The sequence below is a fragment of the Cibotium barometz genome, chromosome 47 (genome assembly GCF_041138505.1).
Source record: "Cibotium barometz isolate CiBa-2024 chromosome 47, ASM4113850v1, whole genome shotgun sequence".
NCBI lineage: Eukaryota > Viridiplantae > Streptophyta > Polypodiopsida > Cyatheales > Cibotiaceae > Cibotium > Cibotium barometz.
This window is the reverse complement of record NC_141092.1, coordinates 35,080,191-35,152,279: the sequence shown is the minus strand read 5'-3', so window position 1 is coordinate 35,152,279 and position 72,089 is coordinate 35,080,191. Positions and strand designations below refer to the sequence as shown.

General features: G+C 44.7%; 1 protein-coding gene across 1 annotated transcript; it reads left to right on the top strand.

Moving 5' to 3' along the window:
* Positions 1–18,816: 18,816 nt before the first annotated feature.
* LOC147611622 (cyclin-dependent kinase G-1-like) lies at positions 18,817–68,231 on the top strand. The gene is made up of 7 exons (XM_086784695.1): positions 18,817–20,916; positions 42,031–42,159; positions 42,250–42,385; positions 55,510–55,598; positions 55,697–55,808; positions 55,906–56,012; positions 67,592–68,231. The coding sequence occupies exons 1-7, from the start codon at positions 18,899–18,901 to the stop codon at positions 67,689–67,691; spliced, it is 2,691 nt and encodes an 896-aa protein (XP_086640821.1). The 5' UTR covers positions 18,817–18,898; the 3' UTR covers positions 67,692–68,231.
* The last annotated feature ends 3,858 nt before the right edge of the window (positions 68,232–72,089 follow it).

Here is a 72,089-nt window from a genome sequence, read left to right as displayed (position 1 = left end):
TAACTCCTGACATGCACCGAAGCTCCCAATGCATGCTAGGACCTACCTAAGTATGTCGGTAGCTCCCAATGCATGCTAGGTGCTACCTAAGTATACCGGTAGCTACCGATATGCACCGGGAGCTCCCAATGCATGCTAGGTGCTATCTAAGTATGCCGGTAGCTATTAGCATGCACCAGGAGCTCCCAATGTATGTCAGGTGCTACCTATGCATATCGGTAGCTTCCAATGCATACCAATAAGTACCAGCATACACGGAAAGCTATCGGCATGCATCAAGAGTACCCAATGCATGCTAGGTGCTACATAGGCATGCCAATAGTTTCCAATCCATGCCAATAACTACCGACATGCACCGAGAGCTTCCAATGCATGTCGGCGTGCACCGGGAGCACCCAATGCATGAGGGATCTTTCCCTTTTATGTTTCCTCTCTTATGCTTTTACATGTTATTGGGTTTGTAAGTTTTAGGATTTGTTGTTTTCTCTCCCCTCTATGGATAGGCCAGCTTTTCTCAAGCAGTGGCCATATGCCTTAGCCTCATGTATGAGGCTAGTGCATAAAGCTTATGTGTTAGCCATATGCATAAGCCTCATACATAAGGGTAGTGCATAAACTCATGCATGAGACTTATGCATTACCAAATGCATGAGGCTTATACATAAGGTTTATGCATGAGACTTGTGCATAAAGCCTCATGCATAAGCTTCATGTATAAAGCTTATGCATTAGCATAATAAGCCTCTATGCATAGCCTTATACATAAGCTTATGCATTAGCCATATGCATAAGCATCATGTATAAAGCCATATGCACAAGCCTTATGTATAAAGCTTATCCATATATGGCTAATGCATAAGCCAGGTACATAAGCTTTATGCCTAAGGTTTTATGCATAAGCTTTGCATACATGAGGCTTATGTATAAGCTCCATACATGAGGCTTACGCATAGCTTTATGTAGGCTAGGAATGCATATCCTCGTACAAGCTATGAATGCTATGCATAAGGCCTATACATGAGCTTTATGCATAAGGCTTATGCATTAGCCAAGTGTTACCTAGGCATGTGCGTAGCTATCAAAATGCACTAAAATCTCCCATTGCATGTCGGGTGCTACCTAAGTATGCCGGTAGCTACTACTGACATGCATAGGCAGCTACCCAATGCATGCTAGGTGCTACCTAAGTATGCTACTAGCTACCGACATGCACCAGGAGCTCCCAATGCATGCTAGGTGTTACCTAAGTATGCCAATAGTTATCGGTATGCACCGGGAGCTCCCAATGTATGTCGGGTGCTACCTAAGCATGCCAGTAGCTTCCAATGCATGCCGATAAGTATCGGCATGCACCGAAAGCACCCAATGCATGCCACGTGCTATCTAGGCATGTCCGGTGCTTCTAATGCATGGCGGTAACTATCAACATGCACCGAGAGCACCCAAAGCATGTCGGGTGCTACCTAGGCATGATGGTAGCTTCCAATGCATGCCGCTAGCTACCGACATACACCGGGAGCATCCAATGCATGTCGGGTGCTACCTAGGCATATCGGGTGCTTCTAATGCATGCCGATACTACTGACATACATCGAGAGCTCCCAATGTATATCGAGTGCTACCTAAGTATACCAATAAATACCAACATACACCAAGGGCTCCCAATACATACCGAGTGCTACCTAAGTAACTCTCGACATGCACCCAGAGCTCCCAATGCATGCTAGGTGCTACCTAACTATGTCGCTAGCTACCGGCATGCAGTGGGAGCTCCCAATGCATGCTAGGTGCTATCTAAGTATGCCACTAGCTACTGGGAGCTCCCAATGTATGTCAGGTGCTACCTAGGCATGCCGGTATTCTCGAGTGCATGCCGATACTTATGCCGATAAGTATCAGCATGCACCGAAAGCTACCGGCATGCATCAGGAGCGCCCAATGCATGCCAGCAGGTGCTACCTAGGCATGCCGGGTGCTTCTAATTCTTTATGCCGGTAACTACCGACATGCACCTAAAGCATGCAATGCATGCCGGATACTACATAGGTATGTCGGTAGCTTCCAATGCATACCAGTAACTATCGACATGCATCGGGAGCACCCAAAGCATGTCGGGTGCTACCTAGGTATGTTGATAGCTTCCAATGCATGCCGGTAGCTACCGACATTCACCGAGAGCATCCAATGCATGCTAGGTGCTACCTAGGCATGCCAGGTGCTTCTAATGCATGCCAATAACTACCGACATACATCGAGAGATCCCAATGCATATCAAGTGCTACCTCTAAGTATGCCAGTAACTATCGACATACACGAGGACACCCAATGCATACCGAGTGCTACCTAAGTAACTCCTGACATGCACCGAAGCTCCTAATGCATGCTATGACCTACCTAAGTATGTCGGTAGCTCCCAATGCATAGCTACCGATATGTACCAGGAGCTCCCAATGCATGCTAGGTGGTATCTAAGTATGCCAGTTGCTGTTAGCATGCACCAGGAGCTCCCAATGTATGTCAGGTGCTACCTAGGCATATCGATAGCTTTCTATGCATGCCAATAAGTACCCGCATACACCGAAAGCTACCGGCATGCATCCAGAGTACCCAATGCATGCCAGGTGCTACATAGGCATGTCGGTAGTTTCCAATCCATGCCAGTAACTACCGACATGCACCAAGAGCTTCCAATGCATATCGGCCATGCACCAGGAGCACCCAATGCATGCCTGTAGCTTCTAACATGCACCAGGAACACCCACTGTATGTTGGGTGCTACATAGACATGTTGGTAACTATCAACACACACTAGGAGCTATGCACCAAGAGCTCCCAATGTATGTCGGGTGCTATCTAAGTTTGCCTATAGCTACGGGCATCATCGGGAGTACCCAATGCATGCCGGGTGCTACCTAGGCATGCAGGTAGCTTCTAATACATACCGATAACTATCGACATGCACTGGGAGTACCCAATGTATTTTGGGTGCTACATAGGCATGCCTGTTAAAACCCTAAGATCTCTCTAGATAATTGTTATGCATAAACATGCATAAATCGGACATAAACTCATCCACTTGACCACCCCCGCGAGCCCAAGGGATGCACGCATAAATTATAATGAAGTACATCATACCTTTACCTTGATGTCCCATACCATAATGAAACATGTAGCTATAATGTGAAATGGTAGGTGAGTAGTTATGATCCTCTACACAAGCATAACCTAGCCTCAAGATAACATCAAGACACCATAGCCTAAGCCTCCTTTGAGTGTGCCCCATGCCCCTATTATATAAGAGGGCCCTCAAGTGACTCTTGACTCTCCGAGAGGTGTTCCAACGCGTTGAAGCCAGTGAGAGCAGTTGGCCCTCCTGAAAACACTTGTTTACTGCGCGTGCGTGTGCAGAACAGAAAGAATCGAATCAGGCCAGCCAACATGCAAGGGCTTTAAGCTCTTTCACTTAGCGAAGAAGCCCGCGTGTGTCTGCCATCGCGAAAGAACTGGCCGGCCATGGCTCCGAGTTGGTCAAGGCCACGACTAGGTTGGCCTAGTCTGGCCAGCCCTCACAGCCCCTATACAAAGGGCGATAAGGCACTTCCATCACTGGGCAAGGTGCCTGACTTCAAGCAGTTATAGCGCCATCAGCAACGAAACGGTGGGCAGGAGCAGCCACCACATGAGCGCGAATCGCAGCAGCAGCGCGAACAACCAAGGCACGCAGGCCACAACAGGGGCAGGCGGCCATGATAGCAACGACGAAAGCAGAGCACCGGTGGGAACAGCGCGGCAACAACACAGCCGGCATTCACCTGGCTTTCGGCTGTGGCAAGGGCTTATCCTTTTTTTTTTCTTTTTTTTTTTTTAGCATTGGCTTTGTTTATTTTTCTTTAAAAAATTGTTGGGGCAAGGTTCCCACGGAAAATAACCTTGCACACGCTTTATTGTGTGTGTGTGTGGGGGGTGTGTGACGCACACACGATGACGCAAGCACTAACTAACGAGCATGGCAAAGCACAAGTTAGTGGCCGTAGCATCCACCTTAAGACTGGCATTCGGTGTTTTGGTCTCGAGGAGAACTCTGAATGAATTCCTCTTTTTGCAAGTATGCAGTAGATGCATACAAGCATTCTAATATGCAATAAGGAATCATTAATGAACTTGACAATGCATTCGAAAAACTAATGGCATGGTCCCGTGTGTTGACCATGAGTATTTAGTAGGATACATGGGAGCCTAATTTGACATTTTTGGCTCCAAGTGTGCATAGTCACACATGGCATTGTCTATGAGAAGGATTCTCACGTAGCCAAAAAAAAATTTTTTTGATTCATGGCTGCAGTTGCCATAAAATTGGTGCCATCATTGTACGAAGCTATGACCAAACAAATGTTTACATTTATGAAATGATTGTACGAGAATGCACATGAATCATTTGCTTGCTTATACAATCCGGGTGGGTATTGTAGAGATAAGCAAAGTTGTGATGCTTAATCATTCTGTTATTTTACTCATGTGGCCGTAGTGGTCTTATGAATTATACCATATTTAAACCACAAATAAGTATCTTGAGAGTATGATAACTACAGTGTTTGTTGCTAAACAAGCGAAGTGTATTATGTGTGGTCCGTAGTAGAGACGCAAGCACTTGTGCATGGTCCTAGAGATCAATCATTCTAAGATTTGTAGTAATCTTAAAGTGAGGTCCGTAGTAATCTTTCAATTCGGAGTTTATCGAAACGTAGATGTTCATGATGTTAACGGTCTAATTGTTAAACGCAGCTTGTAATAGAGTACGGAGCTACTCTACCCACCTTTGAAGTATGTCATTGCTCCTTTTGTTTAATAGGATGGGAGTGTCCCTAAGAGGTCTTACTCTAAAAAGCTGTCTTGTGGCTACTCTTTAGACCTTCCCTTATTACTTCATATACTGGCTTGATCAATAGTTTATGTAGTGGGCCATTGGGATATTGTCGGATTGTTCTCATAAATACTCTACATTGAGTATCTGAGGCTTTAGAACTTGATATAGTTCTTAAAATTATAGCCATGTTGAACTTTGGAACAAACTGTGCATGGTTCGTCTAGTGCAAACACTCATGGGTGCGTAGTCATCATATGCTTGAGATTTTGTTCTTAAAGGAGAGAAAAAGAGTCTTCTTGTACTTCACGCTCATTTGATGGTATGGGATATCAAATGTTTATGAAGGTCATTGTGGTCTTGGTGGTATAGGACACCAGGGCTCGTACACAGAGGTTGACCCTTTGATTGGTTGGTATGCTTGTTTCGTGGTAATCAAGTGTATGGATAAGATTGAGTTAGAGACTCACTTATAGCCTTTTGTTGTTGGGAATAAATCCAACGACAAAGACTCACTTATAGCCTTTTGTTGGGAATAATTCCAATGACAAAGTTCGGAGAAGCTCTGTCTAGCATAGCCATGATTAAATACTAGTGCTGATAAAGTGGTTTCGAGTTTGAGAATGCTATAGAACCATTGGTGAGCAGGGAGACTAGTATAGTTGGATGGTTGTGATATGTGGGGGATGTCATACAACATACAAGGAGTGTAATCTTGCCTATATCCAACACTAGGGTTCATTTTTTAGCACATCTTTGGCTGCTACCATTCAAATTATGGAAGTATGGAATGACTTTCATAAATTAAAAAAAGTAAATTCTTATTTTACTTGGGCTATTTCGTGTTGCAAAGTTCATGTCCTTGTAGAACCTACCAGTTGCAAGGCACTGGGAAATGAGTGATTCATTATTACGAGTATGTGATGGGGTTACTACCTGGTTAAAGGGAGAAGTACTTCACTCTAAACGAGCATGGTTATTTATTGTCATTGGATCCAACATAGTTTTATAAACCATAAGTGTGTTTGTTAGAAAGAATTCTAAGTCAGAGAGCTTAGCGGTGTATTCTAATATGTCTGGCACGTTTAGAACTGAACATGGTGGTTCAGAACTAAACTCAAGGTTTGAAGCTAATCCGAAGAGATTAGAGGCAAATCACACTAGATTTGGCGTTACACAAATCTTGATCTTGATGCTAGTATAGAATACCTAGCAATTATCTTGATCGTTTTTTATACTTTGGCATGGTATTATTGTATGCGCATGCACTTTCCAACAATCATCGCCTTCCTCATTAGAAAGGTATGCTAATCCAAAGTGATTAGTCGAGGTTTCTACGAGAGAAAGAGTGAGCATTGATCCGAGCGATCAGACGAATCTCTTGGGTTATGTACTGAGACGGAGCGCTCAAGGGCCCTTCATGCCCGCTTGACCTTGTGTCAAATGGGGGTGATAAATTTATTGGAAGAAAGTGATAGATTCATTTAATCGATATAGGTGTTGACTTCCAAACGAGCTCAAATTTTATGGAAATTCACAAAACTTAGGTGCTTGTTATTCTAAATAAAGCCATAACCTTGTCAATTTGGTGCTAAACCAAATTGGTAAGAGTGTTCAGTGTGTAGTTGAGTATGTGTGAAATTGTTTTCACGCTATGCTTTGGCTTCCAAACGAGCTCAAATTTTATGGAAATTTACAAAACTTAGGTGCTTGTTATTCTAAATAAAGCCATAACCTTGTCAATTTGGTGCTAAACCAAATTGGTAAGAGTGTTCAGTGTGTAGTTGAGTATGTGTGAAATTGTTTTCACGCTATGCTTAGGCATGGTAGATGGCTATGAGGTGGTACCACAAAGTTTTAAGTAACTTCTTTAGGGACTTTGTTGTTTATATTCACATTGAAAGTTATATATATATATATATATATATATATATATATATATATATATATATATATATACCTAGATGAATCCAGGAACATGCCCAAATTCACCTTTTAGGAACGTGCATGTTATATACTCATGGTAGTCAACCCACAAGACTATATAACTATCAACTCCATTATGCATAGTATGGACTAGATACTACGACATCCCCACTAATGTCATCAGTTTCTAATATTGGGTGTAGAACTCTGTATCAAGACATGCTCTCACGCACACACTCCACACACACACACACACACACACACACACACACACACACACACACAAGAGCATATATTCAAACAAAGCCCTTCGTGTACTGAGTTTCTGTCAAACCTCCGGAGATGGAGAGCAAACTCAGGCTACTTTCACAGCCTAGTAGGACTCATGGTTAGATGCTAACCATAGAGTTTAGAGATTGACATAGTTTTTGAGTGAATGTCTTTGAATCAACAACAATCGGGTGCTAGAATGCCCCATACTTTGTGTTGTAGTGCCAAAGGTTTTGAGTCAATCTAGATGAGCACTTCGTATAGTAAGTGGCTCAAGCATCTTGTTAAACACAGCTCTATAAATATCCCAACTTGAAATATATTCATGGGTACAAAGTTACTATTAGAGGAGTACAAAGTTAACCAAATCGAGGGAAGAAATTGGTGTTTTGATAGACAGGGTAAAGTGGATGATGTTCCTCTTTACTTCACTAGGAAAAATAATATTATACACATTCGTATTTTGCAATATCTTTATGAAGTGCATACATGACCCATTATTTTTTATTGTCATCGGTTACAGTTGGGTAGTATATTGCCACCTACAAGTAGGTAGTGCATTGCCTCTGTAATGAGGAGGCAACAAGGATTTGTCAAATGCCAAATTTCATATTGGTATTGAACACAAATTGGATGTTATGTTATTCATGTCAAAGCAGTCTCAAAGTATAGAGATTGATCAGCGTAAGGTGTGTTGGAGGTATACCTAATCCACATATCGTAGCATATGTATATATAGACTGGGTAAGCGATAAACAATTTCTTGTTTATTGCTTTATAGTAAATCATTTCCCATAATTGAAATGGTTTACAATATTGTTTCACATAGTAGAGGTGTCGAGTGAGACCACACTTGTAGAGGTGTCTCTAGATGGTGTTATTAGCTTTTGGATGTGACCATAGATAGCCCATAAACATGTCTGTAGAGACATGGTTGGCCGTAGAAACATAGATATATATTTCCAAGCAACCAAAGTGGTTGCAGGAGTAGACATGTGAATAGGCATGTATCTACTCATGGGCTGGGAGTGATACTCTTATTGGTTCACGTTACTCTTTCTTTTCTCGTAGTGCGTAGACACTATACATCACATAGATGTTGTCTATGTGGAAATCATCTTTGTTGCAAGATGTGTAAACGGTTCTTAAAAGAGTGCAAAAACTTTTGGCGAGAGGAAAGTGTAGCTTTCCTTAAACTATGTGGTCAATTGAACTTTACCACATTATAGAACAATTTGCTAGACTTGTAACAGTTGCACAAATTTGTTGAATTAAAGTCCATGTGGATTCTAACCACAAGAGGAAAATATCTTTGATGTCATAGAACATGCAAAGGAATTCCTTGAATGTTGGATCACACTCATTATGAGGTTCTTGAGGATTTGAGAACTTTTGGTGTATATTAAAGGCATGATGTTATTCGATGCCTTAGTAGCAATGTGTGCTCTATTAACATCTTTCATAGTTGCAAGTGGAAACTATGGTTTGGTGTTCCAGATGAAACACTAGTGTTGCATGTTTCCTTGGTCATAGTACTTAAGGAAAATATGTGTTGTGTCTTGCTTTCCTTGTTGTAGTACTTAGAGAAGTTACAAGCATAGATGACCGTATGGTCTGCACACAGACACTTCTTTACAACTTTCTGAACCATTTTCTCAGGGACGAAAACTCTTCTTGAAGGGAAAAGTAAAAAGGTCAACATTTAACCAACTAATAAGATGTGAAAACATCTGAGTTTAAAAGGCTCTTTATCAAACATCTCTACAAACTATATGGCCTACCCCCGCAAATATAGTGTTGGGTAGAGATAAAAAGTTTGATAGTCATCTTTGAAGGAAAATCTTCAAAGATTAAATATCACTCTAAGTAAGAGTGAGGTTAACCATCTGTAAATAGATGGTGGTCAAACTAAAAACCCAATGAGGTTCGAGAGCATATTTTTGTGCATAGATGAATAATCTAGTGGAGAGGAGTACCTCTCACATTTGGAATCTATTTTTTGTTGCTCATGACTAGTTTTGCTCCATCTACTTTGTTTTATGGACTCTAGTCTAGATCTCCTATGGTCGTAGAGCTATGCAAGGAGAAGAGTCAACAAGTTGATAGCATAGCATGGTAGCGTAGTTTACACATATTTAGTAGCATATTCTATAAATGGTTTGGTAGCGTAGTCTACAAACTTGAGTTTGTGGAGAGCTCTCGAGTACACCTAGTTTTTCATGTAAGAGGCATGTGAAAACAATGTATCACCAAGACAACACAGTTTGTCTTAAAGTTATAGTTGAGTCCTTGGAGTTACCACACTTCCATGTCAACCAAGGAGAATTCTTAGATTCTAAGACTAGAACACGAGGTGTACTGTGTACCGAGGGGGGGGTAATGTCATGTAGCTTGTAACAGCACGTGGGAGCTCGACCGAATGTGGAGTCCATATGCCAGAGCGCAGATGGCGGGTGCATTCGGGGTCTAGGGGTGAGGGCGCCCTAGTCGGAGCACTTGGGTGGCCGAGCAAGCTTATGGGTAGGCAGGCCCCTATAAGTGCCCGGGAGTGTGGTGTTATCCACATTCTCCTCTATGGCTGGGTGGTGACTAGAGTTCGGAGCCCTCCTTGGCTAAGGCGGCGGATATGTCGATGTAACATTGCATCTCTCATGTAAGGCGGTGGATATGGCGATGTACCATTGCATCTCTCATGTAAGGCCTTCAACAAGGATCAAGGTGTATAACCCTCTTCTCTTAAAATCCATCACCACCACGAATGTGTGGTGGAAGCATAGCCTAAAGGTCTTAATCTTTGCATCCTAAAGGATGCCCAAAGGTTTAGCTATGTTCCCATCGACAAGCTTGACCCCATGAGGTTTGTGCTGCCTCTACAAGTGGTGGGCTTCCCTAGGCCGCCTCCCAACAATTTTTGTTAATTATACTAACACCAGCACCACAATCCAAGATCACTAATAATAGAATTCCTCATTCCTTTATAAATAACAGGTAACACGTCGTTCATTTCAATGCTTTCAAAGTAGTGTTGTAAGTTTTTCATGGGTACTTTTGGCTAATTAGGTCAGATTGGTTCTAGAGGTAGATGCTCTGGACTAACTCTTTTTGCAACCTCTTAAGGATGGTTACGATTTCATTCAAGGCCTTTGGCGGGGCACTCAGGTCCCGTTTATTCTTCTAATCTACCAATTCCAATAATGCATAAACAAATAATGAAAAATATATGAAATGCATGAATAAAATATGACAATCCCACTCTAATTCAACCTAATGGAGCTCAATGCTCGTGTTTTTGAAGTGGATTCCACTTCTAATCACAATTACTAAGCTAATCCTTGGCTCAAAGTAATGAAATCTAAGCCTCTTGGGCTCTAATTTCATGCAAATCAACAAAGAACCAGGTTTTCCCTACCAATAAATGAAAATAAAATTCCCTAATGTAACATAAAATTCAAATCAACAAAAAAACACATCCAATAGCACTAAAATCGTATGTTTTTCAGAGTGTCACCTCTTTTTTAACTATGGGCAATATTGGGTGATCCCAATAGCTTGGAATAGATGAAAAAATGGAGCTAAGCCCTAGGCTTGTCACCGTCAGTGGTGCCAAATATGTTCATGTCATAGCCTTGCTAAAGCATGTGTCATTGGGCTTTGCCTTAGAGCCGCAATCTGTAACTTCCCAATGTGGATGCACTAACTTGCCGTCGTGTCCTCACTCCGTTGTCACACTGGAATACTCCTTGCTAAAAGAGGTAAAGGGAGATCTCTCTATGCCTTGATGAAGGCAACAAGAGATCCATCTTTGCAAGTGGTTCTCTCTCACAAAAGGCAGGGGAAGAAGAAGAAGCTAATGCAAGAAGAAAACCTACAGTCAAACCTATCTAGCATAGATTCAATGGCATGCAACCAAGCAAGAAGAGGATAGAGGAGAGCTCATAATAGGTAAAGTATTGCAAGTGAATGATCGTCTATTGCTTATTGTAAATAATGACTTACATACAAGTGACTACTTTTCACATTAGGAGGGCCAAACTTAAAAATAGTCTGGCCTCCTCTATTACTAGTCTTAATCAACTCTGTACACTAAGTTCGTAGACTTTCCCTATTTGGCACTTGCTTAATGGTCATATGTACAAATAATACATAGCCTTTCACAATAATGCATATTTATGTTTGAGCTTGCTTATTGGTCATATGTGTAAATCATATATGTTTGCACTTGCTTATTGGTCATATGTGTAAATCATAATTTCTTGCTATAATTTATCTCAATTTACACACACACACTTTTTTTTTTAGTAATGTTATATTACTAGTGGGAAACCTCAGTGTGAGGTGAAAACCCACGAAGAAATATGCACTATACAATGATGAGTCCCTCAGAAACGATCAAAGAAAAGAGAGAAAGTCTGCAAATCAATATCCTGGCTCGCATAACAACAATGCAGTGTCTATTGCAAAGAAAGCCTGAAGAAGGAGAAGGTGTCTGACATATGCTATCTGAACATGAATCGGTTCCGGGCTAGTCCAAATTGTCCACAGAGCCCAAAACCGTACCCAAGAGAAGAACGCAACATAAGGTCAGAGCACAACTATCAACACTCCAAATATCCAAAAAAAATTTCCAAAAAAGTGTGCAGGAAATCTAAGGCGCAAGCAAGCTAAAACCCTGTCCAAGAGCAATCTGGAATGTGGACAGGAATACAAAAGGTGCAACAATGTCTCAGTCTATGCACCACAACGGTGGCATGACAAGGCATAGATACATCATGAGTGCAGAAGCACACCCACTGGGAGAACTCCAAGCATGCATCTCCAAAGAAACAAGCGTTCTTTCAATGGTAAATCACTCCTCCAGATCCCTCTTAAACATTTCATCCACCATAGTAATGGTTTTTGTAAGTGCCACAGATCATTACATACATGTATAATCCATGGCGGTGGCTACAGCCTCACATACAAATTCTTAGCCGGTATAATATCCAAAGGCATCCCCAAAACTTTCTAGGCAGTCGTGCATACAAAGCGGTGGTATTGGCGACTGGTATAATATCCAAAGGCACCCCCAAAACTTTCTAGGCGGTCATGCATATAAAGCGATGGTATTGGCATGCTCATATATGGCCAGGGCAAATAATTGAGCCTTCACAGATTGTGCATCATTCGGGATATCCGCTGGCATGGAACACTATTGCTAATGCATAGGCAGACTAGATATTACAATGCATAAAGGGGAAATCGTACTACTAGAAGCTTTCCACTTGGCCTCTGCGTGTGCGACTGAGAATAGTGCAATCCATACTCATTGCATATATTCAATTCTTTTTACCTCTTCTATTTTGGCCAAGGGATCAAATTGATTCCTTTATGCGAGAAATATTAGAGCTCTTTTGGAAATCAAAACACAATAAGAAAGCACTCAGGCTATTGTCAATGGGAAAGATATGTACTCCCCGTATGCATGGTGGATTGAACATCCTCAACATACATATACATGTCCTTGCACGGAAAGCTACTTTGTTGTCAAATTTTGCAGCACAGCAGAAGCCTTAGTCACTGATGTTAGCAGCCATGTGTGTTAGAATGAGATCCTCAGCCTTTCTTGACTAGACCACTACACACTAGGAGGTTGTGTTTGGTCGTTTTATAGTAATGTGGAATGGCTATGGCATGGTGCAAGGGAATTTGTTCAGGAATGAAAGCATACATTGGACTGCAACTCTCGCCCGCCCATTGGTTTTCACAGAGCCAAGGAAAAGCTTTCTTTTGGGCAAAAAGGGCATAATTGAGATCCATGATGTGGTGGACCAGGTTGGAAATATTAAGTCCTTCCCTATGGCTTGACGTAGTTTTGGATTGGGTATGCATTATAGACCTTTATGGCATGAGATCTATGAGTTGTTGTCACACACACACACACATTCACACCTTGGGTTGATGACAACAATGACTTGTCCATGCTTCATGACTTCCATGCTCATGTGGCGTGCCTTGATCACCATGCATTCATAGAGGTGTTATGCAACCTCCTCTATATTCTTGACATCCCTTTGCCACTTCAAACTATTTTCTATAACTCACCAAAATGGCGACGATTTCGCTATGCAAAGAAGAAGAACTAGTATACCCCCATAAAGCCAAAGCCATGTCATCAACTGCCATTCACATTAAAGACCCATCCTTGTCACTTGTAGTCCTCTCTAATAAAAAGTCCTATGTTGCTGTCGATGTTGGTGATTCATTATGCTTTTAATTTTGATTCCAATAGAATCTCCCTTTGCATGACATTGAATTGCCACACACCACAAAAAATGTATGGATTTAATGTTGTTAGATGTATAATTTTGTGTTTGTTGATTTGAATCTTGTGGGATAGAAGCTAGGAAATTGTTTGATTTTGCTCAAGGAGGTTCAAAGGGCCCTAAATGGGTGAGAAATCAATCATTTATGGTTGATTTCTCGTAATCTTTTCTCTCTTGTTTGCTTAATCATGCATATTTTTACTTAATTGATTAATTTAGCCTTTCAATTTGTTGATTAAGATAGGTTGTTTGCTTAATTAAATTAGATTACGAGTAGTTCAACTTAACCCAAATGTGGTTAATTGAGGTGCTAAGCAAGGAGTGCTTTGAGTGCTAATTACATTATGTAGCCCCAAGTTTGGCCTAATCATGAACTAAAGAAGACTCCAATAACTTTTTGACTTTTGGCATACTAATATAATTATAAAAATAAAATTGCATATTGAGGTACTAAGCCAAGGATACCTCGAGTGCTAATTAAAAGAGACTCCAATTTACATTAGCTAGGGACTAAAGAGACTCCAATAGCTTTATGGCTTTTGTTCAGCATAGATAATATATAATATAGAGTTAAGAGAGAGATCATTAGAAGATAAGCAACGCGTGTCTGGGCAGACATGGGCGAGTGGGCACTATCTCACGCGTGTGGGGCGCATGTCCCGATACGCCAGGGCTTGCATGCAGGGAGGGGATGTGGATGCAGTATAATGTTAATCCAATTCTAGGATTAACAAGAGCTGTCGCCATTATCTTACATCAAGGAGTCATGGTAGATACACCAAAGGGTCATACATTCAAGATATGAAGCAATAGTGTCCAAAGCTACAACTTGGACGGGCGCCCGTAATGGTGTGACGGAGTATTTATGGCAATTCCCGCTTCAAGAGCGTGTGGTAGCAAGTTAGGATGAAGTCCTAAGTGATTTACTTCATGGATATATTATGAGAGTAGTCATTGTAATAGCATTAGGCCTCTTATGAGCCTAAAGTGCCCGGTCGGCCATAGTTTAAGTAAGTGTGAGCACTTATGGCCATATATATAAGTGAATTTCTCTCATAATACAACATACTCTCACATTGTGCAATTGAGTCTTGCTCTTGCTAATCTCTCTCCCTAATGCATGCTAGTGAGTGTGTGTGAGTGAAGTGAGGTGAGTGAAGTGTGCGTGAGTGAAGTGAGGTGAGAGGAGGGACGAGGACCCATAGTGCAACGCGGCGGTGTGACAACGCTCGCGGGAGACGCGGTGTAATTGCTTCTCAACAAGGAGTTGTAGAGCTTGGAGACCTCAAGGGTTACGAGTTCAACCATTGGAAAGATCCTCACAACAGTTGCGGTTCGCCAGGTAATCTCTTTGTGGATGTGTTTTAAGGAGGATTAGGGTGAGCCATAACATATAGACTGGGGAATATGTGGGGGGCTGGGGGGACTAGGGGGTGGAGTGTTCTGAGGACATGAAACGGCTACGTGATCAAGAAGATGAGGAGAGGGAGCGTAAGACAGTTCTATCGGATTGGGTAACGGGGAGGCCCAATGCACAGTCTCAGTGGCCTCAGACAAGAGGTAGGAAGGTATGTTTGAAAGTCTCTCATGACCTTGTTAGGAGTCAAGTTGGCCTCTTCTCCTTGTGTAGTGTGATCGTTTTCTACTCTAGTAAGCCTCCCTCTAAAGCTAATATTGGTAAACGGTTGCAAAACGACATCTTTCACGATAGGGTGGTTTCTTAGGTCTTTTATTTAGGAAAAGGGTTCTTTAATATTCTGTTCACTAAAGGCCAAGCAGTTTTTAATCTTTTTGCTAAGGCACCTTTATTCATGGGTCATAGACTAGTGCATGCAATGCCTTTTTATCCTCTTTTTGATGTAAACAAAAGCCTAACAAAAGCTTGCCCCTGTTTGGGTGGAGATAGTGGGCTTGACCCCTTGGTTAAGGCTTGCATTGAGCGAGATAGCTAGCACTATTGGTCAAGTTTGGTATTTGTCTAAAGAGGATGTTGGAGGTCATCAAGCCAACACTGTATGTATTTCTTGGAATACCATGGTAGAAACCCCCAAGACCCTAGAGGTTAACTTAGGAGAGCTCGATAAGCTGGAGCTAAACTTGAAATTTGGGCCATTTTTCGGGTGCTTGTTTTAGATGTGGTGGCTTTGGGCACATAGCAAAAAATTGTGCGGGGGGACATAGGTAAAACCAGACAGTGAAGTAAAGGTGATGAGAGAGACTAGTGGAGATAATAGGGCTAAGGAAATGGAGACATACACTGACAGAGATGAAGAAGGAAAAGGGAAGGAGACCTTATTCAATGAAGGGGAATCTCTGGTGAGGGATTTTGGAAAAAAGTTAAAGGGAAAACTAGTTTGAGGCAGGCTAAAGAAGAGGCTAGGAAAGCTCCCAATAAAGGGGTTGTTAGGGAAATTCAAGGGAATAAGCCTCCAAGTAATTTAAGTCCTTTGTTGTACTCAAATCCTTTTAGTCCCTTAGGTGATGAGGATAGTGGGACCTCTTTTGTTCAAAAATTAACTGGCAGGTGGAGGAAGCCTGGAAAGAGATACAAAAAGATGGGGATCAAGGAGTGAGGAGGACGTGGACATGGTGCCAGAAATTGTTTTAGCATGAGTAAGTCATTAAAGGTTAATGGATGTACATGGAATGTTGAAAGAATCAAAGATTTTTAAAAAAACTATGCTTTTTGGGGGCTAGTTAAGGAGTGGGGACTCTCTATTTTGGCTATACAGGAACATAACTTGTTTGGTCTTAAAACTATTAGAAAAGATAGATATAAAGATTGAACTGTCTATATGGAGGAGTGAATGGGGGAAAGAGTGTGGGTGAACATTTATGGGGCCCATAATCATAAAGTTAGAAGTGGGATGTGGGAGTGGATTGCTAATTTGAATATCCAGGGGCAATGTATTTTCTTGGGGGATTTTAACATGGTTGAGAGGCAGAGGAATAGGTGTGGGTGGAGCGCTGTCTTGATGGGTCAAGAAAAGATGAGGTGGGAGGAATTAATAGGGAGAATGGGCTTAATGGATGGGTGGGACATGGGTGATTGGGGCTCTGATCTTGGACATACCTATTTTAGCCTACAATATTTTGGATCATCATCCAGAATAGACAGAGTCTTTTTTAAAACAAGCTTTATGGGTTCCTCACACTCTCAAGATGACATCAGACTCTAGCATTGCTTTGTCTGATCATATGTCTCTGAAATGGGGTTGGCATATAATTGGTTGGGAAGAGGCTGAATGAAATAAGTTCCCCCACAGGGAAACTAAGAGTAAACAACCTACTTCTCAAGGATGAGCTGTTTGTTAGACATACTGAGGAGGCAATAGAGAGACTTAAAATGACAAGAACCTCCCAAGCCTCATGTAGACATTTTGCTAATGAGATGCAGGGCATAATTAGGGGGGTAGGGAAATTGAGAGATGAGGAAAAAAGACAGGAAAGGAAGAGATGGAATGAACTTCTCGAGATCCTATAGAAAAAGAGACAAATAGGGAAACTCACAAATGAGGAAGATGCTTGGTATTCTAAGTGTTAAGCAGGCTTGCAGAGAGAGGATGAAAAATGTATCAGTAGAGATGATAGCAGATATAAATGGAAAACCATAATAGAAGGAAACCTGATAGGTATCTTTTCAAAATGGCTAAGGAGAAAAACTACAAAGAAGTAATGGGAAGGGTATTGGATGAAAATGGGCAAGATCTAGAGGGAATTAGCTTGATTGCTAAAAAATGGGTGGAATTCTTGGGCTCCACTCTCAGTCTGAAAGAAGTCTGCTTAGGCAGAAGACTCCAAGGTGAGAGAAAACTATTAGGACTAGTGAACAATAGAGTGGATCCTGATAAGGCCAAGTGGCTTGAGAGATATTGAACCTGAAGAATGCTGGGTTGCCCTTCAAAAGCTGGGGAGAGTAGAATTCTTCATTGCTTTTTAGCCATCATTAAAGTATTTAGTGTCGAAAATTTGCAAAGAGGCCTTCATATCAGGCAGTTTGGATAAGGATTTGAAGGTGAAACTCATTCCTAAACAAGCAGTCTGTGTGACAGGCTCAATCACTGTAGACCCATTACCTTGTTGACTGTTATATATAAAATCCTGGCCAAAATTATTGATATAAGGATTATTGATAAAATCCTAAACAAGCAGCCTATGTGACAGGCTTAATCATTGTAGACCCATTACCTTGTTGACTGTTATATATAAAATCTTGGCCAAAATTATTGATATAAGGATTACCTCTGTCCTCCAAGAAGCCATCTCCAAGAGACAATATTGCTTCGTAAAAGGTAGGTCAATCTATTGCTTCGTAAAAGGTAGGTCAATCTATGACTATTTTTTGCTGCTATGCTGGGGAGAGATCTAGCCTTGAGAACACATCAGAAGTGCATATGGTGTAAAACTGGACAGAGGGGCAATAAAGGACTTTTATAAGGAATTAAGAAAAAGTGAGAAAAACATAACTTACTGCAATAAAATTTGGAGGGTAAGCTAGAGTTCCAAAGCTGGAGAAAGAGATGGAAAGCAATATGGGAGATAAATATTCCCACAAAATCCCAAGTATTTCTTTGGAGAGTATGTGCTTTACCCATTGGGATTAAGCTGTTTCAGAGAAACTTTACCAGCGGTTACCGTTCTAGGTGCAAGACTGCCTTTGAGGATGGGAAACATGTCTTTTGGGACTGCCCTGCTATCAGAGGTACTTGGACTAGAATTGGGAAATGGGTCTGCTATAATACATGAATACAAGGCCAATGGGGGGAGTGGATTTTAGGGAGATGGTCAACTAATGATGGACATGTTGACTTAATCTTCAATATAACCAGGTTCTACTGTCTTTGTTGGGAGCTATGGAATACCAGGAACTGTATAGTTTTTCAAAAAGTAATCGATACAGGGATAGGTGTGATAGAGTTGATACATAAATGTATATACGTGTGTTGGTCAATTTACTATGTGAATAAGCTGAATAAGGAAGAGATGATGCAGATGATTCAGGCTTTGCAAACAACCATCATTTGATTCCTATTCCTACTAGGGAGACTTTCATACATATTGGGCTAAGCCTAACATGTTTTTCTCTATGTTTTCAAGAAATTACAGAGCTAAACTTGAAGTCAAAGCCAGTAAAGTTTGGACCAAAGACCAGAAGATGGTACTGCAAAGTGAAACAAATTGATTACACTTATGTGGCCTTTATAGAGAATCCGGTTGGAACCAGACCAGTAGTTAAAATCTGGACTAAGAAGGGTGAAGTTCTGGAAAAACAGTCTCCTAAAGGTTGTATTCAGTTAGGTTATCAGATTTCATAGGGACAATCTTCTTTTGCATTAGAAGATAACAGATGGTCTTTGGTGTGCGATTTGTTGAACATGGAATGATAATAAATAAATATATATCTATCGGTTAAAAAAAAAATCTTTCGGTTAAAAATATATAAATATAAACATATAATGATACGTATGGATGTATTGAAGCTCTTTCATCACCGTGGAGGGAGGTTTGCTGATTCTCGGATGATCGTAAAGACAAGCCTATGGACAGTCGGAATAACTCGTCGGCGTCTCGGGCCAGGGTAAGCTCCAATTCTTCATCTTATTCTGCCGATCGAGGTGCCGTGGCAGACTACAGGGACTATGAGCGCGATCACGCGCGAGATTCCCACCACAGCAAAGAAAGGGAGAGGCTCAGAGAAGGGGATAGATACCGCGACAGAGAAAAAAGCAGGGATAGCAGAGACAAGCCTTCGCAAGTTCTTCCTGCCGGTGCAGAGCCTAAAGCAGCCCCTTCTAGGGTTTCTGACAAAACTAGAGTTTCTGACAAAGCTAGGGCTTCTGATGCATTTGGGGTTTCTGCCTCCAGTGATGACAGTGCAAGCTCTCTCTCTGGGCAGGACGATCACAGCTTTGAAGGGACCGATACAGAGAGGGAGCCTGGAGAGCTTTCAAGTGGCAGCATGCCTGAAGATGCTGCTACTGTCATAGAAGGAGCTATGGCAGGAAAGAGCTCTAGAACATCGTCCAAGCTTGTGCTGCAGTATCATGCAGTAGCTGCGGCGACAGATGCTGAAGATGGCCATGGTGGTAGCTCCAGCCCAGTACTAAAAAAGAGAAAATTCACCCCCATTGTGTGGGACCTTGATGATAGACACCCTCTCAAAGGGTCTGGTGTTGTGGTTGGCCCTTCTTCTACAGCAGCGCCGTCCTTGAAGACCAGCCCTGCCAAAAAGTCGCAGTCACGCCCACCACCAGGTGCAGCGGTAACCTCACCCTCATTGCCTCCTCCACCCTCAGGTTTAACCCCCTCCCCACCTCTACCGCCTCCACCACCATTACCTTTTCCTCCCAAGCAACAAACTCCACATCATCGAACTCCTCCAACAAACGTCACCCGTGAGACCCCCCCCAAAAGCTCATCTCGGCCAAGTGTTACCCCTCCTAGTGCTGTGCCCCATGCCTCGGTTGCAAGGGCTCTTGCTTTGCCCGGTTCAAAGCCAGTGTCGGTGGGGTCAAGTGGCTCAAGGAAATCGACATCACGAGGGTCTTACACACCCTCTCCACCTTCGCCTGAGCACCCCCAATTTTCACCCTTCGGCGCAGATAGCAACATGGAGAGAGCTCAACGGGATGCATATTTCCGTAATGTCTCCAGCAGGTCTTCGGATGAATCAGAGCAGGGACAACTTTCGGGTAGCCCCATGCAAGATGATGATGCAGACAGGGCCCCTCGCATCAATATTGCAGCTTCTCGCTGGGCGGAGGAAAGTACATCTCCTAGCGAGGGAAAGGTGCCATTTGTTACCGGAAAAGCAAAGATTCAGCAATCTATGAGTACAGAAAGTGATGAGGGGGGGCGCGTATCACCAGATGAGGAGGGAGGCAGAGATGGTAGTGCACACAGTATGTCACCTGAGCCTGGAGAGTACATCAAGGACAAGTCTGAAATCATTTCAGGAGCAGCCAGTGAAAGCAATGCAGTGAAAGATTATGACGATCGTGTGGGAGACCAGTATGAGAGGGACTTGAATGACAGGGAGCTTATGGATCTTGATGAAGATGCAGATCATGACAGTGAGGAAGAACATCCTGAAGTGGAGTCTGAGGAGGAAGAACAACTGCCAGCACCAACAGCTCCACCACTACGCACAATAAACATGCTGCAAGGCTGTAGAAGTGTGGACGAGTTTGAGAGGTTAAACAAGATAGATGAAGGTACCTATGGTGTGGTTTATAGAGCCAGGAACAAGAAATCAGGAGAAATAGTTGCACTGAAGAAAGTCAAGATGGAGAAAGAGAGGGAAGGATTTCCGATGACTTCTTTGAGAGAAATTAATGTTTTGCTTTCGATTCATCACCCTTCTATTGTAGACGTGAAAGAGGTAGTTGTAGGCAGTAATCTGGACAGCATTTTTATGGTCATGGAGTACATGGAGCATGATCTAAAGGGGCTTATGGAAACCATTAAGCAGCCATTTAGTCAGAGCGAGGTGAAATGTCTGATGCTTCAGCTCTTTGAAGGAGTCAAGCACTTGCATGACAATTGGGTTTTGCACAGGTTAGTCTCTCTCTCTCTCTCTCTCTGAGTACCTTACTTTTCCTCATAGTTGTTGTTTCAGTTTCAGTTAGTTGTTTAGTTGTTTTAGCTTTTCTTACACAGACATTGTATCAGATCCACCAATTGTTGTAACCTTTTTGGTCTCATAGGTCATTTTGGCCTTTTGAAGACGTTAATATATCATTTCATTTCATTTCTCTCTCTCTCTCTCTCTCTCTCTCTCTCTCTCTCTCTCTCTCTCACGCACGCACGCACGCGCACGACCATTATAAAACAGAAGCTTCATATTTGTGACTCCTGGCTGTGGATGCTCCTGTTCTGTAGCCTGCTCCAATAATCTGCACATAAATCTTCAAGAGAACGCATAGAGATGGTCAACTTGTCACCTCCCAACCATAGGTGCTTTCCAGGACGTTAGGGGTTAAGAACCAAGCACATAGCATCTCCTAGATAAGAACTATGAGTTCCATATCACACAACCCCCACCCAATCCAAGCTGTTGTAAGGAAGACCTTGTAAGAGGGCATTGACCAAGCAAGAAGCTCTCAGTGACTCCCAATCCTCTCCTCATGTTTATAGTCTAAGGTCTAAAGTCATTCTTGTTATAATCTGCCCTTAATTTCCCACAAAATGAGGTGGGCCATTCTGTAAGTATGCAGGAGATGCGTGTACCAAGATTAATTGCACTTACTTAAACAACAAAACATCATGGATCCTTTCACATACTCATGGAGCATAAAATACGTTTGCATCAGTTTGCTTTAAAGCACAATTGACACTGCAATAGGGACTAGAAGATGGGCTGGTCCTCCCCCCCCCCCCCCCCCCCTCCTTAAGTTGGCATTCTCATTACCAAAAAGGAGTACATTACATCAAGCATCATTAGAAGACAGCCCAAGGCCCAACCTTGTCAAACTACCAATTCTTTACAATTGGAGGTGCAAACAATAGCAACCAAAAGTCTTCAATTAGATTGGCACTTTCAGCCCTTCATCATCGTGAGAGCACCCTGGGATTCCATCTCCAAGTGATCACACATGAATCAGTCAACCTAGAAAGCTCAACCAATCTCTTCTTTCACTCACCATCTTGCTCCAGGCAAAGACTCAAGTGAGGCTTCATGCAATTGCTTTGATTGATAGTAAACAACTTGCACCAAAGTACGTCAAGATACATCCACTTTCCATCAGCTCTCATGGTTGAATTTTGCTATAGTTTTGCTTCTTTGGAGTACATGTGAAGTATAAAAGTAATTGTAAGTGTAAGGTTACGACTATCACCACTTTTACTAATGCAAACAAGAGCTGTTGCAAAATTTGCAGGTCTGAAATTAGGGTTTCCAAGCCCTAATTCTTGGATGACAGCATGTTATCATGCTCCTTTGCTTGGTAGCTTCGTGGGGAAATGGAAAACTTGCAAATAGGAGTGAATTTACAGCCCATGCTGTTTTCAGAAATTACAGCACATAGTAGACTTATTGGAAGAGTTATAATGAGTAAGTAAGAGAGAGAAGGGTTTAGAGTAATTTGGAGAACCAGGTAGCAAGGAAGATAAAATATGACCAGCTCTTCTTCTTCTCTCATAACATCAGAAAACACTTAGTTTTTAGTTCTCTAATGCATGAAGAAAAAGGCGCCATCTTTCTGGTAGAGAGAGGAGAGAGAAACATGACAAGTGGCAATATGGGGTGATCTGGTGTTGGGGGCACTGGCATGTGTGTCCTAAGGTGTCCCCGTGACTCATAGAGTCAGTTCATGTGGAGGAGGTTAAGATAAAAATCCTTGTGTGTTTGTCCGCCTGGGAGGGTGGACATTTAGGGTTCCCGTGCGGGACACTTCGTCCGCTTGGACCAAATTTCGCGCGGTCAAGAAAATGAAAGTAATATGAATTTGCTATGTTTTTTACAAAAGGTAAGTTTTTAAATTTAAAGCTTACCACTTGCAAAACCCATCAAATGTCCCGTTAGGCAAACCAAAACTCGTCCATCAAGGCATCCCCATCACTTGGACTTCGTAGGCTTTTAAACCAAGCATTGGCCACCCAACAAAAAAAAGTCATACAAATAAAAAGAAAGCCACAAGTACATATGCTTTCAATTTGAGCTCATGATTGCAAAGAAGCCCCATCTACCAATGATACTTGTACGTATGCCCTGCCATGTAAATGGGATCCCTAGGATCCATCCAAAAACATGACAACAAAATGCCTGGTACGGCATGTGAGGGCAAAAGGACGAAAGAACCGGATGTGCGAGAGATGAGAGCAAATCAACACAGCATGAAATGGATGAATGAGTGTATGTATGATAGTTAATGAAATCCACTACAAGAGGCCCTCTGATGTGAGGAGATTTGAGTAGTAGACCGTTGAAAAAGCAAAGACGAGGTTTGAGCTGAAGCACACGGTCGGTGACGAAGGCTCGCGTCGATGTGAGGTGAAGGCACTCTGAGAGGTGGTCGGTGTCGAAGGCTCATGTCGGTGGATGCAAAGGCACTCTGAGGTGGTAGATGTTTGTGTTGGGAAGCGGAAGGTGTAGTGGTGCAGGCTCTGGTGACAAGGGTGGTGCGGTACCTGAGGGGTGCCGGCTCTAGTGACAAGGGTGCTGTGGTATCTGAGGGGTGTAGGCTCTGGTGACAAGGGTGTTGTAGTACTTGGAGGGGTGCAGGGATGGATGTCGAAGGCACGCATCGATGTGAGGTGATGGCTCTCCGAAGGTGAGGTGATGTAGACAAATGCAAACCTACAGATGAGTAGCTTGCAGGAGAAACACAGATTTGAGGAGCAGAGAGGGCTACTGTCCCGATGTCGTCAGGTGATGATGTGCAGAGAGGGCTGCTGTCCCGATGTCAAGTGATGATGAGTAGAGAGGGTTGCTGTCCTGATGTCGAATGAGCAGAGAATGGGTTGCTGTCCGGAGGTGTGATGAGCAGAGGGCTACTGTCCTGATGTAGATGAGATCTGCTGCTTAGGTATCAAGGGTTGAGCGTTGCAGATATCAGATCAGGGAGTGTTGCTGCTGTAGAGGGTAGAGGTGACATCACAGAGGTATGGACAGAAACGCAGGCGGTAGCTGTGTGAAGAGGAAGGACCCGACGTTAGTTGCAGATAAACGATGAGGTCCAGGCTGCTGCAGAGGAAGGCCGGCCACAACAGATGGTGGTTTGTTGTTTAATGATGTGTTCTTTATGCTGATGGAGTGATGCATATATATATTGGGGTTGGGTTGCTGGTCGGCCTAGAGTAGGGGCTGTCGGTGGCCAGCAACACGAGACCAAAATCCCAAAAAAAATCCCTTTTTGGTCTGGGTGAAATATCATTTTGGCTTATTTTCACACACGACATGGACCATAGTGGCACCCGGTTTGCACACCGCCCAGGCAGTCCATTCGATACGTTCGGTTTGGTTCAGTATAGGCAGTTCGGTTTCGGCTCGGTCGAATCCAGATGACCGTTTTTTTTTTGTTTTTTGACCATTTTTCTCACTGTTTCTTGGGCATTTTGGGGATTGTTTTAGGCTTTAGCCTTTAGCCCTTTGCTTTGCTCGCATGATGCATGATGCATCCCATATAAAAGCCCCTCCCCCAACCTCATCCTCACAAGTGCTCATTGCTCAAGATCAATCCTCTCCCTCGAGCTCTCCTTCAAGGCTCAAGCCTTTCACCTCTCTAGGCTCTCTCAAGCATCTCCCTCTTCCTCAAGCCTCTCCCTCCCTTTCCCTTTCCTTCTCTTGGGACCCCTCTATCCTCTTTTACCATGAGAGAAAAGCATGAAGCCTTTACTTTGCATGCCATTACCCATGAGAAGAACGAGGGGAAGTCGGGGGCATGAAAGTGTTGGGGTAAAGGCGTTATGCCCACCCTTATAGTGTGTACAAGCCCATAAGTTATAGTACATAGTACACTTAGTACTTTTAATGTACTAAGTGCACTATGTGTACTAGTGCAATATACATGTGTGATAGGGGAGTCACACACTCATCTTGGTGAGTTGACTTATCCCCACAACTCTCTCTCTCTCTCCCTTGTTCTCTCTGTGTATGTCTCCCACATGAATGAACCTAACCCTAATTCTTATCTCTCCCACACAACTGGTATCAGAGCCATAGTCATTCCCTTCCTCTTGATAGCATCTTCGGCCAGCATAGAACATTGAAGCTAGACGGCTGGCTTTCAATCGTTGGGTGGCGAACTTTCAACTAGCTGGGCGTGAGCGAGTACCCGCAGGCGAACATGCATTTTGGTCGCAGGGGCTAAGCTGCTGCGCAAGGAGGTCAAGGCTCTTCAATCAGAACAGAGAGCGCTCTGCGACACCTCACGCACAAGTTTTGGTTGCTTCGCTGGTCCACAAGGCGGATAGGTTAAGGCGAGCTCGTAGCGCTACAAGGCGTCAATATAACAGGCCAGAGCGAAAGCGTTGACAGGCAACAGCCGATGGTGCGCTGAGCGTGGAGCGAACACAGGCAAAGGCAGGCATGTTCACGACTACGCGTGCAAGACCAACTGCTAGATACTACACAAATGCGAGGAATAGGCTTGAGGGCACGTGCGTAACACACAGAGAAATCCCTACTCCGACTTATTGACACACGGACGCCCTGCCTGAAACGGGCCAGCAGACAAGCTGTTGATGAGGCAAGCCCCTTCGTAAACCCTCAAACAGGCACAGACTGATCTCCATAGCCACCGCCCTTTCTGCAACAGCAAAAATCATCAACCCCTTTTCCTGCAACAACAAAATTCAGCCTGCAAATTGAAGAAAAATCAGAAATTACAAGGTATTTTCCTCATATTTTTTTTGGGATTTGCAATTGAGCAAGTACAATCAACAATTGAGTAGGTACAGGTGTCGAATTGCTTAATTTTGAGCAAAATTGGCAAAATTGGGTGACATTGGTTACATTCAGGATCAATTTGCAGGAAATTGGTCACAATCAAGATCAATTTGCAGGAAATTGGATGTCGAAATTTGGGGCTTTTGATGTAATTGTGCAATTAAGCACTCATACATGCTATATGATGTGAGAAATCGCACATTTGGGCAAAATTGCAGTGCAAATCAAAGGGCTTTTGTGCCGATTGGGTTGATTTGCATGCAGGCACTCGCAGTTGATGCTGTGGATAATGTGTTGATGCCTTACAAGCACTCAATGTGCCTGTAAATCAAAGGGCTTTCATTATTTGGATGTACATGTGGCCAGGGGGAAGCATCGTGAACACTGTGGATGCCTTCATGTGCGTCAATGTACCGTGTATGATCAGAAATTGATCTTAAATCAAGGGGCTTTTCAAGTTCGTATGCTTGTTGAGCTTGGCAAAGCAGCAGGCAAGACATTTATGCCTTGAATCCTCAAAAATCAGCTTGCAGTCAAGGGGCTTTTGCCCAATTTCTGTTCGGGACTGTTGTATGCAGTATTCGGGACTGTAAAAGTCTGATTTTCACTCATTTGGACAGCCAGGAGAGCATTTATTGCTACTGTACCTGCTGGTATAGATTTGGCACAGCTTTGTGCATGTTTTGGCATGGTTGTACACTGATTTGAGTAAGGAAAAGGTTCAATTTCAGCTGCTGTACTTGTCGGTACAGGTTTGGTACATCATTGGTGAGCACTAGATACTGCTGTACAGTACTTTGGAAGGGCAACAGAGCACATTTAAGGTGCTGTCCTAAATCTGCAGCAACCAGATTTTGGTGTTTTCATCACATACAGTGGGAGAAAAGTTGCATTCTTGCTTCCGCAGTGGGAGATAAAGCTTGGGAGAATAACTGTGAGCACTTTGTGTGCTTTTGGTGCAGTGTTTGCACATTTTGCAGGGAGTCAGGCATTGACAGGTTGCATATAGCTATGGCAACCACAGGTGAGAGCTCTTCATTGCTTCACATCAAGAAGCTTGAAGGCTCCCATAACTGTGATATTTGGCAAACCCAGTGCTATAATGTGTTGCTCCAGAAGAAGCAGCACAAGCCTATCAAAGAAAGGGGTGTAATGCCCGCTTCTCTTACTGCTGAAGAGTGGGAAGATATGGATGAGCTGGCAAGATCTACTATCATGTTGTCTGTGTCAGACTCTTTACTTTTCAGCATTCGTGAAGAGAAGACAGCTTGGGGAATGTGGCAGAGATTGCAGGACTTGTATGCCCAACAAAGTGCCTCAAGCAAAGTGTATTGGTTGAAGAAACTCATAGGTCTTCAGATGAAGGAAGGGGCGTCTATGACAGCCCATCTAAATGAGTTTAATGGTATTGTCAGCCAGGTTATAAATCAAAAGCTGGCAATGGACGATGAGTTCAAAGCCACTTTTCTGTTATGCACTTTGCCAGAGAGTTGGGACACATTCAGGACAGCCACTAGCAATTCGCATGCTATGCTGTCATATGCAGATGTTGAGGGTGCTCTTCTTCAAGAAGAGATGAACAGGAAAAACAACTCTGTTGGAAAGTCCAATGCAATGAATGCACGTGGGAGATCCCAGCAAAGGGGAAAAAGCCAAGAACGGGGAAGGAGCAAGTCCCGCTCCAAAAAGGACTTGGAATGCCATTATTGTGGCAAGAAGGGACACATTAAAAAGCAATGCTACAAATGGAAAAATGATCAAAAGGAAAAGGGAAAAGGCAAAGACAAAGAGAAAGATGAAGCCAAAGATGTAAAGCCAAAGGGCAAAAGTGGAGTCAAGATTGAAGAAATCAATGTGTCACATGCAGGTGGCAGTGAGGATGAGGTCCTATTTACGTCTTCACTTGATGCCCATTCACTTCTTACAGGTGGTCATGGTATGCACTCATGGATCATTGATTTAGGTGCCTCCTTTCATGTCACAGGTTGCAGAGACTTGTTTGTCAGGTATACTGCTGGCAATGAAGGAGTGGTTTATTTGGGTGATAACCATGCATGCAAGATTCTTGGCAGAGGTGATGTGAGGCTTGTGTTTTCAGATGGCTCACAGCTTATGCTCCATGATGTCAGGCATGTGCCTGAGATCAAGAAAAATCTGCTTTCTACTGGACAGCTTGATGATGCTGATTATGTTACCACATTTGGTCGTGGAAAGTGGAAGATTAGTAAGGGCTCACTGGTTGTTGCCAGAGGCTCTAAGGTGGACACTCTTTACTTCATGCATGTAGGTGTTTGTCACCATGCTAATGTAAATGCAACCGAGCTGCCGGAAATTTCTATGTGGCATAGCCGGTTGGGACACATGAGTGTCAAGGGAATGGAGCAATTGTCTCGTTTGGGTTACTTGCCTTCTCTAAAGTTTTCACGTTTTCAGTTTTGTGAGCATTGTATATATGGCAGGCAACTCCAGTGCCCCCACAAGAAAGCTCTTGGACAGAAAGATGCTCAGTTAGAGCTTGTGCATACAGATGTATGTGAGATGCCTCAGCTTTCTTTGGGAGGGGCAAAATATTTTGTGTCTTTTATTGATGATGCCACACGCAAGGTGTGGGTTTATCCTCTTCGTTTGAAGAGTGATACATTCTCAGTGTTTCAGAAGTTTGTTGCTCTTGTTGAGAATCAAACTGGCAAAACACTGAAGGCTTTGCGTTCCGACAATGGTGGAGAGTATATGTCCAAACAGTTTCAGGACTTTTGTGATGCTAAAGGCATCAAGAGGGAGCTCTCTACTCCTTATGATCCTCCACAAAACGGGACAGTAGAGAGGATGAAGAGGACCATTCAGGAGAAGGTCCGTTCTATGTTGTCACATTTTGCGTTACCTCATGGTTTTTGGGCTGAAGCTGTTATGACAGCCGTTCACCTTATAAACAGGTCACCTAACACGAGCCTTGGTGGGAAAGTGCCAGAGGAAGTATGGACAGGGAAGCCTCCGTCATACAAGCACTTGAGAGTGTTTGGTTGCGTTGCGTACGTGCACATACGCAGGGAAATGCGCACCAAACTTGATCCTAAGTCTCACAAATGCATATTCCTAGGATATGGTGACAGAGGTGAAATGGGGTATAGACTTTGGGATCCCGTGAATAGAAAGATTATACGCAGCAATGATGTCATTTTTGATGAAACATGCATGTATAAGGAGCCTGCAAGGCAACAGGAGCCTGGCAGAGTCATCTTTGATGATGATGGACATCATGGACAACAACCAAGGGCCAGCCCTTAAATGGTGCTGAAAATGGTCCAAATGGACAGCCAGAGATGGCAGAAGATATCCCTATGGATATGCCATAGTTAGAGGAGATACCGGGCATGATTTTTCAGCCTTATGGCATGGAACAGGAGCCACCAATGGGTGATATGCAGGCTGGACAACCACCTGCAAATGATGATCATTGGGTACGGAGGTCCACTAGACCCTCCAGAGCCCCTGACAGGTTTGTTTCAGGGGTTGACTACTCGATGCTTACTGACTGTGGGGAGCCCTCATGTTATAAGGAGGCTTTACAAAGGGCAGACAAGGCTCTTTGGGAGCGTGCCATGAAGTCAGAGATGGATTCTCTGCACAAAAATGAAACATGGAAGTTGGTGCATTTGCCTGCAGGCAAGAAGGTTTTGCCATGCAAGTGGGTTTACAGGCTCAAAGTTGCACCAGATGCAAAGCCAAGATACAAAGCCAGGTTAGTGGCTAAGGGCTTCAAGCAGGAATATGGTGTGGACTTTGAGGAGATCTTCTCTCCAGTGGTCAAAATGACCACACTTAGAGCTGTGTTAGCTTTGGTTGCACATGATGATCTGGACTTGATTCAGATGGATGTGAAGACTGCTTTTCTTCACGGTGATCTCCATGAGGAGATATATATGCAACAGCCAGAGGGTTATGCAGTAAGTGGAAAGGAGAAGCTTGTATGCAAGTTGAAAAAGAGTCTTTATGGGCTCAAACAGGCACCAAGGGAATGGTATCATAAATTTGATACATTCATGAAATCCCAGAAATTCAGGAGAAGTGACATAGATCACTGCTTGTACACCAAGAAAGCTTTGGATGGCAGTCTATTGATCCTCATCTTGTATGTTGATGATATGTTGATTGCTGGGAAATCTCGTAAAGAGATGGATGCCACTTCGGGACAGAAATCAGCATGTGTTGTATTTGTCTCAGAAGGAATACATTGGCAAAGTTTTGCAGAGGTTCAATATGGACGGGGGAAGAAGACTAGTACTCCTTTGCCTCCATATGTGAAACTCAGTGCTATGGACAGCCCACAGTCAGATAGAGACAGGGCTGATATGGCCAAGATTCCGTATGCTTCAGCTTGTGGCAGTCTCATGTATGCCATGGTTGCTACTAGGCCGGACATTGCATTTGCAGTGGGAGTGGTTTCTAGATACATGGCCAACCCTGGCAAGAAGCATTGGGAAGCAGTGAAAGGTGTCATGAGATACCTGAAGGGCACACAGGATATGTGCATATGTTTTGGCAAACAGGATGCATTAGTGCATGGTTACACGGATTCGGATTATGCCGGTTATCCAGATAACCGGAAGTCTACTACCGGTTATGTATTTACATTCACAGGAGGTGCTGTGTCATGGATATCCAGGATGCAGAAGTGCACAGCCTTATCTACTACAAAGGCCGAGTATATTGCAGCCACAGAGGCTTGCAAGGAGGCATTATGGCTATCTCAGTTAGTGGTTGATTTGGGTTATACCGGGGATATTCCATTGTTGCATTGTGGCAGTCAGAGTGCCATTCAGTTGGCAAAGAACCCTGTCTTTCATGCAAAGACGAAGCATGTGGATGTGAAGTATCACTTCATCAGAGAGGTGATAGAGAACAAGCAAATTCATCTTGTTAAGATTCATACGGATGACAACCCGGCTGATCTGTTGACAAAGAGTTTGCCTCCGGAGCGGTTTGCTCATTGCAGACACTTGATGGGCATTGGATGAGGCCAGTTTCAGCCTTGATATGGCCTTGTATATTATCATGTACATGCTGATTTTTCTTTTCCTTTACTTAAGGGCACTTTGCCTTTAAGTGGGAGGTTGTTGGGGTAAAGGCGTTATGCCCACCCTTATAGTGTGTACAAGCCCATAAGTTATAGTACATAGTACACTTAGTACTTTTAATGTACTAAGTGCACTATGTGTACTAGTGCAATATACATGTGTGATAGGGGAGTCACACACTCATCTTGGTGAGTTGACTTATCCCCACAACTCTCTCTCTCTCTCCCTTGTTCTCTCTGTGTATGTCTCCCACATGAATGAACCTAACCCTAATTCTTATCTCTCCCACACACTTGCAAGTATTGTGTCAAGGTCTACATTAGTAGTGCCACTAGGCTTCTTGCACATCTCTCCAAGATGGGTGGGCAAATTGCACCTTGCAAGATGGTCCCTCAAGACATTGCCGATGGCATTGTGAAGAAGTACTCCTTGCTTGGCAAAGTAAGTGATAGTGGAAGAGCAGCCCCCCCCCCCCCTCTCCCCCCCCCCCCCCCCCCCCCCCCCCCCGCGCCGTTGCCGCCGCACAAGACGAAGTCATCCCGCCGGCAAAGCATACATCCTCCTCATCCTTCTCTGCATCCTTCTCCCCCTTGACCAACTCCAACTCCTCATCAAAGAGACCAAGTGAGTTTGATGTTCCACACAAGAGGCAAGCCACACTCTTGGAGCAACATTGGAGTGAATGTGAGCTCTCTCTCTTGGGTCCGAGCAAAGCAACAAGAGGCATTGCACGCACGGTCATTGAGTGCAATCTCGCATTTCGTGTCCTTAAAATTCCTTAAGGATGGTAGGACCATGCCATGGTCCTTGGCATGGTATCACTTACAACGACATGCGCATGAAGCCACTTGATGAAGAAAAGGAGAGAATCAACAAGACCTTCGAGCCCATTTGAGTGGGATGGGTGAAGTATGGGTGTTCCATTCTCTCTGACAGATGGACCGATAGAAAGAAGAGGGGCATCCTCAACATTCTAGTGTCTTGCCCTCTTGGCACTTACTTCTTGCGGGCGGTGGGTGCCGGAAGGGTAGGGAAGAAAACCTCAGGCGATTTCATCTATCGCCACATTCGACAAGCCATAATCGAGGTGGGATACAATTTTGAGTTTGAAGCTTTAGCCTTTGTCTTTTACTCAAGTTTCAACTTAAAATTATCATTTATTTTCCATATTCTCATTCAAATTTCATGCATCCATCATCCTTGTAGGTTGGCCCCTGAAAATGTGGTTCAAGTGATTACAGACAGTGCGTCCAATTGCCACAAGATGGGCCGCTTGCTTGAGGCGTAGTTCAAGTCCATAGCATGGACTCCTTGTGTCTCTCATTGCCTTGACTTGCTTATGGAGGACATAGGCCATAGTCACAAGGGACGGGGGACGGGGACGGGGACGGGACGGGGGACGGCCATAAGTAGGGAACGGGGACGGGGGAGGGAACGACGCTCAAAAAATACTTTTTTTAAAAAATTTTTCTACTCTGCACTTATTCTACTTTGGAAGTACATCAAAATGAGCACAAATTTACACTAAAATGGTAAGATTTTGAGTCATATTAATAATTAAGTAGATACAAAATGAGTCATGACTCAAGAGTTAGGACTCAGGAGTCAGGACTAAGCCTTAAGGAGGCAAAATACAAGGACGGACTCAAATGAGTCAATGACAAAAAAGTGCTGAAGACTAGAGGCTAGAGGCTAGAGCTAAGTAGTAAGGCCCATGAATCATGATCCATGAATGATCATCCACGTGAAGTGCTCACCTCATGGTCATGGGTAGCTTGTGCGGCTGCCAAAGAAGCATCAAGCTCATCCTCAGTCTCATCCTCACTGGCATGCTGCTCCTCCACCTCATCTTCCCGTTGCTCTTCTTGTTGACTCATCTCCCACTCGGTGAAGGAATCTGCCTTCTTGGTCACGCTCTTGCAAAGCATTTGCAAGTTCGCGCTGACGAAGACAAGGTCATTGGCACGCTCTATCCCGAGTCGGTTCCTCTTCCTAGAGGCAATGTGGCTGTAGGTACTCCAAAGTTGCTCCAAGCAAGAGGAGCTGACGGCCTGGCTAAGTATGCGGATGGCAAGCTGCTGCAGCTCCGGTCCATCTGAACCAAAGTCCTCCCACCATAGAGCAGCACCAACTTTGGAGCGGTCAACCTGTGCATCATGACAGCCATAGGAGCCATGAAATGACCTGTACATCGAAAGCTGGTCCCTGATCTTGCGCCTAACCGATGCATCAGGCACAAGACGATCCAAGATGATCCTCCATCGAGCGCTCACCTCCCGGTCGCTCTCCTGCTTGTTGCCTTGGAATTCTGGGTCCACCACATAAGCTGCTGCATGCAATGGAGAGTAGTAGGAATTCCACCTTCCTAGACACAAGGCATGGATCTCCTCGTATCTGTCTTCGTCAGGCACGAAGTCTTTCAACTTCTCTATCATGCGATCCATGGCCTCGTAGACCTTGCCTATGCATGGTTGCATAGCGTCTACAATCCTCAACAGGTGGACTATGGGCCTCACCATAGCATCTGTGGTCTTCACACGCTCCCACCGAGAGGCGTCATCCGCCCGGAGCCTACACTCTTGGCCAGTGTTTGTATGGGACTCTTGCATGGCGACAAACTCGTCGCTAAGGAAAAGCCCCCTCAAAGCACCACTACAATCCTTCAACCGGCCCAACATGAGAAAGTTGTAGGCAAACCGGGTGTCGGAATATTTGAGGAGAGAGAGACAGGATCTCTTGTTGAACTCATGCCGAAGTCTTTGGTGGTTGAGGACAAAGGAGACCATGGTGTTGGCCTCCTCAATGAGCGGGCTGATCCATGGTAATGCCCCGATGTCCTTGAGGAGGTTGTTTAGGCAATGAGCCATACAAAAGGACACCGTGACATGTCCATACATACTTTGGAGAATAGCTCCCGCTGCCCTATTGGAAGGCTCCCCATCCGCAACAAAGCCCACTACATGCTCGGGGCCAACGATCTCCATGGTGGTAGCCCACTCCGCCGCAAGCACATCCGCGCTCTTCCCAGTGCCGGATGCATCATGAGATGAGATGAAGTACATCTCTCCACGGGAATATGCAACCATGCCGTGAATACTCCTCTTGCGGGTGTCACTCCATCCATCCACAATGAGGGAGACTCCGTTCCTCTCCCATTGCCGCTTTGTGTTGTCGGCCGCTGCTCTACAATGCGCTTCTTCTTGTCGAGCAATGTAGTGCGCAAGCTCTCGGATGAGGGGGGCGTATAGGTTGAGCCATACTCCCCAATCTTCTTAACCATCACCTTGAAGTATTCCGACTTATTCAAGAAAGTAATTTACTAATGAGAAGGGGACTAGGATGATGAAAACATGAATGATGAATTGGCAATGATCGATTGCACTTACCTAGCCACTTGAAAGGCAATGTGGTCGTGGAAGAAGAAGCGGGCCACCGCCATATCCACCTCCTCCTTCAACTTGGGGTTCCCATTCTCCCCAAGTGTAGATTGTCGCCGTGGGCCACGTAATGATTGAGAGGCCGTGGAGATGGAGGGTGCCGGTGTCGTGGATGGAGTAACATTTTGACTTGATGGCGAAGGTGATGGTGTGCATGATCCGGATCCACCACATGACTCCATGGTAGAGGCTTGAGTTCCTCTCCCCATCGTCGCGGGATCCACGGCCACTCGTGGTGTTCTTCTTGTCGCTTCGACCGCTTCGTAGACGCTAAGCTTGTCAAGAAGTTCCCGTCTCTTCTCGGGCGTGACATTCGTGCAAAACCTCACCTCATGCCCACTCTCATGCAAGAGGTGGGCTCGCACTTTGTCGGCGCCACCCGTTCGCCGGTACGGGCAAAGCTTGCATACCCATGGCCGAGAACCGCCTCCATGAACGGATGTGGTGTAGTTTACCTCCTCCCACCATGTCCATCCCGTTGTCCTTCTACGAGAAGCCCCGGCACGTGAGGAGGATGCCATGGTTGAAGATGGCTTGACTCTTGAGCCTTGAGGAATGAGAGAGAGAGAGAGAGAGAGAGAGAGCCTTGAGGAATGAGAGAGAGAGAGAGAGAGAGAGAGAGAGAGAGAGAGAGAGAGAGCCTAGAGGCTTGGAAGTTGGAAGACTCAAGACTCAAGAGGCTTGAGGGAGAGGTGAGAGCCTAGGCCCTAGAGCTTGGAACTTGGAAGTTGGAAGAGAGAAGATTCAAGAAGCTTGAGCCTTGAAAGCTTGAGCAATGAGCAATGAACTTGTGTGTGCTTGTAGCCTTGTAGAGGTGGGCTCTTATATAGATAGGCAAGAGAGAGAGGAAAGCCTCAAGGGCAAGAGAGAGAGAGAGGGCCAAGGCCCAACAGCCATAAACGGCTAGAAGAGCCCAGGCCCAACAGCCATAAACGGCTACGAAGGCAGGCAGGCGCAACGGCCAGAAACGGGCGCGGGCGCAACGACTCTCTGCCGTCCCTGCACAGGCCGTCCCTGACAGCCGTCCCCCGTTCCTGCGCTGTCCCGTGTGCTGTCCCCTGTTTGAAACGCCTGTCGGGGGACGTCCGTCCGTCCCCGTCCCTGCGCCGTCCCGTTTCGGCGTCCCAGCGTTCCTAGGCTCCGTCCCCACCGTCCCCTGTGACTATGACATAGGCAAGTTAGAGTGGGTGAAGACTGTGGTGATACAAGCCAATCATACTGTCACTTTTTTTAGTCAGTAGGTCAAGGCCCTCGCTATCTTTTGCCATCACAGTGACTTGGAGATGAAGTTGTTCTTTTGGATGCGCTTTCCCATATGTGGCTTCTTCTAGAGCGCCTTTATGATGTGATGCCTAAGCTCCAGGTAACAGTGGTTTCGACGGAGTGGCATAAATGGATAAAGTGTGATACCTTCGCCTATCGATGAGGCAAGAGCCATTCAACGGCTATGCTTAAGAGAGGAGTTCTGGTGCCAGGTCCGCGCCAGTCATTGTGATTACTCACTTATATAGGGCTTTACGCATGACGCATGACACAGACATGGAGGGGGCTACTATGGGGCTCCTTACTCACTATATGAGAGAGACCATCGTCGAGATTCATCGCACCACAGTCCTAGATGAGCTTGATCCAGAGTATATGCTAAGAAGGTAAATAAGAATAATTCAATAAACTAAAATAAAACGATGAATCTAAATACTTTTTCTTTTTTTCTCATATAATATATTCTTTCTTTATTTCAAAATTCAGTGATTCCCTTGAGGCTATTCCTCAATGCGATGCTATCTTGGCACTCGTGGAGAAGAGATGGAAGTGGATGAAGAGGCCTATCCATGGCCTTGCTACTTTGTTGCATTCTATCTACAAAGCACTCTCACTTTTCTCAATTTCAGCTAGGGATTCTTTCTTACCGAAAGCATTAACCGATGATGAGAATGAACAATTTCAGTTCTTACAGGAGCTCATCAACTATAATGATCAGAGGGGCCCCGCATACCTTCCACTTTGAATTTTGGCAACCATGTCACAATTCCTTTAGTCTGCATAGACTTCAATCTCTGCATAATGCGGTATGTTGGAGGAGGGATTCTATGGTGAAGCGTCTCTTTTGAGTCATTTGCTTACCAACCGCCTCACCTACAAAGAGTAGCTTTGAGGATTCTAGCACAGGTAACCACTAACCACTAAGTTACTAACTTGTTAAGAGATTCTAACTCTTAAGACTTAAGCTAAAAATTATAATTATGTGTAGATACTAGAATCCTAAACATTGTTTATTTTTATTGTGGATTAGGATTGCTCTTCAGGTGCATGTGAGAGGAACTGGAGTTCCTACTCACTTATACACACGAAGTTACGCAATCGGTTGAGCACGAGACAGCTAGAGCGGCTGGTCTATTGCCGCAGTAACTTGCGCATGGTGCATGCAATGCACGATATGGCTCAAGCTAACCAGGTATATTGTTATGTTAGACCTACATAACTCAATATTTTATTATTTACAATTGAAATATTTTGTAACTTGTGGATTTACTAATAAGCCTGGGAAGCCCAGGGCTCCTAATCAATTACAAAACTTGTAGATAAACGTCGGTGAATTCAAGTTGATGGTGGACACTCTTAAAAGTGTCCACAAGGAGCGTAATACAAAGGAGGAGGCCATATATGTGGAGCTCTACAAAGAGCTAGAGGAGATTGATAGATGAGTCTCTTGCACTCGTCGAGCTAGAGGTCGAGTACAAGTTCGGCTCATTCTTACTTTTGGCTCCTGAGGCTTTGATCGCCCGGCTGCTATCTATGTTAGACATGGCTCCACGAGTCGGAGCTCTACCCCCGCAGCGGTTAGAGTTGAGGATGCTTCCACTGCCTAGTCTTCTTCGGCAGTTCATGAGGATATCAGGGAGCCCGAATATGATGATGAGGGCAATGTTCTTTGCGATGGGGATTTTGGTCCTCTAGTGAGGATATTGAAGAGCCTAGCAACAGCTTTGACATAGATGGTGATATAGGCTTTTAGCCTTTATAGTCTAGACTTACTATCTACTATCTAGCCATGCGACGGCATGCCCTTCTCACCTCCAGTACCTAGTAGCTAGGCATTTAGGCTTTTAGCCTTTTTGCATTTTTGTACTTGCCCATGCTGACTTTTGTGGCTTTATATATATTCATGACTCTTTGACGTATACATTTGTCTACTTTCATTTTCTATGCAACATTCTAAATTTCTATGTGACATCTCTAAGTTTTGCATCTATGTGTATGTGTGTGTAACAATATATATTTATATTTTTAAGTATTTTTTAAATGGACCGTGCCTCCACGGTGTGTTTCGAGACCGTATTTAAACGTATCGTACCGAAGCGAACTTTTCTTACCTGACAACTATGACTTGACCTTTTGACAAGTCAAACACTCGAATATGTACTTGTCAATATCCTTTCTCATGCTAGGCCAATAGAAGTACCATTCCAATGCCTACGTAGTAGAAGAAATACCTCTATGTCTTGTATAAGGTGGTGCATGCGACTCCTCAATCACTTTTTGCCTCAAATCCTTGGTTACGCATAACCTTGTACAAGACCTTTGAAAGACCAAGAGTCGGTTGAACTGTACATGCCTGTAGAAGCACCAATGATGACCGATCTTGATGCCTATGCACTCTTCCAATGGAATGTAGGAAGGCTGCAAATTTGAGGCTGAGAGAAGGGGCTGATTGGGACTGTTTCTAGGTTGTGTTTATGTGCTATAAATGAATGACCTTCATCGATAGAGCTATAGCAAAACGCGATGGTGTGTGAATGCTGAAAACTGTATGTATGCTGAAAACGCGAAGTGCTTCTACTGGCTGAATGCTGTTGATGCTGCGTTTTGATGATGTAGGGTTGAATGCTCATGCGTTGATGCTCCTTGTGCTGAAGGAAAACGCTTGAACATCACTCCGGAGTAGTTGGGGGGTGAGCAAAAGCAACGTACCAAGGAGATTGTGGACATGTGGCTACATAAGTGGTAGGTCCCCCTTCAGTTTTATCCATATGGCGATGGCAAAAAGATTCAGTTAGCAGCAGGTTTCCTCTCGGGCAAGGCTTTGCTCTGGTGGAAAGAACTTAGACCTAAACCAACAACCTGGGCGCAGTTTGAAGAAGCCTTCAAGAAGGAGTTCCTCAAGAAGGAGGATGACTACGACATAGTTGCTCAATTTGCCAATCCATGACCTTGCAGAACCTCACTTATGAGGTCTACCTCCAAAAATTTAGAGACTTGCAGATGAAAGCTACGAAGATGGATTCTACTACTCTTTTGGGTTTCTTCGTGGCAGGATTACTAGACTTGTACTGTTTACAGGTCAAGAATAACAAGTGCAAAACTTTGGACGAGGCCACTCACAATGCGCGTATTCATGATGATACGATGGTCTCTTCCAAAACCAAGATCGTAACCAAGTAGAGAAACAAGTACAAAAGGAAGTTCTTTGTGCCGATTACTAGCACGACAGAAGGGAAGTCTACAGAGCAACCTTCGAAGAATTTAAATTTGACTCCAGCGAAAAAAAGCCGTCTCCTCAAGGCTTTGAAGCTCAAGAAGGAGGGATGTTGCTTCATCTGCGAAGAAAATGACACATGCGTAATGAGTGCCCGAAGAAGAAGGGTGCTAAGACCAACGCAGGATCCAAGACGAAGGCAACCAACCAGTTGTCCTTGATAGGTACTTCAGTCAATGCTATTTCTCGTCATAGTTCATGTTCTGATTGTCTGTTCAACTCTAAGGTTTTTGGCTTGCATGATCTTCTCCGAGTTTATGGAGAAGTGAACGGCCATAGAATACACATTCTTCTGGATCCCAAAGGCTCACACAACTTTGCAAATTACAAACTTGTGCAGAAGTTGGGTCTGGACATGACACCTAGCGATCATATCTACGAGGTACGTCTACTTGCGGGTTGGCAAGTGTGGGATTGAAAGGTGGAGAAGCTACCAATCTGGATTTAGGAGTATAACGATGTTTTGGAGTGCTATGTTATGCACTTGGAGCATGTAGACTTGCTATTAGGGATTGAGTGGTTTAAGACCTTTAAGGTCCAAATAGATTGGTTTAGTCATTCTCTTTCTTTTGAACATAGAAACACCCAATTTTGCATTCAAGGTGATTATATACATCTCTCTTAGAGACCTCTTGCAATTGATTTTGGAAATATAATGGATTCTTCTTTATATACTGCTTTCCACAATGTGTTGATTCCATTTTCTTCATTTCTTGTACCTGTGATGAAAGTTAATGAATTGTGTTTGAAAGCAAAGAATTAAAGAAGTTACTTGACTTGTTTCAAGATGTATTTCCTAAGGAGCTGCCATCGGATTTACCACCCGAAAGGGCAGTTGATCATCGTATTTATCTAGTCCCTGGTGCTCAACCTGTTAGCATTCCGCCGTACAGGATGAGCCAAGCTGAGGAAGATGAGTTGGCTAAACAACTCGTAGACTATTTGAGGATGGGCTAGATCCGTCCAAGTAAATCACCTTGGGGTGCGCTTGTGTTACTTAGGAGAAAGAAGGATAAAACCTGGCGAATGTGTGTAGATTACAAGAGACTGAACAAAGTGACAATCAAGAACCACTATCCTCTCCCTAGATCAGATGACCTGATTGACCGTTTAGTAGGAGCGAAGTATTTCACGAAGATAGATTTACGTAGTGGCTAATACCATATACGTATTTATGAAAGGCATGTCGAAAGAACTGCCTTTCGGACTAGGTATGGCCATTATAAGTTTCTCGTATTACCTTTTGGGTTGACCAATGCTCCAGCCACTTTCCAGTAAATGATGAACGATCTTTTTCGTGAACATTTGGGGAAGTTCGTGGTGGTGTTCCTGGACGATATTTTAGTATACAGTCTTACTCTCGAGGATCATGTTAGACACCTCACAATTGTCTTGATTATTTTAAGAGAGAATCGACTGTATGCTACATTTAGTAAATGTGAGTTTTTCATGACAGAAATCATTTACTTGGGACACAAGATCACAAGAGATGGGTTGAGCATTAACTATGACCGAGTGCAGAAGGTTTTGGCTCGGCCAATACCGCAGACGGTGAGACAACTTCGTTCTTTTCTCGGTTTTGTTGTTTTTCTTTGGAAATCTGTGTGCGAGTACTCTTAGCTCACACTACCAATGACCAACTTGTTGAAAGGTCATGGACATAAGTCGAATCAGCCTATCACTTGGAATAACGATTTGGATACGGTCTTCAAACTTTTGAAAGATAAAGTCCAGGAAGCACGTACCTTACTATAATCACCCCCTAAAAAATGGGGATGTTCTGACCTGCACCTGCTGAGAGCCCAATTTTCTCAAGCTTTGCGCGTAGCGAGTTAGAGCTTGAAGCCATGGCGGGATATTGAAGGGAAATAGAAATTGTGAGATATTAAGAATGAAATGAGCTTTAGAAACCAAAACTTTTTCTTATAAAGCATTCCATTTAAACACTTAATAAATTTTTAAAAACATACTTAAAAATTTCAAAATTAACAAAATTAAAATCCAAATTGGAGTGAAAAACAGAGGACATTGGGGCTATGGTGCAATCTAAATTAAAGAATTGGGGAAAGAAGAAGAGGGAGAGCAGAAATACATGGAGATGCAACAGTATTGGAGAGAATATGAGTAGAAAAGGAGATTGGTGAGGAAAATGAACAAAAGAGCAACTAGTATTGCCTTGAAATTGGAGTTTGTAAGGATACCAATGTGTTGAACGGTACAGGGAAACGTAGGAAACGGCTGAAACATGCCGTTTTGGAAATGGAAATGGTTGAAATGGCTGAAACGCGTTTTGACCACTAAAATGGCTGGACGGCCCAAAAATTTGGAGTTTTGGGTGTTTCCCACAACTATGGTTAGATTCCTATATAAAGAGCCAAGTCAAGGGTCATTTGTAATCATTCAGAGTTTCCAAGAGCTAAGGCATCTGGAACATCATATTTGCAGCCCTTTTCTGCATTTGTCATAAACTCACATTAGGAGGACAGTACGACTTGCGTTGCATTAAAGTTATGCACAAATATGCATTGGTGTAGATATGAGAACTCATTGTACATATCCATGTTTTGGCAATATACATAAGTCTAGGGTCTTTCTTGCCTCTTCTCTATTGACTGTTTTGCTAAGGAGAATTAGTGTTAATCTCTTTGTTGCTTTGCATTAATTAGATTAGCGTCTGCTTGCACGTCACAGGCCTGACCAAGAAAAATGAACTGCTAAGAGCCAAGTCAAGGGTCATTTGTAATCATTTAGAGTTTGCAAGAGCTAAGGCATCTGGATCATCGGATTTGGAGCGGTTTTCTGCGTTTGTCATAACTCACATTAGGAGGATGTACGACTTGCATTGCAGTATAGTTATGCACAAATATGCATGACAACTTTTTGGTGTAGATATGAGAACTCACTGTATATATCCATGTTTTGGCAATATACATAAGTTTAGGGTCTTTCTTCCTCTTCTCTATTGTCCGTTTTGCTAAGTAGAATTAGCGTTAATCTCTTTGTTGCTTAGTGTTAGTTAGATAGCGTCTGCTTGCATGTCGCCCGGAAAAATGAACTGCCTAGATTTCTCAAACTAGGGGCTTGGGTGGCTCACCATTTTGATATGTCTTCCTCTAAGAATTGTAAAGTGTGCAACTGCTTTTTAATCATCTTAGAACATTTTGGCCTTTTAGTATGTATTGCTTTTGATTTTTTAATATCACGTTCTTGTTTTGTTATGTGCAAAAACTGCAGGGATCTGAAGACATCAAATCTCCTTTTAAACAATCGGGGTGAACTCAAGATTTGTGACTTTGGCCTTGCAAGGCAATATGGAAGCCCACTCAAAACCTACACACACATGGTTGTGACTCTTTGGTATAGGTAAAGCATTCCTGTTTTCACATGCAAACAAGCTTCACATGCTTTTGTGCAGCAATAATAAGGGTATTACTCACTCGTGTGTTTCTTCAGGGCTCCAGAGTTACTGCTTGGGGGTAAGCAGTATTCAACAGCTGTAGATATGTGGTCTTTGGGCTGTATCATGGCTGAGTTCTTGGCAAAAGAGCCTTTGTTCAATGGTAAAAATGAATTGGATCAGCTGGACAAGGTAAACTAGTTATTTGTTGAGTGAAGAATCACACATGGTAGTATTCACTTATAAAGGAATCCCACAGCGACACATAAAAGAATCCCACAGCGACACAGCTATGGATGTGTTCTGCACTTTTGCCTTTTGCAATGTTGTTGGATTTTTTTTTCAAGGGTTTCCTTGATGCCTGCATATCTGCTAATTGCAGTGCCGATGAAGGAATGGTCAATGGATGCTATGCACTTAAGGATTTTTGCATTTTTTTTTTGCAAAGAATGATAAAAGGGCACTTTGTCACATAACTTTTGTGTTTTCATCATTCTTTTTACTTAGTAATGGAAAGATGGGCCATCGAAGCAACTTCATTTCTAAAGTGCCTGGGAGCATTTAAGTGAAGCATGATACAGCCATACCTAGTGCTATGTAAAAAGAACACCTAAATATCCATGAGCACTTGCTCCTTTGCCTCAGCAATGAGAGTCTCAGCACCATGGAGGGCTCGAGGCCATAGTCACAGGAAACGGCTGTTTCAATCTCTAGAAATGTGTTTCTCCATTTCAGGACCCCTTCCGTTTCCATGGCCGTTTCTCCTTTCCCAAGTGATATTGCCACAGGAAACGGCCATTTCCACCTCTAAAAACTCATTTCCCTGTTTCCATTCTCCGAACATTTCCGTTCCCGTTTCTTATTTCTTGTGACAATGATCGAGGCACATCTTGATAACTCCAAGTTAAATGTGTAGTAGAAGTCATGTGTTTTAGGTGTGCGAATTATGTACTTTGGTGCATTAGCTGTCAATGAAGAGAGAGAGAGAGAGAGAGAGAGAGAGAGAGAGAGAGAGAGTGAAGAAAAGACCAAAGGGTCTATGAGACCAAACGCGATACAATGTGTCCATGAAATGACAGAATCATGGAAAAAACATGATAAAAAATCCAATTATTGCTGAGAGAAAAAACCAACATGCCCTGTTAGTGTCAGTGGTACAATGCTACAATGATTCAACGTGAGGGGATCAAAGTGGGTCCTTGACATCTATGATTCTGTAGAGGCCCTCCACATCCACTGCCTGGGGAGGGCACTCCTGTACTTCTGGAGGATATGTTGGATCTGAAGCTGTTGGGCTGAGCATCTCCTTGGTCCAGTGGGTCTTTGGTGTCTAGCTTGCTGCACTTGGACCGTTCTGTCTAGGGAGATGCCCGACAGGCGGGGTGGCACATGTGGTACATGTGTTGTCAGGGTGCGTTGCCTGGTCTGTGGAGTAGGGATATCCTGGTGTCTAGCTGCACTTGGACCGTTTTGTTGAGGGAGATGCCTGAGAGGCGGGGTGGCACATGTGGTACGTGTGCTGTTAGGGTGCGTTGCCTGTTCCGTCGAGTAGGGTTTCCAGGTTAGGGATATCTTGTGGTTGTTTTGCCGGGAGCCACCGCGGGGTGGGGGCGGGGGCGATGGTTGGCGGTGAGGTATCTGGGGTCTGCCTCTGTGCCCCTTTGCATAGCTGATCTTTGTGGCGGGGCAACTCAATTATAGAGTCCTAGGCATCATTGGTCTTGGAAATCAATGACCTGAGATAGTGGCCCAAATCCTTCACTGAAGAGACAATGAAACCTCGCTTGTATCTCATAGTACATTTGGGCATGTGAAAAGATAGTGCTCCTCTGTCTCGACTTTAGTGAACAGAATTGGCATATCTTGTTCTGTCTGGCAATGCCCTCTGTCTGCCCAGTCTCCACCCTCGGGCGATGTGATGAGACTCTGATCTGGCTTGTCGCAATCCTCATGGCATGTGACATGTGTCTATGAAGATAGCTAGGCTTTTGAATGAAGCCACCCTTTGGTCCATGTAAAACTGCATCTTTGTAGGAAGCTGCAGTGGATCCAGCCATGTAACACTGTAGTGGAATGGGGGCAGGTGATCCATCAAAACTTTGGTTTCCCATATGTAATTTTAACTAGTCACATGCGCAGAAGCTGTGTGTGTCTTCTTTCAGCCCTAAGCAGCTGAATAGGAACCCTGATGCAAATCACCAACAAAGAGAGAGAGAGAGAGAGAGAGAGAGAGAGAGAGAGCTGTATTTTCAGTATATTATACAGTACATAAAGCTGTCCATAGGGCTGTACAAATATGTGGCCCTTGGCCTTCCAAAAGAGGTAAATCTAGACCTAAAAACTCTTACTTGCCCCAAAAGGGGGTTAGATGGTCTTCTACTTTCTAGCCTAGCCTTTTTTATAGGCTCTCTACATGTCAACCAACTGTCCGACCTGCTGTCAGTTAGCAAGGACAAAAACTCTCACAAAATGCAAGATAAATCCTGACTTCATCTGCATGCCTCTGTCCATGTAACTTGGTTGAACACAATGCTAATCAATACACTTAAATACACTAAGATTTGAAGGACACTTGCTCAAATACAAGAAGTAAATTGCTGAATTGACAAGAGGCACACAATGAGCCGGAACGGCCGACCCCTCCCTTGAGTAAATTGTATTACTATTGGAGAAATTCAATACATAGTTTCACGGGCATCCATTGCCAAATCCTCCATGCCAATGCATATGAAATTCAGCATTTAGAAAACAATGGTATGTCGATGTAGATCACCAAGGAGCTGCCTTGATGCCCGGCCCGACTTCAGTGCCCATATTCTCTACCATTGGCTCTATGTTCTACCAAGCAAGGTAGCAACATCTTCAAGAGCACATAGGACAAGAGAAATACTACACAGGGCGGCTCAACAAGGAGTCCTGCCCTTCTACTGAGTAAGTAATGACAATACATTGTCCAATTACCTTACCAGTCTTCATAGAAGTTGTTGCAAGCGGAAGCCTTCGCGTTGGAAGCTTTAGAAGTGTTGATATCTTCGATTTGCCGCAATCCTTCGGGACAAAAGTCTTCAAGAGGATGAAGGGAACCTTGGGAAAGCTTCCCCTATGGTTCAACTTGAGAAAGGAAGGCTGAAATTAGGGTTTTCAGCAAAAAGACCAGAAATTACAGCAAAAATGAGAGCTGTTTTGCTGAATTTCAGTCATTGGGAGTGAGTAGGAGAGTGATTAGCACTTGGAAACACTCTTGGAAGCTTGGAAAACACCCTAGCAAGTTGGGTATGGCTATGGAGAACTTGGAAATGGAGAGAAATGGTGGAAAAATAGAGTTTTCAGTCTCCAAAAATCCTCATGAAGAGAAAACACGAATTTCTCTTAATAAGTAAGTGAATTGGGGTCCAATCAGGTGAAGGGACATGGGGAGATGCCCATTTATGAGTAAAAGGGGAGGATCAGGTCCTGGACATTGAGTCTTGTCCGCCTCGGGACTTCAGTGAGTGTGAACTTGGAAGAGGTCATAATTTATAAGTGACTTTTGGGCGCCCAAACTTTAATGAAATGGGAACGCACTCACTTATAAATATTGGCCAAGTCCTAAGGGCTATTTGAGCCTAGATCGGGAAATACTTACCACCTGTTCCCATGCCACACAACCATGTCAGCAGACAGTTTCACACGCACGGTTCACGGGCGGGCGTCCCCTTACCCGGAACTACACATAGGTCATGCAGGCATGAAAACAGCATGCAATTTCATTTGCAGGCAAGCACATAAAGATGCTATGCAATGCAGCATTGGCATGAGCAATTTCCGTTCATGAAACCATATAAGACCAGGCGTTTCCAGGCAAGTATACGCAATACCAGACCCAGTGGAAAGCCAATCCTCCAGGCGTTTCCGGGCATGTACACAAAGGCACAAGTCCCAGCGGAAAGCCAAGTCCTCCAGGCGTTTCCGGGCATGTACACAAAGGCACAAGTCCCAGCGGAAAGCCAAGTCCTCCAGATATTCCGGGCATGATAACATCAAGTCCCAGCGGAATATCATATCCAACTATACAGCATGACACGTGTCAATCACCTGCATAGGCATATTCCATAAGCCATGGACACTAATCCAATATGTACATAGTGTGAAAGCAAGAGTGAACCATTCGGGTGGCCAAATGGTGACAGTCCACCCTGCCGACTACTGTCCTGACCTCATAGGGATTCTTTTGCATGATCCTGAGCCTTCCTAATGCCCTAAACGTACTGTTTATCTGCTGCCTAATCAGGGATTAGCCTGGAAAAGAGCCATGTCCATGTGTGCACATGACACTACTGCTGAAAGTTATCGATCTTTTTAATGGAAACAAATGCTGATTTGAAGAAAAGCTAGAAATCAGTCCAAGTTGTTGGCTTATGGTGGAGATCCTTCCACCATGCAAAAACCTTGTTATGTAACATCAATCACCAAAATGGAGAGGCAAGCTGCAGGAAGTCTTTGTCAAGGTCTTGCTAGGGTGAAACACCAATAAGTTTTTTTTTTCCGAGAAAAGATCCTTTCATTAGTTATAAAAAACGCCCGTAGGGCTACAAAAGATCCTCTCCTGCTCACAAGAAAAACAGAGCAGAGAACAAAGCAAGGCAGCCAGGGAGACTCTCCCTAGGTGCTGAAAAGTACAAGTATCAGTACAAAGAACTGAGGGGCTATATCATACAATAGGAGGGGGGAAAAGCCAAACAGGTGGCCTGTAGTGCCAACGGGGGGACCCCGCGTGTAGGGTATAGAAGGGGCCGCTGCGCCAGGTGGTGTGAAAGGCCTGGCGCCGCAAGATCGCCTCATCCGAGTTGCCCCGGATGCGGTCATACTGTCCTCGCAAGGTGTGGATCATCTCCTGCCAAATCCCCCGAACAGTCTCTGTTGGTGGCTCCAGTCTCCCCTCAAAGGCCCTGAAACACCGGGCCCTCCAGGTGAACCAGATGGTGAGGCTGCTGAGGAGCTCCCATCGTAGATCCCTCTCCTGTGTCCAGCTGGCGGACGAGAAATCCGGTGAAGGAACAAGGCGAGGCTGGCCCCTAATGAATCTGATGGCCTGGCTGTCCTGCTCCGTCTCATAGCCCATAGCAGGCCCTGACGAAGTCGACTACATACCCTCTGGAGAGAGGGGGGCCAGAATACGCAGCATCCGCAGCCGAATCTGCTGCGCCTGAGGGCAGTCCCATAGGCAATGTCTCTGTGTCTCCATAGGGTGGCCGCATCGGACACAGGCCGCCGGAAGACCGCTGTAGACAAGCCAGGTGCCAACTGCTGAGCCCCTGTGGGCGACCAGCCACTGGAAAGTCGAGATCCTGCGGGCCTGTCGACTAGCCCAGAGCCGGGCCCAAAAATCCTCCAGGAACTCCTGTGAGAGTCCCTGTTGCCGCCAGTGCCCCGCTGCAGGCTGGAGAGACCATCCTCCTTGCCGTCAAAATATGCCGCCCCAACCGAACAGTATACTGAAAAAAGGTAATCTTTGTGGCCTCAAGGGATGCATAAGGATCATGCCACTCGTACTCACCAGGGTCCCACTGGAGCCGGGCCAAGGGGCGCTCTGCATATGCCCATATGCGCCAATCCGGGAGCACATCTGCAGGGTCTGGGTCAATATGCCACTTCCGAGAAGCGGCGGCCACTACACGTATCCTCTGATCCTCAGTGCAAGCTCTGACAGCAATCAGGATCTCCAACTGTGTAAAGGCTCCCATCCACCGTGGGGCCACTAGCTCGATAGGCGTGAACCACTCCTCTGTGAGTGCCTCCTGAATGTCATCCCTCATAATCATCCCCCCTCTGAAGTGACTCAGCCTCTCCACCTGGATCTCCTCTGGGAGACTGCAGAAGGCCTGCTAGTCTCCAAAGCTACGTGCTGGGCCTGCCGCCAAAGGTCCCCAGGCTAGACGAGGCCGAGAACCCAGCATATGACCCTGCTTTGTGCGAACCGCTGGGCTCCAGATGAGCGGCTGTCTGGCCCGCTCCTCAACACAAGAAGGAGGTCGCTGAGAGAGCCCCGGTCTCAGCAGCTCCCAAGCTCTCAGGATGCTCAAGGCAAATCTGTCCTCCCATCCTCTACTGAGACCTGTCCTCCTCATCTCTATGAAGATCCATCGAATCTCTGGTGCCCAAGTGCCCCTTGGTGGGGGAGCCCGAGCCTGCAGCCGTTGCAAGAGAAGCTCTTTCCAAGGCTCAGCGCCTAGAAGCAGCCCCCGAACAATAAGCTTCCCCAATAAGGCTCTACTCTGATCGACTGGATCTATAATGCCCAAGCCTCCCTGAGCCAGCGGAAGTGTAATAACTGCCCATGCAACCTTTGCCCGGGCTGGCTAACCGTCCCGCCCAGACCAAAGAAAGTTCCTGATCAGCCTCTGTACCTGGCTGATGCAAGAGCTCGAGAAGATCCAGCAAGACGTAATGTACCACATGGTCGCTAACAGCACCTGATTTGCCACAACCACCCTCCCAGCCAAGGATAGTCGAGCTGTACTCCAATACAAAAGCTTCTTCCGAATGCTCAGAAGAAGCGGGGCAATCTGCTGCTCAGGTGACAAATCTAGTCCAATCTGGCATCCCAAATACCGCATTGCTGTGCCAGGAGGAATCCATCTAAAACCGGGGTCCGGGCTCCATGCCGGAGTGGGAGCGCTACTGATCCAAAAGGCCACTCTCTTGCGCCAATTGATCAATGCTCCCGAAGCTGTACTAAAAACTTGGAGCGACTGCTCTGCCCGAAGAAGATTGGCCTCCTGGCCATGCAAAAATAAGCCCGTGTCGTCAGCAAACTCAGGTGAAACACCAATAGTTTGGGTGCTCTATTACACGATTGGTCTTTTGACTACTATAAGACCCTTGAAGAGAGATTGGGAAGGTTCTTTATCGGCAAACATTTTTGGTTTATGGTGGAGTTAGAGCAAAGCCTAGATGGACCAGATTAGAAGTGGAGCAAAGATGCATGATGTGCCTCAATGCTCCAAGTTTAGTAGGAGGGGATGTCATTGTTCAAGGATGCCCATGGACATGTCCTACGAGTGCAACCAGCTTTTGGGGAAAGATCAGAGGTAGTGTTTGGGCCGATGTCCTACAAGGCACCCAAGGGGCAGTTAGTGTCGACAATGTGGACAATCATGCTGCAGAGTTGGCCTAGTTGGCACAATCGGCCAAAACCATCCAACCCTACAGGCCAACCAGCCCTTTATGCATTATGTAAGGGCAAGTCGAGGGTCATTGTAAGGCATCATTCACAGTCTGAAGAGATGGGGCTTTTGGATCATCAGATTTGCAACGGTCATCTGAGCGTTTTGCAGCCAGAGACAGCGCAACTTGCATTGCATGTGGATATGCACACATGTGCATGACAAGCCTTAGTGTAGACATTCATGTTTTGGCAATATACACAATAGTTTATTGCTTACGTTTTCATGTTCTTCTCTATTGTTTATTTGCAGAATTTATTAGCATTAATCTCAAATTTGTGATATATTAATCATATCACGCCTTGGGAGAACTTGCATTGCATGGTAGATATGCACAGATATGCATGACAGATCTTAGTGTAGATATGAGAACTCATTGTATATATTCATGTTTTGGCAATATACAGTAGTTTAGGGCTCTATATCTCATGTCTATTGTGTGATTTCAGATCTGTGATCATCGTTAATCTGAGTCTGCTTAGCATTAATCTGAATGAACTTCCTCTTGCATGCTAGAGAGAGAAAGAAAGAAAACAGATGTTATTAAAGTCTACAAAAGACTGGAAGGTTCTATCCTATGAGTAAACTGGATGTCAAAGACCATGAAAAATCATAAAAACTAGCTGGAGAGAGAGAGAGAGAGAGAGAGAAGAGAGAGAGAGAGAGAGAGAGAGAGAGAGATTGCTAGCGCCACTTCGCCATCTGTAGACATCTTGCTGCTACAGGAGCATAAGCTGGCGCATCCCTTTGGTCACCTCCTGGGCTCTGGGTCCCGCTCTTACTGGTCGCCGTCCATTGGGGACTCCGGTCACAGTTGTGGTGTTTGCATTTCTGTTAGATCATCCTTTGTGGCTTCGGTACTTCGGCATGGTATTCTGGTACCTGGTAGGGCGATGTATGTGATTGTGAGGATTGCGGATACTCGGATTGGCTTCTTGTCGATTTATGCCCCGACTCTTGCCAGAGCTCGTTCAGCTTTCTGGAGCCTCTTAGTGGATGCATTGTGTCCTCTGCTTTCCTCGGTAGATTCATGGGTTGTTGGAGGTGACTTTAACAACATTGAGTCTACCCGCGACTACCAGGCAGAGGTCGCCCCTGTGTTGACCTCTATCGCACCTTCAGAGCAGGATGCTTGGGAGAGGTTTCTACTATGCATTCGAGCTGTTGACGCGTGGTATACGCCTTCTTTTGCCCACCTGCCTTGCTCCTTGGCCTTTTCTTGGGGTCTACGCCGTCAGCAAGGCCGATTACTGGAGAGACTGGATAGATTTTATGTTGGCGATTGGGCCTCCTTCCTGGGCGGTTCCACTTGCATCTGGCCTGGCACCTCGATGTCGGATCATAGCCCTGTCTCATTGACTATTACTTTTGAGCGGCCTCATGCAGTACGCCGGGGGTCTCGCATTCCGGACAGGCTACTCTCTGGTAACGATCTATCTGCTTCGATTGCTCAGATATGGGGAGTCGATCCCACTTCGCAGTCCACTGCAGTGCAGTACCTACATGCTGAGTTCCTTGCCACTTGTATCAGGGAGTCCAGTTTTTCTTGCCGGGAGACCACCTCCGCTTGTCGTCGTGAGGCGGCCCAGCGTGAGCGATCTTTGCTTGCCCCATTAGCATCGGTGCAGCGTCTCTTGCAGTCCCATCCAGGAGATGCACATTATGCTGGTATACATGCATAGTTGCTTGATGAGATCCGGACGATTCAAGAGAGGAGATCTGAGTTCTCTGGTCACGCGACTGCGGCTCGTTGGGTAGCGCTCGGTGACCGAATAAACAAAGACTTCTTTGCAACACATAGAGAGCGACCTTGTGGGACTACTCTACGTGCAGTTTTGGATGACCATGGGCATTTACAGACTCAACCAGATAGAGTCCTGGAGATTGCTACAGTCTATTATGCAGATCTATTCAGTGCTGATCCGTTGACAGATGACATTCAGGCGGCCAGAGCTACTGTATGGTCCCACACGCGACGCTCAGTCACTGCTGACATGGCTCGTTCCCTTTGCTCTTTGTTCAAAGTCCAGGAGTTACGTGAGGCGGTAGAGGCTCTAGACCCTGCTTCTTGCCCGGGGGATGATGGTCTCACTAGACAGTTCTTCATTACTCATTGGGACGCAGTTTCAGGGCCCTTACTGAGAAGGCTTCAGGAGATTTATGATTCTGGGACCATGCCTCAGTCTCTTTGCTCTGGGCTCATATCTCTTATACCTAAGGGGGGGGATGGCACGCTCCTGCGTCAGTGGCGCCCCATTACTCTCCTTCCTACGGTATATAAGATATTAGCTACCATGCTGGCAGTGCGAGTAAGGCCCTTTCTTCCAGACATCATTCATGGATCACAGACTGCTTTTATCCAGGACAGATGTATCCTGGATAATATCTTTTGCTACCATCAGGCGGTGGAGTGGGCTCGGTCTACTGGCACTCCCCTAGCATTGCTTTTTCTTGATTTTGAGAAAGCATACGATAGGGTGGATTGGTCCTTCCTAGAGGGTACTCTTGCTCGCATGGGGTTTCCGCAGCAGTGGATCACTGGTGTATCCGCACTTTACAGATCAGCAGCCAGTGCAGTGACTATTGGGGGTTTTGTTGGCCGATCTTTTGACATCTCTCGCTCTGTGAGACAGGGATGCCCCCTTGCAGTCTTTTTGTACTTATTTGTGGGAGAGGCACTTTCTGACTTTCTTCATGCCCGGCAGAGAGATATACAGGGAGTCACCTTGCCACTTACAGGCGAGCGAGACCTGATTGATCAGGAGTATGTTGATGATACTTTGCTTATGGTCCGTTATGCCATTGCAGTCCTTGATGTGACGCGTTCAGTTCTCGATGTTTATTGCTTGGCCAGTGGTGCTCGCATTAACTGGCACAAGTCATATGGTATGCTGGTTGGCTCAGAGGATGTTCCGACTTGGGGTGTGGCAGAGGGGTTTACATGGTTGCAGCGAGGTCAGTCTTGTCGCTATGTGGGTTTTCAGGTTGGGCTAGATATCACTCCCCAGCAGCAGTTTGCGCCGGTTTTGCAGTTGCTTCGCAAGAAGCTCTGCCACTGGTCTTCCCAGCACTTGTCTCTTGCAGGACGGGTCCTTGTGGCCAATCAGGTACTGTTGGCATCTGTTTGGTACATTGCTTCTTGCTGGATGCTTCATACGGGAGTGATGCGGCAGGTTCGCCGCCTGATTCGCAACTTCCTGTGGAGTGGCCACAATGGCACTGTTGACACTAGAGCTAGAGTCCATTGGGAGACGATTATCCGGCCCATTGCAGAGGGGGGGCCTTGGCATTATTGATCCAGAGATGCAGTGTCGTGCTTTGCTTACCAAGTTCATTGTCCGCGCCTTGTTTCCGGGCAATGAAACTTGGAAGCTACTTTTCAGATCGGTTTTGCACACAGTGACCCCGCAGTTGGGAACCCGCGATGGTCATACTTGGGCTGCGAGTATACGCTATATTTTTTCAGATTCTCCTCTGCATACAGCTCATTTGTCACCCTTCATGCGCTCCATTTTACAGATATGGATCTCCATGAGACAGGGCATGCATAGACGTCCTCCTGCCTCTCTGCCAGAGATTGAGCATCAGCCCTTGATCTGGAATCCCCATGTGTTGGATACTGAGGGTCGCCAGCTTGGCCAGAGGACACACATTGACTGGGCGTCATGGGATAGCGGCCCGGCTGCTTCGATGCATGCTTGGTCACAGACACGGCAGCTTCCGGCAGATTTTATTGGGGAGGAGTTCTCCATAGGCAGGGGTATTCTGCCTCGGATTGCAAAGATTGATGCAGCTATTCCAGAGCTTTGGGATCGTGCCATTCGGGGTTTACATGAGATGCCTGAGCACTCAGGATGGTTATGCATGTTTGGTGCTGAGGGTACACCCTCTCTTGTTTGGAGCTCCCATTGTTATTGGCCTATGCTTTTTATCCCTATGGGCATGCCAGATGCTTTCGGCCACGTCAGATTACAGTTTCATGGTTTGGGTTGCCTAGGGGAGTTGCGACAGTCCGATTGGACTCCCATGCGTGTTGTAGGCTCTTACAGGAAAAGACGGGAGGTGGACCCGTCTTTTCACATTGGTATGGCTGCCCGTTGGCGATTATGGATCTGGGAGGGACGGCCTCTTTCGCAGCTGACTTGGGACCCCGGGGAATGGGAGTGGCCTACTGTGGAGACCGGCGCTAGGCATACTTCCTTTTTCGGGTATACTGTTCGGATTGGGAGACACTGCTTGCTTCGATGACAGTTACATAGACCTACGCGTTTCGGCACTTGGCTACATGCAGGTCTCTCTCATGCTTTCCTGACACAGTACTGGGCATCTATTTGGAGGCTGAGGATTGCTCGGCGGATCACTCTCTTTTTTTGGTTGACTGCTCATGCTGGTCTTGCCGTCGGCACTTGGGGTGCCTTGATGGGCCATGATCCCATATGTATATGCTGTGATCATCAGGTTCAGGAGTCTCAGGCCCACTGCCTCTGGTCGTGTCCAGTGGCTTCCTCTGTTTGGCGAGCAGTGGCTCTACTACTCAGCAGAGCTGGTCAGCATGCAGGTTTCCTCAGTTGGGGATCTGTGTTATGGCTCCTTCCTTGGCCGGGACCACATGTGTTCATTGAGGGTGAGGGCACCGATGCTGTGCTCATGCTTACGGCGACGGGGTATCGGCGGGGGTACCTTAGTATGATTCCACCAGACGCCTTGCAGATGGAGCATTGGCATAGGGATGATGTTTTTATGGTGATTGCTGCGATTGCGATGTGGAACATTTGGAGAGCTCGTTGTCTCCATGTCCTTAGTCACACGCGGCAATTGACACGTGATACTCTAGTCCCGATTTGGCTCGATCTTATCCGTGCACTGCGCTCCATGTATGATGATTCCTGTCGGCCTTCACAGACAGCTCAGGACAGACACCAGGCCTTCATTCGACGATGGGGGCGCACGGGTCTCTTCTTCAGGATTGTTGGAGGACATGCTAGATGGGAGTACACTCCCCCACAGTGGTTCATATTGCACACATCACATCATCCACCGTGATGTAGCACTGACCGCTCACAGGCTACACGCCTCTCACTGCACAGTTTGTATGCCCCCTCAGTAGGCCACCACTGGCACTTTGGGGAATTTTTCATACTCAGTAATATAGCTCTGTGTTTCCTCAAAAAAAAAAAAAAGAGAGAGAGAGAGAGAGAGAGAGAGCGAGGGAGGGAGGGAGGGAGGGAGGAAAGAAAAAAGAAAAGATATATTAAGATATATTAACGTCTATGGAAGGCCAGATTGGCCTATGAGATAAATATGGATACAAGTCCATGTCTTGAGTATCATGGAAAGAAAAACTGAAATGAAAAGCTAATCCTAGTCTTATGCAGCTCACTATGCAATCACTGTCTAGCATGCTATAGATGTACAATCATGATAAGTGGTATACTACTAATTCCACCAGTGGAGATGGTGGGGTGTAGTACATCATACATGGGTCATGGGGCGAGGACTCTCACATCTGCTGTGCTCTGGTGTAGCCTCTCGACTCTCTCCTCCGTAGCTCTGCGGTATCGTGCCTGGATCTGGGTAGACTGGGCCTGATGGAGTAGTGGTGGTCTGCGTCTGTGTAGTCGCGGTCTCCTGGCAGCTTTGATCTCCGAGGTTCTCTGTAGTGTGAGCCCTCGTCGGGAGGTAGATGATACAGGGGGAGGGGGATGTGGCTCGCTGATAGGCGTGAAGAAGCTGGTGATCTGTGGCTGAGAGAGAGAGAGAGAGAGAGAGAGAGAGAGAGAGAGCTCTTTCACTGTCTCTTGACATATAGGTATGCTAAATGTTTTAACTCCACAACTTCCTTGTCACGCATACTAATAACACACTGTCTAGATCTATCCAAGAGTATCACACTAGTTATAGCAATTTGCTTTCAGGGTCCAACTTATCCGATTTTCACCTCATTCAGCTGTAGCTGACACTGCCTTATTATAGCTAAATCCTGATTTTGGATTTTCAACAAGGTCTTCTTGTTTGTGTTGTGCCTACTATTTGAAAACAAAAAGTGTTGTGATCCTGGTTTTGATTATCTTGTTGGATGCATTAATCCGTGTCTCTTGGCCTTTTCTGTAGATATTCAAAACTCTTGGGACTCCCAATGAAACGATTTGGCCGGATTTCTCGAAATTACCTCGTGTGAAGTGCAGTTTTGTCAAACAACCGTGAGTATGAGAAGTTATCAACAAGTCTGTGGGAGAAACATGTTGTTCGTGTACTTACATATTGACCAAAATTAATCAGCCAAAATTTGGTCCTGCAGCTTCAATAGATTGAGAGAGAAGTTTCCACCCACTGCCTTTGCAGGAAGGCCACCCTTATCAGAAAGCGGATTCAATCTATTGAACAGACTTTTATTGTATGACCCCAAAAAGGTGTGTAACTGTAAGTTTAATGCCCAAATAAAAAACTTGTTCATTTATTTTGTGATAGGTTTGCCTTGAATCCGTTAGTAACTTGTGTAATGTACAGCGTATAACGGCAGAAGAGGCTCTAAAGCATGAGTGGTTCAAGGAGGTTCCGCTTCCTAAGATTAAGGAGCTAATGCCCACTTATCCAGCTCGAAGTGAGCACGAAAGGTAAGCCAAAAGTTCTGCATGCTTTTCCCTACTTTTGAGAGAGAGAGAGAGAGAGAGAGAGAGAGAGAGAGAGAGAGATTAATATTAACGTCTACAAAAGACCCTAAGGGTCTGTGAGATCATGAATGATACAATGATACCATGGGTATACTGGGCCATGGAAAAAGTAACTCTGAGAAAAAACAACTATCACTAGTGTATTTACATGTGATATCAGCAAATGACCTTGTGTACGAGGTAAACTAGCCATGATCAATTAATGGTAATGCCCACCTCAGCCAATACCGATCTGATGGCCAAGAGAGGCCTATGTGATGGAAGCATGTCATGGCGTTCCTGGATCCGTATTTTTCGGGTGGAGGGTTGTGTTGCTCTTGGTTAGGGGCGTCTGGCCCGCAAAATAGATTGAGCTCTATCAATCAAGACCCCTTTGGGGTGCAGGGCTGGCCCACTAGTGTGGGTGGTGGGCTCTGATGTGTATGCATGTAGACTAAAGAAATCTCTAATGGCTCTCTGAGAAGTATCATGTTGGGTCTGCCTCTGGGTATGCTGTCTTAGTATTACATCCCTATGACGTCTGAGCTTAGCAAGTTCGCCACACCTGCCCATGCATGTAGTGCGCCACACCTGTCCTATGATGCATACTTTGCATATCTGATCCACCGGTGAGGTATCATAAGCTTTGCGAGACTTGACTCTAAGGTGGTGAGAGAATACCCTGAGCTGGCCAATCACGATATGTATTATGCATGGCATGTGACATATGTATATGTATGTATCTCGGGATCTCAATGAATCCATACCCCGAGAGTCTCAGGAAGTGGTTTCTATAAAAGGAGGAGGGCACCCATGTCCGATGTATGTGAAGCCCTAGTAGATCCAACCGGATAATCAGATTGATCTCTTGCTCTAAGATGATCTCTTGCTCTGAGAGGTCCAACTAAACTGAAAAGGGGCAGATGATCCATCTGGAAGCCATGTGCATCAAACTTCTCAACTACCTCAGAGTACCATGCTGCCGAGGATAGTGATGGTGATGGTGCTGATGAGGAGGAGGGCAGTCCAGCGAGCTTGACCCTCTACGAAAGACCCAAAGGGTGTGTGTGTGTGAGAGAGAGAGAGAGAGAGAGAGAGAGAGAGAGAGAGAGAGAGTTATATTAACATCTTCAAAAGACCCAATGGGTCTATGAGACCAAAATGATGTGTACACAATGTCCATGAAATCTCATCATTGATGAAATAAGAAAAAGCATCAGTAAACTAAAATTGAAAATTGAAAGCTAAGATCTCAGACTCTGAGATTATACAAGATGAAAAATCTAGATTCTGCTATGCTAGGTATAGGGTACACAATGAAAATAGTCAATCAACCTTGTATGTTAGGCAAGGGCCCATCTAGGATGTCCATCATGGGTGATACAAGAAGGCTAGAGATGTTGATAGTCTGCTATGAGGATGAGGTTATTGATGGCAAGTCAGGATCTTTTGAATCCGAGGATGATGAGCTGGGGGTGGTCGGGGTCCAACGGGACGAGGGCATCTAGCCCTCTGGAATGTGTGTGCCTGATTTGACTCCCATGGGCGTGTTGTGAGGAGGCACTGTGGTATAGGCTCCTGTATCCACTGTGATGGGCTTTGGTGCCTCCCTATACTAAAGTCCCAAGGGGTCTGAGACCAAAAAGTGTTTCATACATTCCAATGTTCCATGTGTAAACTGATGGTCATGAACATGGAGACTAAAGGTACCGAAAGAAAGATAGACTTGTGTACTACATGGGTCCTGCATGTACAATGAAAAGGTATGTACGACCAATAGTGCTCATCCTGTGGAGCTGATGGGAAGAGGGCTTGGATCTTGGAGGATGGGGATGCCTTGATCTCTAAAGGGATTGCACCTGACCCCGGGTAACTCCACGTGTGCGAGGCGTTATAGTAGGTCTTGGGATTGGAGAGGTACTCTCTTGGCAGGCACAGGTGTCCCACCATGGTTTCTCAACCCCCTCGGTTATAGTACAATGGTGGAAGATCATAGACTGACAGGGTCACATACTTGTAGAACTCTCTCTAGTGGTGATCAAAAGGGTCCTCTGTCCTGTCGGGGGCGTATGTGACCGATCATCATACTTAATAAGGGTTTTGATAAGAGGTTTCCTTTGTGAGGCAACCAGCGTAACCGCGAAACGTTTCAGCCCTGAAACGTTTCACCTCGAAATGGGGCAAGAAACACTGAAACATTTCACCCCTCGACAAGTGGCTATACCAAAATGGCTACACACACACACACACCCAACATACATACATACACATAAATATATGCATACACATAAATACACACAGATATATACATACATACATATAAATATAAATATATATACATATGTATGTATTTACGTATATACGTACGTGTGTATGTACGTATGTATGTAATAGTCTCTGTGCGTGCGCGAGAGAGGGAAAGAGAGAGACTTGAAACTGAGAACAAGAAACGATGTTTCAGAAATGGTGTTTCAAGGTTTCACGAAACGCGAAACACGTTTAAGCGTTTCAAGGTTTGAGCCGAGCTCAAGCGCGTTTCATGGTGACCATGGAGGCAACTAGTCGTCTTGATGTTGTATTTAGGGTTGTGGTTGCTCTAGATGTGTTTTGGTGAAGTACCATTGTGGGGGCTAGAGGTGACCTTGATAAATATTATCTAGGTCATGGTGAAAGTGGATTATTTTGTAGGTGGAAATGGGTCTGTGAGGGGGTTGTTTGGAAAAGAGCATGAGATCATGAAAGGCAAGTAAGCGTGATGTGAATTCATGGGTTTTGTTTTTTTGTTTTTGGGGGGGAGAGAGAGAGAGAGAACATAGAAATCAATGATGTGTCGGGTTAAGGCTGGGGAGTGTTGAAGGTATTAGGGTTAGAGAGCTGCATAGGATTATATGGAGGCTACAAGGGATCGGTCGGATCCATGCTGTGCGTGTGCAGAGAGAGAGAGAGAGAGAGAGAGAGAGAGAGAGAGTCTTTTATAGGCTTATAGCCTTATCTTTTGACACATGACACACACTAGGGCAATGACACATGGCTAGGCCTATTACATCACTCCTTATCACATTCACACATAATATCTAGCTATAAGTGGCTGTTCACACATAATATCTAGCTATAAGTGGCTGTTCACACACATAAACACACTAACACATACTAAGAGCTGGTTCACACACAGGAAGCTCTGAATACCCAACAAACCTCCCTTCGGAGTGAAGGTGGTGAGACCCAACACACACAGAAAGTAGCTACCTCTTCGAACACCCTCACATGCTGCAAGGGAGAGATCTAGCCATGCGCACCTCCCTTGCCATTCTAATCCTCAGATTAGCAAGTGATTACCATCAGCATGAATAGTAGAACCATCAGTATTAGCATCAGAAGCATCTTCATCAGCATCATCTTCAGCAGCATCACATCAGCATGAACGTCAAGCATCACGATCATGGGAAGGTAGGAGTACCTGTTGGCAGCTTACACAGTGATGTCAGCAGCCTTCTGGTGCTCCTGTTGGCAGCCGGATGATACCCCAAAGGTGGCCAGGGCAAGGTGGGAACACATCATATAAAAGTGCAGCATTTATCTAATATTTTGTCCAGCATACTGGCCGTCAGCAGGGCAGCTGGCTGACTAGCAGCTTTCTCACATATATAAGCAACTCAGCATTTCAGCAAGTCATAGGTCATTTAGTTGAGCAATCATTCATTCCTAGCATCAAGTAGATTCATGTAGAAGGGGCCTTTGTCACCCCTATGAGGCTGACCATAGCCCTACATCATGTGTCACCATTTGGCCACCCAATTGGTCCACCCGTGCTTTCTCATCATGTATGTACATTGGACCGGTGTCCATGGCAGTTGTATATGCCAGGGATTGATGCCACTCATGTGATACTGTGGACTTCGCTTTCCGTTGGGACTTGTGCCTCTGTGTACATGCCCGTTAATGCCTGGTGGATTGGTGTTCCATTGGGTCTGGTACTTCGTGTACTTGCCTGGAGCACGTCTATTTTGGTATAGTCTCATGAACGGGGATTGTCCATACCAATGCTGCATTGCATAGCATCTTTATGTGCTTGCTTGCAATTGAAATTGCATGCTATTTTCATGTTTGCTTGACCAATGTGTAGTTCCGGGTAAGGGCGCCCGCGAACCGTGCGTGTGAAACTGTCTGCTGACATGGTTATGTGGCATGTGACAGGTGGTAAGTATTGGTCATAAACCTAGCCTTAGGAGTTAGCACTAATTTATAAGTGAGTGTGTACACACTTCATTGAGTTTTGGGCGACCAAAACTCACTTATAAATTATGACCAGCCCGGTGTTCACACACACTGATGTCCCGAGGTGGACAAAGCCCAATGTCCACCGCCCAGACCTTATCCCCTTTGTATACAAAGGAAGTAACCAGCCATGTGTCCACTCTAGCTTGCTCCTCAAAGCACCTACCTGCCACCTACACTGGACAACTCACCACCTCACTCCTCCTCCTCTCTCTAGAGATTGGCGCCTCCTTCATGAGGGCTGTTGGGCTGCATTTTCTGCACTTTCTCCTTCCCAACTCCATTTCCAAGCTTGCAAAGGTGTTTCTCAAGCTTCCAAGAGTGTTTTCGGATGCTAATCACTCTCCTACACACTCCCAATGACTGAAATTCAGCAAAATAGCTCTCTTTATTGCTGTAATTTCTGGTCTTTTTGTTGAAAACCCTAATTTCAGCCCTCTTTTCTCAAGTTGAACCATAGGGGAAGCTTTCCCAAGGTTGCCTTCATCCTCTTGAAGACTTTTGTCATGAAGAAATGCGAAAAATCGAAGATCTCATCACTCCAAGGACTTCCATCGTGAAGACTTCCGTTGTCATCGACTCTACTTGCAATTGGTAAGCTTTTATGCTTAAATATGGAAGCAAGTAGCAGGAAAGATTAACATACAAGCATAAAGTTATCCTTTTGTACCATAGTAATACAAGAAAAACCTGACACTAAATACTCTCTTCTTCTCTCTCCTTTGTCTTAGTCTTGTATTAATTAGCATCAATGTTCTTAATTAGGCTTAGGATTGCTGATTAGTACAACAAGGTTTTCGCGCATGCAACAGATTGAAGCAACAAGGCCAACTCTTCATCACCCCCGTAGCTCTTAACAAGGATAAAGGATAACATGGAGCCTTTTATAAGTGAAGGTAAAACACACAAACATTTACAAATCTTTTTCGGGGGACAACCCGGGCAGTGAACCCTAACACACAAGAAAACTAAAATGCCCAATATTATTTCAGCATTTATCCATTGTAGCAAGTTGTGTAGCATATTATACTACAGTCGGCTAGTTCCACAGCCAGCCGACCAGCACTTGCTCATATAAATAGCCTCTCTTTGCATCACTCATTCCATCATCATCATTGTCGGAGCCAAGCGATTTGGGACCATCATCGTTTGGAGCACATAGGCATTCATCAACAAAAAGCTTCATCCTCAGCATTCAGCCAAGGAAGGTCCTTAGTACCTTGTGTTTTCAGCACACAAACAGAATTCAGCACTCATACACATCATCATTTTGCTACAGCCACATCGGTGAAGGTAAAACGCGTCATATTCATTCATTCATAGTGCATATCACAGCCTAGAACAGTCCCAAACAGCCCCTTCTCTCAGCCTCAGATTTGCAGCCCTACCCCACATTCCATTGGAAGAGTGCATAGGCATTGAGATCAGTCATCATTGGTGCTTCTACAGCCGTGTACAGTTCAGCCCAACTCTTGGTCTTTCAAAGGTCTTGTGTTTGGCTTATCTACTGTCCCAAGTTAGTCATACATTCATTCTCTTCCAAGATAATAAAGCAAATACCGCCCGTCAGTGGGTAATTTGGGACCCAATAAGGTGGAGAACAAACGTCATCATTGGTGCTTCTACAGTCGTGTACAATTCAGCCCGACTCTTGGTCTTTCAAAGGTCTTGTGTTTGGCTTATCTACAGTCCCAAGTTAGTCATACATTCATTCTCTTCCAAGATAATAAAGCAAATACCGCCCTTCAGTGGGTAATTTGGGACCCAATAGGGTGGAGAACAAACTACACCGGCACATCATGGCCCTCGAAGCATGGGTCACGGGCCTTGAACAAGAGAACAGAGCACTCAAGGAGGAGGTGAGTGCATTGAAAGTGGAATAGCCAATGCTACATATCCCCGTGTCAATCTAGCTCTGGCTGCTGAACCCATGGTGAAGCACGTGGCTGCTGCAGAGAAGGTAACCCCTAGGTACACGTATGATGTCACCACCTCCACCTGGCGTCCTGCGAGAGTGAATGTCAGCTGACTCCTGCCCTGTCCCGATGTATGAAAGACCATAACCTTGGTTTTCCCAAGGTTCACAGTAAGACCCCTCTGTGTGCAGAAATCATCGAGTGCATGTAGATGCTGCTGTAGACCTCCTGGAGACTCAGACACTAATACAATATCATCAGCATAAAGCATAATATGTACTGAGGTACCTGCTAGATCAACTCCATCTCCGCCATCCCGTGTAATGAAGTCAGCCACCTCATCAATGTATAACCCAAATAGCGTGGGGGAAAGTGGGCATCCTTGCTTCACACCAATGGTGCTAGCACTAGTCTCGGACATACCTCCTGGGCATCTGACTCGTCCAAAAACTTGCTCATATAATGCATAGATCCCCCATATCATATCTGCTGGTATGCCAAGAGACTGCAGGCGCTGAAAGAGCCTCTCTCGAGGTACTGTGTCAAATGCCTTGCGGAAATCCACAAAGCAGCAATAGAGCTTTCTCTTCCTCACTCTGGCCTGATCAATCATACATCTCAAAGTGAATACATGGTCAGTGGTAGAGAAAGCTCTCCTGAAGCCTGCCTGCCCTGATGAGCGTAAACCTGCTCGCTCAGCATATAAGCTAAGCTCTTGCTCCAACACTGCACCATAGAGTTTGGCCAACACGTGGCCAACCATAACCGTCCTGTAGTTGCTCGGATCAAGCATATCCCCTGTTTTGTGGATCAGCCACCAGGCACATTTTCAGGAGCCCCGGACGAAAGGGTGGCTATTTGACACATTAGTCACACCGGCACTGATGTATGGAGCAGCAGTATGGGCGCCAAGACTTGCTACCCATTGGTGGACACAGATAGAGAGACCACAGGCCCTCATGATGGTACGCATGATACGCAGCAAACCGTCAGTACCTCATGACATTATCCGAGCTGAGTTTGCTGCGCCTCCTATGATGGTAGAGGCCATATTCCAGACTATATGCCTGCTAGACAGATTCAGAGAGATGCCACAAGACAGATTGTCATACAGAGCTTTTGAGGCATCTAGACAGCTGGTTGAGGCAGGAGACAGAGGATCATGGTATGCACAGGTCACACATTGGTTCTCACAGCATGGCCTAGACATGGATCATCTACCGCCATTCCAGTATGATAGGGATGCACCACATATCCGTCTCTCTCGTAGTGAGAGGAACAGAGTATTGAGACAGGACCTATGGCAGCTCTATACACGAGAGACATGGATATCACCTACACAGCCTCTTCCACCGAAGATGCTATACTACAGAGATCACTTCATGAGTATCACTGAGGATGGATTTATAGAGAGGCCTAGATACATGGAGGGCTTTTTACCACACGGCCCCCGAGTAGCTATTGGTCAGCTTAGAGTCTCATCACATCGATTGGAGATCGAGACTGGCAGAGCAGCACGGATCCCCCGAGAGGAGAGGGTATGCAGATTGTGCAGAGAGGAGGTGGAGAGTGAGGAGCATTATGTATGCAGATGCAGAGCATATACAGCCATCAGAGAGAGAGATCCCATTTTATTCAGAGAGCCACATTCCCTACGCCATATCTTTGAGGCAGCAGACCAGCGCATACTGGGGAGATTCATTCTAGACATACAGCGTCACAGAGAGACATCATTACAGGCTCAGACAGCTCCAGAGGGGGGACGACAGACACAGATTACTACATTTTTTCAGAGATCCACCCCACTCCCAGCCCCTACACAGCAGGGAATTACTCTCCAGAGAGCAGAGACACTCAGAGCCCGCAAGAGACAGAGGACACCTAACACCATATTAGATAATTTGGGAAAAATCCCATTCCCATTTGAAAAATGGGAGCATGGTGAACTTGTCCAAAAGTTTATCAAAACCCCCTCATGTGACATATCATCGGAAAGATCTTGAAGAGTAGAATCTAAATCTATGATCTCCGACAAATTTGGAGTTAGTATGTTTAAGATATGTCCAAAACTATATGGAGTAATTGATTCCCAAAATGTGAGATTTTTTCCAAATTACCTAATATTGACTTACCTGGCTTTCGGACACCACGCCTATACCAGAGAGAGATGACAGAGATCAGAGCTCAGTTTCACAGAGAGGGTGCGGAGCGACTGGCTCGCTTCAGAGCAGACCCAGGCATGTTCTTCAGGGAGCTGTGGACACCCCCTTCATTGATGTATACCATTCTATATCCCCAGTATGGTACAACATGGAGCTAGCTAGGTTGCATATCATGATTGTATACTCCATGCATATAGCTTTGCATTCTCCTAGTAGTAGAGCTCCATCACCTCACACCCAGATTTAGTTTTTTTAGTGCAGTACTTTTTCATTTTGTTGGGATCTCTCTCTCTCTCTCTCTCTCTCTCTCTCTCTCTCTCATCTCTTAAAGTGTCAAGTGATAAAGTGGATTGCCAAAGACTCACGAAACTCAGGATAAAGAAGGTGGTGTGAGACTTTGTGTGACAAGATTCTACATCTACGCATAATTCCGTTGCATGTTACATTGGAACCAGATTCAACTTGTCCACACACACCACATCCTAGCGTGAGAGCATCCTTGGATGGTCATACTTTGCTCCGGCACGACTGCCGACTTCAGTAACATGTCTACAGAGGAGCGTACACATCAGCAGGAAGACATCTCCCCCGAAGGAGACCATACTCTTCCTCCTACTACAAATACCATAGTTCTACTCTGAGCATAGAACCAGCTTCTCATGGAGAACCAACAAACAGCAAAACCCACTCCTCTAGTTACCCCCGTCTTCGTCACCCTCTTCTTTCAGATGGAACAACAAAGACGAGAGGACGAAGCCAGACGGCGGGAAGAAAAAAGTCGACAGACGGTATGATGAGGAAGCCCAACGTAGGCTTGAAGAAGACCGGCATCAGGTTGAACTCGCCGCTCGGGAGCACCAAAGAGAGCTCGATTGAGAGCACATGTTACTCGAACACCAACGGAAAAAGGAGGCCTTGGATCTGAAATATCAGCACCTTTTTTCAATTTCCCTAGGGCCCAAGCATCCGCGACATCAACAACCGTTTTCAAACTCAATCGAATTTTAGTTAGTATGATGATTAGTGTGATCATTGAGCTGTCAAATCAATTTATTCATCAGTTTAATGCTCCTTTCCATTGGCAAAGCTAACAAATCCTCAAGACAAAGTCCACGTAGCGGGTCTCCACCTCAAGACTAGGCAGTCACTTAGTGGCAACATTGGTCTAGTATCCATACAGGCCACATCATAGGTGTCATAACTTTTCGCTGGGATACCTTTGTCCATGATCTAAAGACCAGACTTCTCCCTCCCCAGTATTTGATCGACCTGGTAGATGAGTTCTATGGACTCAGACAGAACGGGTCACCCGTGCTTTAATTTTCTGGTAAGGTTATAACTTTAGCACAACAATTAGGATTATTTGAGCAGGCCAAGATGGATCAATTCATTCGTGGATTAGATCCTAACATCTGGTTCACAGTTCGTAACTTTGAACCCAGCACATATGATCGGGCTTTGACTGTAGCTCAAAATGAAGAAATGAAGATGAACGGAGGCAAGCCTAAGCAACCGTAGTCTAGTACCAAACTCCAACAGTAGCAATCTGCTTCGTAGACGGGGAAAGGTAAGGTGTCTTCTAAACATGCTACGAAGGATGACAGTTCTAGCTCTAGTTCAGGGTGCAAGAAGGATAAGGAATCCAAACCTAAGAAAACCCCTGAGGAAAAGGCTAAAGTAGGCATCACTGGAGGCTATCTTCCTCCAGAGGAGCAAAGGAAATACCAGTCGGAGAACATATGTTTTTTTTGTCATACCATTGGGCATGGTAAGAAGAATTGCCAGAAATAGCAAACGGAGCAAGCCTCTAAACTACCTTCTTTCACAGTTGCCACAACATCTCCTGCTCCTCTAGCCCCGTCTACTACTACCAACGCAGTTCAACCGAGGCACAAGATCTCTGATGCCGAGCACACCACGGGGATGACCCACAAGAATCTCTCATTGGGCTAGTACCCGATCCAATATTCCAAATCCAGATCTAAGTCTAAGTTTAAGTCCAAGTCCAAGTCCAAGTCCAAGTCCAAATCCAAGTCCAAATCCAAACCAAAGTTCCAAGTTCCAAGTTCCAAGTCCAAGAAAACTCAATATCCAATTTGTAGAAAATCCTCAAGAAAGCAAACACCAAGTTGGCGATGGAACCCTTAACCTGGATTGCGGATCTATGAATCTAGAGTCAAATCTATTGCCGAAAAGCTGAAGTGTACACGTGGCAACGCTTGCAGTTGAGGGCAGCGTTGGTGGCGCTGCTCGGTAGAGATTGAGGGCAACGTAGAGGGTAGCAAGGAGCAGCATAGGTGACGGCGGCGGCACAGGGCGGCGGCCTTGGCAGAAGATGGAGGTGCAGTCTAGGCCCGGTGGATAGAGAGGGTGGTGAGGTTGAGGATGATGATAAAGATGTTGATGATGATCTCCTTGCACTCTACACACTTGATGCCAAAAGAGAGGCTCAAGGTTCTTTTTATACTAGCGGAGAGCCCTGCTTTTTGCCAAAAAGAACTCTAGCCAAGCTTTTTGCTTTGCTTTTTGTCTTTTTGCTTTTATATTTTAATAATAATAAAATATTACTCATCTTTTGCCAAATTTGTTGAATTATTGCTTTTCTAGCTTCAAGGCCTTGCTTTTTGGCCTTGGAGCTACTTTTTGGAAAAACGGCTTTTAGCTTTTTGATCTGGCTCAGTCTTCGCTTTCAGATGGTGCCCTTGGCTCGCGACGGTCAACTCAATTTGACTTTTTGTCCAAAACTAGTGCTTTTTCTTGAGCCAACTTCATGATCAACCTGTCCATGTGTCCCTTGAGAAAGAAAGAAAAAACAGTCATATTAAGGTCTACAAAAGACCAGAGGGTTTATGAGACCGAAGGTGTTACTGTTTACAATACATCCATGAAGTCAGAAAAAATAAAACAATGTAGCTAAAGAAATAAAACAGTCATGTGAATGACCATGAGAGAGAGAGAGAGAGAGAGAGAGAGAGAGAGAGAGAGAGAGAGAAAGATTCTAAACGAATGTACTTTTGAAAATTCTCTAATATGCTTTGGCTTTGCTAAGCTAAAATTCCAATACATCACTTGGGTTTTGTTTTACAAAATAGGCTTAAAAAAGTATTGACATGGGTTTAATTTGCACATGTTGATTCTGATAAAATTCTCTGATTTACCTCATCTGTGGTATTAACTGAATATTGATTAGGAGGTTGCGGAGGCTCATGAAAAGTCCCGACCCACTTGCTGAACAGAGGAAGCGGGAGCTGCGTCAGGCGGAACTAGGTGCAGGGGGGTTGTTTGGTTGAACTGGTCAATGCTAAGGGCCTTAACGGATTGACTCCCAGCTGGTGGAAAAGGGGGAGGGGGGGAGGGGGGCGGGATCTAAGCCCTTGCCCTCGGTTGGATGGTGGAGCGGGGGATGTTCTGTAAAGGCTCTATAAATGAACACATCTTTGGTGGTGGTCCTGTACCAGTGATCGTTTTCAGTGAAAGCTTGAAGCAAGGAGGCTAATGCAAATGGTTTTGCAGTCATATCCTTCCCACATTGCATGGCCCATTTTGATCAGGAGAGCTTTATCTTGAAGCTCAGGCTTTGAAACAGCCCTTTTGATTCACATCGAATGACATTTCTTGGTTTTGAGTGTGTACTTTTAAGAAACATATACCATGCAAAAACATATTTCTATGTCAATTACTTGAAGCTTGCGTCCTTGCCTGCCCGGGTTGATCCCTCCTCTCATCTGCAAAATCACATAGCCAGTGGTGTTTTAAGGCAATGACCATCTTGCAGGCAAGGACATGTTATGAAGCTCCAAAGTAGCTAATACGAGTGTTTTTTTCATTCATTTCATTGTTCTTGTCTCTTCGATGGATTCTTTTATGCAGAGGCATTGTTTTTTTGCCTGGGGTTTTCAATTTACCTGATGGGGAAAATATGTGCCTTGGATAAATAGGGTCCCTGCCTACCACCCTCAGGCAAATAAAAATGCATCTAGGTTGGGGACCTGCCCAACTTAATTCCATTGTGTTGTGGACTGTGCATACTGATTACATTCCTGTTTATTCCTGCATCTGATGTTTAAGACTTGTCTTAAGTTGTTTCGATTCAAGGAAAATACGAGCAAAATATTGTGATTTTTTTTGAGGCACTACCTACATTGTAGATATGCCTGCATGCCGCAAAAGCTTACCTAGCTAATGGGACAATGTCTGGCACTACCTACATTGTAGATATGCCTGCATGCCGTGAAAGCTTACCTAGCTAATGGGACAATGTCTGACACACATTCATTGTCTTTTGAAGCGAGAACCAACACATTAATTTTCAATTTCAATATTAATAGTAGTTGCAAATGTGTAGATCTGCAAACATTGCATGAGTCCCAAGCCAAGTTGGCAGAGAGAATGTGCAGGGTTGCAATTGAGAAAAATGGGGTCGCATCAAAGCTAATTATGCGCTTATTGCTATGGAATCGATTGTTGAAAGAGTTGGAGCCACAAAATGCCCCTAGTGCCTTGTATGGCTACAGGTCCACGCTGATATGGTACTTCATCTCTTTTGTCATCTAATAGTCTACTGGTTCGTCTGGACGCTTTAATTTGATAATCGACAAGGTCAGCTGAATTCATGGTCTGGCATGGATAGACAGAGCTTGATAGTGGAACACCTCATTATGGGCATCTGCCTGGGTGTGACCCATCTGTAAACACTAGAAGGGTTGTGCTTGCTTGTTGATATGAGCCCATCACAACCATGGGCTTGTAATTATTAGGTGCTCAAATCCTTACCTCGTAGATACTTGCCCAGTAACAAAGGGATTAAGGCTTGTTGACCTTGTGCCGTCATCACTACAATTGGTTTGTTTTTGTCCATGGTTGTGGTATTAGAGTGTACATAAAATATCAAAAGAAAATGCACAATTATAACCATGGCATGAGATGGGGACAATTACAATCTAATTATCATTTTAAAGCTTGAGAGACGTGGAATCTAATTGTGTTGGAGTTTCATGATGAAGCCAGTCTAGCCACAAATATGCCATCAAACCATCTGTGCACATGGCCAGCTTTGGGCTTGCATTACTCATTAATCAAGGACAGCAAAGGAACAATTCATTTTTGGAGAGGAAGAAAAATTCCATGCGTTGTGTATATATTGTTGCTAGGTCCATGCACATGTTGGATGTGCAAAGGAACGAATCACTCTTCCTATCTAAAATTTGAATTTCTAAGTCTTGTGATCTCTCTCTCTGTCTCTGTCTCTCTCTCTCTCTCGCTTTGTGCTTCTGCGGTGAAGGGACTTGGTAATCACTTACCTCTACAAGAGAGAGGGGGTTAATCTGTGCTTCAACATGGTACCAGAGCTTCTTTCCTGGGCGTTATGCTTCTGCGCTTAAGGGACTTGGTAATCACTTACCTCTACGCCTAGGTCACACCTCGTTGGGAGATTTGTTCTTCTGTGGGAGGTTCTTGGGCATTTCTTGCAACTCCTCTCGTTGATGGAGCTTATCCAAGATGCTATGGTGAGAAGTTGCCTATTGGGCGAAAGCATTAACTGACTCATCGTGCTATATTTGTGAGTGCACCCCACCCTAAATACAAAAAAGGCCCCAGGTGGCAGTTGGGGTCTTTTTTTTTTGGGGTGTTTTGTTTGATTCAGTGCTGATATATGAGGTTTAGAGTTTACTTTTTACATACTAATGTAAGTAGATGTAGAAAGCAATGCATGTATTGAATCACTACTCTTTTGTGCATTAGTCTGAAAGGGGTCTGGTGGACTCCAGGATGTTTAAATATTTGGAAAGTACAAGCTTTGGGAATGGGGGATTAGCTTACAACATCAGCATGGCATTGTTTTGAACCCATTTAATGCAGATACAAATGCTCCTATTATCCCTTAACAAATTGTCTATGGTTTTGGGATATTATGTGGAAGCCAAGTTTTTTCACGAGACAAGCCTTGAAAAAGATGGTAGTGTTTGCTTCGAGTGGGAAGAAAAAAGGACCCTTCACCAAGCCAAGCTTCTGTGAGTGGAGGTGCCTTGAAGGATTCCTTGGAGAAGACTGATGAGACTCCACCTAATGAGGAGGTACACACAACACATGCTAATGAGTTGATTGATGGTGGGGCCGGGAGCTCTGGTGCCAATTCAGGTGACTGTTAGGGAAAGTGAGGATGTGGATAGTGGGGATCATGATGTTAGTGATCTTGACCTCCAATTGGCAAGTGGAGGTAATATTATTTAAGATTGTGGAGTTCAACCACTGTCCTCAATTTCCTTTATGTAGATTTATTACCTATGCCCGAGTAAGAGGATTGAGGAGTGATGTGCTAGATCATTGTCCTTGGGTTCCTTTATGTAGACTCATCACCTATGCTTAAGAGGATTGAGGAGTGATGTGTCATCCCTCAAGGTTGTATTACATGAGGGGTATATGGTGGAAAAGGGTGCATTTATTGCATCGGTTTGTACATGTAAGGGAGATGAGATTGTTGTTGATGAGGCTATGAGGGACTCATGTAGAGGTTGATGATGGATTTGAGACATAATTAGCAATTATGGTCTCATTTATGGAGAGGTTGATGATGAATTTGAGACAGAATTAGCAAGCATGGCCTCATTTATGGAGAGAGGTTGCTCTACTAGCACGCTCGCATAGCACGCTCGCAAAGAATAAATGCGTAAGTATTCTAGTCATATTTGAAAATTTATCTCGACTTTATTTATGGTTTATATCACTAATATTTGTGGTTTATTTATTAAGGATTAATAAGCATGTAATTATCAAGCCAAGCTTGAGAGACACACTCATAAATACCAACCAACAACATATGTGAGTGTGATCTTGAGAAATATATGAGCACTCTCACTAGAGAAGAGTGTAAGATTATTGAGCACATTAGATCAAGACAGCTAAAATTCATAAGGCCATGGTATTGTTTGACACAAGCATTTGGATTGGCCAGTGTTTCAAGTAGTGCAAATCTTGTCATTAACTATCTTTTATTTTGAAAGCATAAAGGTTAAACTTATGGCTTCCACATAACTTGATTTATACTATTGGGTTTTAGTTGAAACCAAGTTGAAAATAATGCTAAAGTAAAGAGGATCATTGAAACAATATAGAAGAAAGAGGTGCTACTGAAAAGCAAGCTAAAGATTAGATTCAAAGAGGAATACTAGATTGTATGTGAAATGTATTCTTGAATTATGTGAATTCTATGTTGTGCCTTATATTCAATATTATGGCAATAATATGGTGCATTGCCTTGTCACCTCCTCTCAACATAGAGAGGAGGCTCTTTCTACTTTCTTTGCTACACCCATGAGCGGAATATATATCGCATGCCCAAGCAAGATGTGGAATACCGAGGGTGAGAGTTTCTTTCGTAGGCTCTTGTTGATGAGTAAATAGCTATACTAAATTTCACATTTATTTTTTTTGAACATTTTGATAAATTATATCTTTTAATGATGTGAATATAAATTTCACTACTTACCTTTCTTAGTTGATTTATATAAGAGATTATGTATTTTTCTATTACTTTCCATTATATGTTTTTGTGTTACAGTAAAGATGGCTAGCAAGGGAAGTGTAGATTAAGAGGCATGCCATTGCCTCTTTGGACAACCTATGTGGGTTGCTTTCACATCCATTGGTGATCCTAGGGGATTACTCCCTCTCCCATTATCTAGATGACA

Coding starts and splice junctions, on each gene's coding strand:
- LOC147611622 (XM_086784695.1), top strand. CDS start 18,899: ATGGACAGTCGGAATAACTCGTCGGCGTCTCGGGCCAGGGTAAGCTCC. Junction 42,160..42,249: donor GTTGTGACTCTTTGGTATAG/GTAAAGCATTCC, acceptor GTGTTTCTTCAG/GGCTCCAGAGTTACTGCTTG. Junction 42,386..55,509: donor AATTGGATCAGCTGGACAAG/GTAAACTAGTTA, acceptor CCTTTTCTGTAG/ATATTCAAAACTCTTGGGAC.